Source organism: Gordionus sp. m RMFG-2023, chromosome 3, assembly GCF_954871325.1.
Source record: "Gordionus sp. m RMFG-2023 chromosome 3, tfGorSpeb1-WG-v2, whole genome shotgun sequence".
NCBI lineage: Eukaryota > Metazoa > Nematomorpha > Gordioida > Chordodea > Parachordodidae > Gordionus > Gordionus sp. m RMFG-2023.
In genome coordinates, this window is record NC_088777.1 from 42,896,411 (window position 1) to 42,968,499 (window position 72,089).

The following is a 72,089-nucleotide window of genomic DNA, read 5'->3' on the forward strand; positions in this document are numbered from 1 at the left end:
AGTGACTCGGGACTCTTGTTGGGAATTCTATTGGTACCCGTTCTTTTCAGTATTTTTAAGATTACTTTCCAATTTTCATGTTCAAAAGGTTCTAAGAAGCCAAAATAAGCTATTATTTTAGTAATGGCAGCTTTAGTGCGCTACTTTAAAAAAAAATAGCGATAAAGGTAGCTCGCTACTAATTTGGAAAGTAGGCGCTACTTTCACTTTTATATAATAAATACAAATAAAAATTGTTAAAATATATTTATAATTAATTCTAAAATTATAATCTTATTATTTAATTTTGATATATTATTACTTTATAATTTATTATTTTATAATTATGGAGATTTAAAAAACTGCAATATAAATCTAGTTTTCAAAATAATTAATAATTTAAAATGCCGACGTAGAGATTGATATTGAAGATAATTTTCGTTAGATCATATAAAGTAATTTTATTGGAAAATGATGATAATATGTAATTTCCTCTTCCTGTATCTGTAAAATATTTTAATATCGATATTAAAATTAATACAGAATATAAATTTCATTGTAAGATGTGCTGGAAGGTATTATCATCAAACAGGACTAATAACTTCAACTAGGAAACATTTAAAAATAATATATCAAACAAATTTCATATCAAAGGGTAGCATAATTTTTATTCTGTAAAATAAAATTTGAATCAAAGCTGTATCTATAATAGTTTTTGCTAGATGAGTTTATGTGATAGTTAATTTTCTGGCCCATTTTAAACGTGGTAAGATATATTTATTAATTACTTATAAATTAAGAATTACAAGAAATAAATATTGACTTTTATTTATCATTAGTTCATCTATTTAATGATAATATTTTATAAATTATCATCTGGATTTTAAACATGTATCTTAACATATATTAACTAATTTTGAGAGAAATTGGTACAATAGGTAAAAATTAAAGGGTAGTGGACTGGTCAGTTGGCAAATATGGTCATCCACTTATCATCTACATATTTTTCATTCTAAAGATTACTATAATAACTTTAGATTACCCTAGCCAGATCAAAAATGCTACCTATTAGGGGTGATTTTTTTATAATTATATCATTGAAAATTCTTTAGACGCATTTTTTCTAAAAATATTCAAATGAATATTTTTGATGATTTATCTTATATAAAAAATATAATTTAAGGTTAATATTGCATTGCGTGCTGGTGTTTAACGATTATTTAGTCATAGCTTATACTTTCTGATAGTCGCTCTAGACTTGGGGATAGCAGTCTGGAAATTAGTGATATGTATCGGGCCTAATTTTTAAAACCTTGCCCGAAATTATTTTTAAAAAATTTTCTTGCCCGAACTCTATCCCGAACAATATTTTTATTTGTCCCAAGACCGACTAAAATAAAAAAAAAATTTATTGTAAAAGAGATATTCTACAATAACAAATATTAACGCCATGTTTCTTCCAAGGAATTCAAAATGTATCAATTTATTTGACAAAATGTAATGATGTTTCAAAACTTAAGCCCGACCCGGCCCGGCACGAAATTTTTAAGAAATATTAAGCCCGACCCAGCCCGAACCGAAATTTTTTAAAAACAGACACGGCCGGGAACGACAGCGTGGGTTTCAGATCTCTAATGGAAATATTATTATGAGAGCAAAAATAAATAAATTATATATATTAGAAATTTTATTCATAGAATAACTAATAGCGGGCTACTTTTTTGAAAAGGCTAGCGGTAGCGATAGCGCGATACTTTTAAAAGTAGCTTGTGCCTATGGTCATTCAAATCATTCTTATTTTTCTAAAATGGTCTCAAAATGGAAAATTTAAGTATAAATATATAATGATTGTTTAAATGATCTATCACCTGATTTTTAAACTGGTTTAATAAAATATCAATCGTAATTTTCCTTGTTTAAAAATTCTTTCTAATAATCTTTAACTAGACATTAATTTTATTTTAACCCAATAAGATCACGTAAGGCCGCCCTTATTTGTTTAAAAAAAGATATTATAAAAAAAATTGAGACCAAATTTATTTTAAAATATAATCGATAAAAAATAATAGTGTCCCTTTTAAATTTGATAGCAAAGACAAAAATTATTAACTAAATAATATGATTTATTAAATATTGATTTTGTGATGGCATAATTTTGTTTGGTCTGGTATTATAAAAAGATTTACTTTTTTTTACAATTTTAATCTACTCTCAGGTGTATAATATTTAATTAAGCCCTAATATTAAATTACTCCTACATTTTTTAATTATGCTTTATTTTTTTTAGTGTAATTTTAATTACAAATAAGTCTGCAGAAAATTTAAACGAATTATGAAATATTTTTATTCGATTCGTAAATTTCGAAACGAATAAGTACACGTATTTGCAATAATCGAATAAATGAGTATTCGTATTTGTACGAATTGCATAATCTACTATTTGTACTCGCAATTAGAGATCTGCAAATCACGGTCTCGTCCGTATCGGGTTTTTCTGGATATATAAAAAAGTTCGCTCGGGATCGGACCGGGCACTAGCCGGGCTTGAAAAATAAGGCCCGATGCAGATTACTACTCATAATATCATATACTCAAAAAGTTTCACGAAGCGCGAGTCAGTTAATTCACAATTAAGTTTTTTTTATTTTTGAAAAATTAGATCAATAAAAGTATGACGATATTAAAAATATATTTTTAGATATAAATTAGCTTCATATTTGTAAATTATGATTTTCTAATAGATTCAAATTTCTTTCTTTCTTTTGATAGTTAATTTATTAAGAAAATAAGGAGAATATTTATAAATTTTTAAGTGTAACTGTTTTAATTAACGTTTTATATAAATATTTATATATTTATTGCTCTAACTAATATTTAATAAATAAATCTATATGTATTTGGTTTTAAATAAATAAATATATATATTTAACCTGTCTTTGGCCATGCATTTTATTGACTTTGTGGAAAAGAAATAAATACAGTGGACAAGGAAAGTAATGCTAGACAATAATTGTAAGAAGATCGCCATTCTTTATTTTTAAGAAAGAGTTATAAAAATTAGTAAATATATTGAAGAAATGGAATAAATTATACTTTACGAAGAAGATAATATTTCAAAGAATATAATATTTCAAAGAATATAATTATTTAATATATAATGACTACTACGCCACCAAAAGGTTTTTGAGAGAATTGTTTTATTTAGGAAATAATATAACTGAAAAATTGTTACAATTTCATATTTATCTTAAATAAAAATCAGTTTGGATTTTGATATTAACGCAAAAAATAATAACTTAAGAATTAAACAATATTTCCTCTATTATTAAATCAGTTCCACTACAATCGATCGTTGCTCCACTTGGTTTCGTACGTCGCCTATCGCCTTATTGATTGTCTAGCTTGCTTGTTGATTTGTTGGTTGAGTTTGTTTATTACCGTTCGTCAACTTCTAGCAATTTTAACAATTCTTATATTAATCTGATAAAAAAAATTTAGGAATTGGGGATCGGGGTTCCCCAAAACAAAGATTAGAGGGATAAAATAAAAGAATTTAAGGGACGTATATTTATTGCATTTTTTGATTTCTTGGAGTTCCGAGCGATCAGGTTACTATTGGCAGGAAATGGCATGCGTCTTAGACATTTGCCGTAGAGCCAAGATGTAAAAGACATGCCATAGCTTACCATCCTCATTTGAAAGACTTAAAGACGTCAAACTATTGGAAAAACCTGCGGAAATTAAAGATTTGCTGATCAACTTATTCAGATTATTATCCGCAAAAAGCGGCCTCTGACTTTAAGACACGAGAAACAATGTCTAGAAAATGAATCAACTTGCTTATTACAGGCAGTATTAATGTCAACGGAAGGGATAAAACGACATATAGCAATTTGGAACTCATCATTTGTGAGTAACATTTCCTCTTCAATCAATTATTTTTTACGTAATTAATATTATATAGAATATAACAAAGTTTATTAGGCCAAGATTATATCTAAAATTTAATGTAATTTAATAAGAATACTTCTTGAAATTCCATTTTCAAATAACAAAGGATATTCGTCCTCAATTTAATAAAAAATCGTTTTAAAGTAAAAAAAAGTCTATTCAAATTTTTTTTTTTTGAGGAATAAGATGATTCCTATTTTTCTAGCTCACCATTGACTTCATATATTACCAATATACGATAAGATTAATAACTTTATAAAGTTCAAAAAGAAGGAACAATAAAAAATAAAACTCAAACATTGCGTAATTTTTTCATACTCGTACGTATGATGCAATATAATCAGGTATGTAGCAAAAAACGTCAGTTGAGGGGGGAGGGAGTTTATTTTGGGGCTACTATATTTCTTTTAATAGATATTAGATACAAATTTGGAGGTCAAATTAAAGCTCCAATTTTTTTTAGAGGATTCACTCACCCCCTTAGGGGCTAGAAATGATTTTAATAAAAATAACTATTTTTTAAAAAATAAATTTATTTAAAAAGTTATCATTTCAGTTCCTATGTGTTTCCCATTTTAAGAGACGTGTAATTTTTTGGAAATAACATTTATGTCTATAAAAATAGATCTCACAAGATTTAAAAGAGTACTACTAATTCCTCTCCTTCTGATTTGCATTATCTTACCAGTTATAAATATTTATTTTAATTTGGTTTTAGGAAGTTTTTAACAAGAAGTCCACTATCACAAATATAAATATACCGTAAATTTCTGGAAAAATTAAATAATTTATTATAATGGCTTGGCTTTAGATTAAAAAAAATTATTGCAAATATTTGCATATTATTCTAAAATTAACGAATAATTAGCGATATTTACTAAAATTTGCAATTTTCAAATTTACGAATATCACGAATAATGTGAATATGTTAGCGGCAATGTGTTATTTTTTAAATTTTAAATGATCATGTTTTGAATACCTGACCTATGAATTTTAGACGATTTTGTCATGAACCTTTAAATTTAGTATATATATTCATTTTTCCATAAATTAATGTCTCAAAGATTAAGGACAAAATTATCCACAATTTATAAGAAAGATATTCTAAACATGCTGGAATACATTTCCGAAAAAAATCAGATTTAAATTTTAAAAAAGGCGCTTAAAAAATGATTTAAAGTTGAAAAAATAACACATTGCCAGAAAAAACACATGACAAATAATTTAAATTTGTTATTTGTTGAAGATTTTATTAAAAATTATTATTCATATTCTATTCGAATTTTTCAAATCGAATGATTTATCATTCGTATCTGTAAATTTCTGATCGCATATAATTATGTATAATACCAATAAAAATTATTTTACAACACTATTCATTTTCAAAAATAGGGTTATGTGTACGTCTGTCAAATTTTTTAACTCGAGTTCAGTCAGGTTCAGATTCGGATATTATTCCAAAAATGTGGGGTAAAAGTTTAGATCAGAAGGTTGCAAATAAAAAGTAAGAACTTTCCGCGGTATTAGTATCAATGTAATAAACCAAATATTTGATCTAATAAAATTTTTTAGTTCTAAAAAAACCTATCCTTCCGTGAATCAGACTACAATTAAACACTTAGCAATGTTGAAAATGAAAAGCAAATTATGGAAATCTCCCTTGAGATGATAACGAATTATATTTAAAAAAATATATAAACTCAGACACGGAAAAATATTCAAGAACAAACGTAGAAAAGGAAAAATGAAGCTTTCCGCTAAATCATAATCTAAGAGATGAGTTTTTCTCTACTATAACTTTGTTGACAAAGACAACAGTTAATAAAGTTATTAAAGATGTTTTAGGTAAAATTAGGAATTTAATAATAATTAAAAGGGAGATAGGAATATTTAATGCAAATTTAAAATGTTAAATCAGCTCTAACATTTTTTAGAAATTTTTGAAATAATAGGAAAGATCTCATTATAACTTCAAACTAAAAATTTTAATATTTTATCAGCTTGGAAACAGATCGATGATGCCAAGTTTTCTGTACCTTTATAACCTTCACATTCATTCAAAATAATGGCAACAAATTTATTGAAAAGATTTCTGCATAAAATCTACCAGTTAGAATTTGTGTTACTGGAGTGTATAAAATAAGTCATACAAGTAGGATGTGTATTGTATTGATAAATGCAAAGAATAATGCTCAAAGATTCGATTTACACTCTGCTGTTGTAATATTAGTTTATATAATTGATCAAATTACAAATAGTTTGCCCGAACAGTTCGGTTAATAAAGAGCTTAAAATGTACAAATATGAAATAAATACTTCTGAAAAAGACTTGAAGAAAGTTTTACAGTTGGAAAATGTATTCAGTGTACAATATGAATTGTTTTTATTTGCTCGTAATTTACAAAGATTTAAGTCGGATTAAATGAAAATACAGACGATATAATTAGTGATGCGAATCTAATAAATAGGAAGGAAATAATATAAAATAATAACTATAAACCAAAAGTGCAATAACAAGTGTTTTTTTAAAGAAGATATATAACTGCTAAGTTACCACAGTTATCTAAATAAAAGGTTAACATTTTACCTTTATTTCGATTATGTAATGGCTATAAAAAAGCTTTTCATTACATAACTAAATAAGAATAAAAATCGAAAAATGTGATAAAGAATTTTATTGATTTATTTCTGCATAAAAAAGGTCTAACGGCAGTATAACAAGGTATAAATGGAAACTAGTTCATTACTATTCTAATAAATATAATAACAACCAAATATTATCATTTTTAGGATTAGCTTAAAGGACTAATTTTTCAAATAAAGCATCATTTTTTCTCATGTTTGATTTATTAATTAAAATGGTAAACAAGGGCTCGAGGAGGAAAGTTAAACACTAATAAATATTTATTCGATTACTGAATTTTTACATCAGAGACCTGTGGAGGTACCTTTTATATGGCCTGGCCGGAATATTTTTTTTAAAAAAAATTTTTCAGCCCTGCCCGACCCGAGTTTTATATTTTCAGGCCCGGCCCGCATTTTTTTAAATATATTTTATTTTATTTATTTTTTAGATAATAATGGTCACTTAAAATGGTTTAAAAATATATAACCCGGTCCGGGAATATTTAAAAAAACAAAGTAGACCTCGGCCCTCGTACTCGGGCCGGGGTTACAAATCTCTGCTGATATATATTGTATATTGATTTCATGGTTAAGATATAGGATTATTATTTGTAAATTACAACTGGGAAGTAAAAAAATGATTTTTCGGTTTTATCTTGTAAACTAGTGTAATTAACAGAGTTGTTAAAAGATACTTTTTTAATGGATCTAGATACAGATACAGATACATAGTCTCAAAAGTTATCTAGATACAGATACAGCGTCTAAAAAGTTATCAAGATACAGATACATTTTTTATTATGCTCTTATAGGTTTGCATAAAGCTAAATTAATATTATATTGTGAAAATTCATGAAAGGAGCTAAAAAATTTATTGACGCGATATAACATTTATCAGAATATAACTAAAATAATGATTTTAATATAATATATGAAAATATATGATTAAATAATTATTAATAATTATTAGATTTCAGTAATAAAATATTTTCAAAATTTTGATCATTTAGGCATCCTCGTTTATCTGTAAAGACATTTTTAGCAACACTAAATAGTCTTTCCACAGGGGCGCTTGTAGGAATTGTAGTGTTATATTTAATAAATAACAATTTTATATCAGGGTATTCTTTAAAAATGCTTAAATCTCTACATTCATTTTTGAAAAATTATTTAAAATTTGTTGATTATCAAAATTTAAATCATTATTAGAAATTATATCTGCTGTAGGGTACTGAAAAAAATCTGAAATTAAATCTTTGTTTTTTTTTGGCAAGTTATTTTCTTGCAGTCAGTTGATGACTTTGATAATTCACCAGCTTATCTTTGTATCAATTGTTTTTTTTATTAAGATTTTCTTCCATTTGCAACCATGTCCAATCAAGTTTAAAAAAAGGGTGGAGCATGGTTGCTATAATATTATCATCTTCAAATAAGGTCACAATAAACCTAGAATTATTAAATATTTTTAATTTATTATATTAATTTACCTATCCTCAATCCCTTTAAGTAAGGCATCTAAGAGTGGTAAACAGATGAAATAAAATAAATTTTACAGTCAAATATTTTTATTTATAATAAAAAAAGGGGTATATAAAATGTATCTTAAAAAGTATCTAAAACAGATACCTCTAAAAAAATATCTAGATACAGATACCTTTCTAAAAAATCTATCTAGATACAGATACTACATTTTTATATCTAGATACTTTAACAACTCTGGTAATTAATATATGATTGTAACATTAAATAACATGATAATGTTTTTAAATGAAACTTTTAATAATATACTTTTAACAATCTATATTATTCAATCCATCTTCCACTGTACTAACATTGTCTTCCCTTGCTGAAGTAACATTAAGTTTGTGTACCTTAATGTAACGTTTGTTTTTCGTTTCTTTTAAAACATTTATTTAATAAATTTTTTAAACAAAATTTATTATTTTTTGATAAAAAGATAATAAACGTTTAAATAGAATGCCTGATTGTTAATGAAACAAGGAGATTAAATAAAGACAGGAAATAGGATTGCTTTATTTTCAAATCTTTTCGTTATGGGATTTAATGATAAAATTTTTTTATTTTCTTAAATAATGGCAACTTAACAATCATATAAAATACTATTACTGAAACTATATTTGCAATATGCCTAATTTTATATACTCTCGATGTAATATAGTATATTATATTATTTAGATTTTATAGTACAATATTTAATAATTTTATATGTACATTTAATATGATATTATATATGGAATACTAAAAAAATTCCCCATAAGACCATAGCTTGGCCAATCCGCCCCTGATCTGATAAGTATATATATTAACAATTTAGTCTACTTTTATTACATATATATAATACAACAATAATAAAAACAATTACATTTACGATATAAGTTATAAATTGATTGAGTATATATAATATATATAAATTACAGATACATAGTTTATATTGTAAATACTATATATTTATATTAGCGTTTAGTCTAAATATTAGAATTTTGGTTGACAACAAAAAATTAGATAATTTTCTTTAAATTATCATATAAATCTATTTTTTAAAAAAATGTGTCTAATATAAAAGTGTGATTGAAAATTTTTATAATTTAAATTAGGTTTATTTAAAAAATATCCTTTTATCAATAAGTATTACAAACATTACTATATATACTGTGAGATCGTAATACCTTGTCATTAGATTTGAAAGTCAAGGAAGGATCAACCAAATAATTCAATATAATCAGAGTATAATTTCAATTTATTTATAATACAATACACATTATAATATATTTTTTTTGGAATGCAATCTCAATTACCGACAAATTTGGGAAAATAAAAATTGGAATTGTGATTTAAAATTTTTTTTATAACGGATTATTCAATCTTGGAGCAAACGTCAAAAGGTCATCGTTTATCATTTGCACGTGAATGTTGTATATGCCATCTATCCCAATAACGTAGTAAATACCATCCTGTCGACGTCTAAATTGGTAACCGATAATTTTGCGCAAATACTTTTGCATAAATGCTAAAGCCTGTATATTTAGGTTAAATAAACACAATTGAACAAGCCATAATTAAATTCGGTTCATATAATCGTAAAGTTTACATAAATCATTTTTTTTTGATATAACAAAAGAATTGGTCAATTTGTAAAAAAAATCGAGCACATATCCCCTAATTAATTATAAAATATATATTTTAAAAAATAATGTTCGCCATTTTTTTAAAAAAAAATTGATTATATTCATTCGTTAATTTATCGTTTGCTCCTTTGCTGATGGTTATTTAAAATAAAAAGGGGGTAATAATTATGAATACAGTAATTTTCTCAACATTGCCATAAAATAAGGTGTTTCAACAAAACTATTTTTGAAATGTCCAATAACATTTTTATTGCTTCCGAATGTAAATATACAAAAACGTATTTAAAAAAATATAATATTTAGCACTTTTCAAGTAGTTAACAAACATACCCAAGAGCTAGATTTTTAAAAACGGCTAACTCAATATTTTAGCCAGAAAAATATTGTCTAAGCCTCGAGGCTTCGCTAATAGATGAATAAACGTGCTATCTATGACCAAAACCTTCAGTCTTGCGTAATATTGTTCTGGCTAAAATATTAAGTTAGCCTTATAAAAATCGGCTCAAATCGAACCCTTTAACAACACTAATTATAGTATAAAATATTTATTATCACCAGAGACGTGACTGGTTATTTTATTTATTTTAGTGGTTCTTAAAACTTAGTATTTTAATTTAAAAAAATGATTTTAAAAACCTTAGATTTTTCGTTTATTATAATAATGCTAAATGATTTTTAGTGATTTTAAATTCACTTAAATTTTTTAACTAGTCTTAGGAATGTCGAAATATTTTTTTTTTTGGGGGGGGGGGGTATTGTGTAATATTGTGAAATCATTATCGTAGTGATATTTATGACCGAACCTATACTTTTACGAATAATCACAATTTAAATTCCTACTTATAGATTTCAAAATTACAGATATTTATAAACTACAAAAGATTTTATTGGTGTTATTGGCATATTTAGATAAAAATATATTATCATTTTTCAATAAATCAAATTTTATAAAGTTATGGTTATGACAAATGTTTTAATGGTTTTTTAAGAGATATTGGTGTATCTAAATAAAAATGTATTATCATTTCCTCAATAAATCATAAATTTTATAAAAATTAGGACAAATGAATTTCATGTTTTAAGATGATAGGGTATATTTAAATAAAAATATATTATTATCAATTTCACAGGAAATATATTATTAATTTCTCAGGATAAGGGATTTTCTCATTGGTGTTTTAAGATGTTGAAATATATACTTAAACACTAAATCTTAACTAATTTAATTTCTCGATTTACATTTACAACTAATCATAGATAAAAAAAAATGATTATAAGGCAACAAAAGATTACCTAGTAACAAGGCAATATACTTCACTATTTAAAAACAACCTAGGGAAAAGCTAATCATTATATGGTTAAAGAGGATACTCTATAGAAATACAATGAATAAAGAAAGTAAAGGTGATCACTAAATAAGAATTTGATATTAGATTGTAGTTTAAGGTTCTAATATTTTTTAACATACGCGTAAAAAAAGTCACAGTTGGGTCCTTGGTGTGGACATCGAGAACGGTTCAGACTGAGATTATAAAAAAAGACTAGTTATGATTATGCAAAGTTTATTTTTATATATAAAAAAAAGAAAGTGAGTGACATGACATTAACCTCCTTATATTTTTCAGGTTTTACGATAACTTTGTCCAATTTGAAGATGAGACATTTGGGGTTAGATTTGAATTGAGAGGGTAAAGGTACAACTTTATCGAAATGATAACATTTTTCGTAGCCGTAGTCAATAAGAAACATTGTGCACTAAAAAAAGAAATTATTATTGAAAATAAGTTGCTAAAAAAACAATAAATATTATAACAAGCCTGTGACTGAGTGATACGAAAGCAAGATGTAATTAATAGTGAAACTATATGAACTTTAGGCAATTATGATCTAATATATTATTTTAAAATTATAATATAATTTCTGTGTAATAAAACCTTCGCAGGTGATTTAAAACTAACTCAGCTTTTTAACTATACTATAATGAAAAAGAGAACATGTACATATGTAATCCTTTATTTAGTTTATGATGGATGTTGTAAATCCTAAAAATAACAAAACTTTAACTAATAGATTATTGATAAAGATTGATCATTTGTGACACTTAGATATTTAAAAAAGAAGTTGTTAATCACTCCCCAGTCATTTTTTGCTTGTCATAATGTATATCACTTGCAGAATTCCATATGGCCCTGCACTGCACACCCTATTTATTATTATTGCGATATGTAAATTATTTTTGATTTTCCTAGCATTATAAAACTGATTGGAAAAAATGACAATTAAATATATCTTTTAAACAAATAAAATTTATATTGGGTAGATTATATAAAAGTTTTTTTTAATCTTATGGTATATTTGGGAAATTTTAAAAGAAAAGAGAAGTTCTTTCTTTCTTTCTATGTGCTAGAATTGTGGTAGTTGAGGTGAATGTGTGATAAATTTCAATTTTTTCAAAAAAATGTGATAGTCTACTAGTCAATATGGTAGACATGGCAACCCTGATCCTAAACATAACCATGGGAGTTTTAAAAGGAAAAAAAGTGTACCGAGCTGAAATCGAACAAGTGCGGTAGCGTTTCTGGCTCAAATTATCTAACCTTTAAGCCTCAACCGCCACTCCAAAACAATAATTTTTTAAAGCATTTTTGTCTAAAATTAATTATCATTACCCAAAATAATAATAATTTGAGAGGTCATATTTCGAATAATTAAATTACCATGTCAGGGTGATTATTTTGTATACATAATCCACGTTGATAGTCATTGTGGTCCGCGCAAATGTACAACTAATAAATAAATAAAAAAAATATCGATTATTCGATATAATAAAAATAATAACAAACCTCATTATTTTGGATATCCGATTGACTTTTGGCGGGAACTGATTTTTTCAATTCTTTATATATGTCGGCCAATTGGGTTTCCATATAGTTCAATTTGATAATTTGGCATTTGAGTTGGCACGCAAAGGTTAATGGGTCATAAACATGAGTAATTTTAGCGAAGGACTTTAAAATAAAATAATGAAATTAATTAAATATGCGAATCTCGATTGCATATTATTTTAAAAAAAGTTAAAATATAAATGAAGGTAAATTTGAATCTAAATGATGTAACTGTCAAAGCTAGTGGTATATTTATGAAATGAAGAAATGCAAACTCTGAATATCATGTTTAAAAAATATATATGACGTATGTTGAAGATTGAACTATTATATCTCCTCGTCCAATTCTAATAGCCGTTAAATGATGGCCGCCCAATTCTCAAAAACAGTAAGAGATAGATATCTGGGTTTTTAAAACAAAAATCTCGTTGATAATAAAAATCAACGGATTTTGGGGTGGAGAAATACATTTTGTAAATTTAAATGCAGCAAAAAAATTGTAGCTAGGTATTCTATATTAGAGGTCTGCATCGGGGTAGACTAAAAGATTGGATGGGCCGATTCGGTGGGCGGGTCAAAAATATTTTTAAAGCAATAGGCGGGCTGGGTTAATTTGATATTTTTTTCGTGGAAAATGAACAGAAAGAACTTATATTTTTTCAAAAAAAATATTTTAATTTCATAATGTTGCATATTTTATAAGTTTAAGAAAACAAATAATGAGTCAAAACCAACCGATCAAATACTTTTAAAACATTGTGTGGGCGAGCGGGCTAAAAAACAACTTAGATAAATGTGCGGGTATGGGTGAGTTTCTTTTAAAGTATCTACGGGCGGGTGGGGGTTTAAAAATATTTAAAAAATGGGCGACAAGCGGGCTTTTGGGCCATAAACGTGCCCATTGTAGTGTTGTTAAACGGCTCGTTTTGAGCCGATTTTCCAAAGATTTTGATAATATATGTCTAAACATTTATTCCTTCTATGAAATCTTCAGGTTTACCTAATATTTTTCTGGATAAAATATTGAGTTAGAGTTTCAAATTGAAATCGTTATTTTGTATCCTTAATCCAATTAAAATAGACATTTTTTAAAAAAAATTTCAAAAAATTAATCTCATCAGTTAATTTCTCAAATTTTATAAATAGATTTTAATCCTAATTGATATCAAAATATATAGTACTACTATGTATTATTTTCAAAAAAATAATTATATATGCTATATAAATTATATCAATTTCCCTGAAAAAAATAATTAAATATTATTATATAAATTATATCAATTTCTTGAAAATAATTTTTATGCATCAATTAGCTGCAATTCGTCTATCTCTAAAATAAGAATAATATTCTAAACTTAGCAAATTAATAAGATAAAATATGATCAAATGATTGCATTTTTGTAATCTTATTCGTTCTCTAGTTCTATAGAAATGAAATTTAAATAAACACTCATTATAGTCCCGCAAATCACTGGAAATCAAACTATTTTTAATATATACTTTTATTTGCTGAATCAAACTTTCGGGCAGTATTTTTTTGAATATAAGACCTAGCCTGAAATATTTGTAGTTGAATATCAAAAATAAACAACAATTTATAATATTTGGAAGTTGGTTAGATTAAAAACATTATATTTTATGGATTATCACTGGTATCAAATATCACAATTCAAGATCACTAAGAAAATACATATTAAAATAATGTCCTATTTTTGGCAATAATAATTTGACCTTGTTTTGAAACCAAATTTAAAAAAAAACAAAACCTAATAATAATTTGTCATCAGTAAAATCATAAGCCGATAAAATAAATAAATTATTTTAACAAAATTAGTCTTTTAGAATAATTTTTTTATATTCTCTAATCTCTATTAAGCAGGCTCAGCATCTAATATTTGCAAAAAATGTTATTTTATCAGATATATAGGAGGTTTTTAAAAAAAATTAGGGAAATGCTTTACTTATCCAGTTTTTAATAAAAATTTTAAAAGCTTAGATAATTTATGGATAGCGCATGTTATTTAATTATAAAAGACCAGATTTTGTAGGAATTGCATTCCAACATGTATAGAGTGCCTTCATAGGGTAGATACGGTATGAGAGACCTGCAAGATCCGGCCCGTTACGATTTTTAGTCCAAGTTGCCCAGCCCGATATATAAAATGTTTGTTTGACTATTCTGTGGTCCGTTGGGCTATCAATTTTTTTAATATCTATATCTACCCCCCCCCCCCCCCAATATCAATTAAGACTACTAATAACTCTACTCTATTGCTATCTATTTCTATAATAATCGTTTTATAAATCAATTGTGTGTTTGATATCTGTATTGTTCATTTGTAAATTTATTACCCTTTTACATTTTTTTATATATTAAATTTTAAAATAAAAAATAAGGGTAATATATTTTAAAAAAAATTCGGCTCGCATTAATGCCAGGTGTTATTTTTTTTATTAAATTATGTTTGAAAAAAAAAATCATAACGTTTATATACCTTTGTTCTTTAAGTTTTTTTTATATTGTTATATAAAAAAAAATCTCGACTTTTTGATATAAGGAACTTCGAAATTAAAAAATGCAAGGTCCATCTTAAATTCTTTTATTTTTACCCCTCTAATCTTTAGTGTTTAGGGAAACTCCGGTCCCCCTATAGTTTTTAAATCAATTGGGTAAGAAAATTTCAATAAGGACGGGGATTAAAAATGAGTCCCTTACCCTCAAATAAAAAACTCAATAGAATACTAAAAGGGCAGGACCAGGAGTGAACTAGAATGAACCGATAAACCGTTATAAACCTTTATAAATATCTGAACCGTAACCGAACCAAAATAATTATTTTTTGAAGAAGTAAAAGGAACTTTTATAAAAAGTTAAACCGGGTTGAACAGGGTTAAACCGGTTTCGGCCAAAATAAAATAATTAATTTTACATTTTTTAACATTCTTTTCCTTGTGGTGTATTACATATTTTACCACATCATAAATATATTTTAGGGTAAATTTATATTTTGATTTTTTTGGCTCTGGCTGAATCGGGAATGGGGAATTAATTTTATGTAAATGTAGTATGATTTTAATAGTTTTATAATAGTGTTAAATAATTCATTAACAATTATTAAATAATACAGTTTGGCCGTAAAATGGTTAATATAAATATATCGAGGATGGCCCAAGCCTAAGAACAGTATAAACCGAACAGGCTTAAAAATAAAAAAACAAATTTAAGCGATGCTTAAAAATAAAAAATCACAAGCCTGGGGTATAGCGTTTTGGTCAATATAGATATACAACATTTTAAATAGGAAACAATATTATCTAAATTTAAAGCTTAGAGAATTCTTTATTTAAACCATTAAAATATTTTCGTTTATGATTTTTTAAGTTAAAAAAGATAAAATTGTATGTTTTTAATCATTTATATTAGAGATTGGCAACGCCTGACCTGTTAAGAATTTTAGCACAAATTTCCCTGTCCGGTGCGTTAAATTTTGAGAAAAGTCAACCCCGATCGGTTAAATTTTTTTTATATGAATTTTCGGCTATCAAATTTTTAATGTCTATATCTATTTTTATTTTCCCTCAATGTCAATTAAGGTTCTTTGTATAACTTTTCTCGGGCTATCTATTACTACAACAACCGCATTATAAATCAATTAAATTTGATAACTGTATTGATAATTTTAATTTGTAATTGGATCATGTCATAAGTTTAATTTTTTTGTGAAATTTAAGATAATATTTATAGATTTAATATTTTAGTTAGGACAGCTCTTAGAAAACAAAAAAATGTTATTTTGTAATTTATTTTCAAATATTATTAATAAAAACATTGGCGTAAAATTATCAAATTTGTATGCCTGGGGCCTGGCCTATTAAAATTTTACAAATATTAAAAGATTAGGTATGTAAAATTATCCGGCCTGTCCCAGCACCAATTTTTTTCATCTACGAGGCCAGTTAAATTTTTTGCTAGGCCCTGTCCATTTAATTTTAGAACTAAATTGCCCAGACTAATCAGTGGTACAGATTTTCGGATGGACTGGGCTTTGTAGATCTCTTATTTATAAAGATGATTACGATCAAAGAACAATAAAAATGGACTTCTTTATTTAAATTCTTTTAGATTGCCATGCCTCATGAACATATGTGTGGAAGTAATACCAATAATTTTTGTGAAATATATTTGAAAACTTTTAAATTGTAATTATTTATATAAATATTATCAATAATATTAAAAAAAATTCTAGAAATCTAATATATTATATTTTATAAAATATTTATCATTCAATTTTATAGTAGTCCAGACCAAGAAGATTGGACTGGAATTGGAATGGAGACCAATTTATAAAGACCTTTCACTAAAGTAAAGTCAGACTAAATTTTGAATTCAGGAGGCTGAACTAAACCAGGAATCCAAAATAATCTTTTAGGCTATGTCCTAGTTTGGGTATACATTTCTGTTTAGACTAGGCTAAATAGCTTTTGAACTAAGACACCTTATTTTGGCTTGTTTTAATTATTTGGCATTGTTATTTTATATTTTTTTGTCTCTCTCTTACTGTTTAGGCAGTTTAGTGATCAGTCAAAACCAGGACACAGTTTTATAAATTTCTAAATCAATCAAATCATTATAATATTTTGAAAGCAGAAAATAAAATTATTATAAATACTTTTGAACCCATTTAAACTAGTTAATAACAATTTTAGTTATGGGTCATTCCATGTCAAATCAATCACTTTTCGGCCGACCCCTTTCGATTTCGATAAAAATTCGTAGGCTGGTTATATATGTTCCCATTAGATTATAAAAAAAATTTTAGCGCATTAGAAACTATATTAGCGGAGATATTCGGGGTTAAAGGTCCAAAAAACGTCTTTTTTTGCTTTTTACTGATGTTAAATAATTAGTTTTTAATTTAAAACTAAATATGATCAAATATTGAATCTAATATCAATAGCCAAGTTAATAATTGATGATTATGGCGAAAATCAAAATTAATTTTTGATAAAATATGGGTCATCTTATGGTCAGTTGAAAACTTGAAATTAATATTTCGAAATGTATATGATCTCCGATTTTTAATTTTTTTAAGAATTATTATCCGTTTACTATTTTTTTAATAATTTATTCGACAATCAGTATGGCTGGGTATTTATTTAAAAAAATATTGGTATTATTATACTTTAGAAAAAATAGATGGCGCTATATATAATAGTTTTAATATGTTAAAATTTATTTTTTTATTGATTAAAAATATTTTAATGTATATATATCATACTAAATCGATTACAATGTGCATTATATATATTATTTGTAATTCAGATCATAAATTTTTAAAATCTTCACAAATTTTGCCTAATTAAGATAGTTTATAAATTAATTAAATCTTACTTCATCTAAAGGAATACAAAGCCTGGCTAGCTTGTGAGATTCTTCAGGAGATAATATATATGTTCGACTGGTGGGAGTAGAAGGATTGACCAGCGAGAGAATATGAGATTTAGGCAACACTAAAATATTATCTTTCAGAGGAAATTTAAATGAGGCTGAAGGTCCACAAGGGTGTAAAAATCGGATTTTTACTTCTTCATTTGTATAACTTTTATGGATTATATATCCTAACCACCATTTATCATCATATACACATGTTATATATTCATTAATATTTTAAAATATAATTTTCTCATTTAAAAACGGAACTTGTTTTATATTATATTTTTTGGAATTAGAATATATTTTGGTTTTTAGTTTATTTTGATCAATGGGAATAATCCCGTGAATTTTTTGGGTCCCATGTATGGGCAGTGCAGAATTAAATCTTTTACGAAGGGCTAATTCCTCTTCGATATATTCTTGATTGGATACATATTCAAATTGAATATTAATATTTTCTTTAGCATAATTATATAATTCTAATGGGGTTAGGATTTGATTTTTATTTGGCCTTTGAAGACTAGCTCTGGCAACTAATCTTTTGACAGTTCCTCTGATACCGTCACATGCATTTTTGCCGTGAGCAGTGACAAAGAAATGCCATTCGGCAGGAATATTAAAATCGTATTTATGAAGGCATATGTTCAAAAAATTTTTGCGATTCTTGTATTGAGACGCGGCTTCATCCGAAAAATATATTATTTTTTATGGTTTAGAATGAAATTTGGCTGTTAAGAATTTAATGAATTTTTTTTGATAAAGGTGGACTGCACTAGTATTATGGCTTAATGATTCGGACAAAATAACAAAATTTGTATTTTTTAATTCTTCTCCAGATTTATAATATGCTACAAATGGATGTATAGTGGCCTGCACATTGTTCCAATGAAATCCCTGAACTTCATCTTGTAAAATGAAGGAATAATTTTCAGAATAATCTAGAATTGTTGAAAATTCCTCATCTTTTAAATTTTCTTTGGAATTCTTCAAAAATAAACTTTGTGTTTAGCTATAAACGAGTGACGCAGTAAAATTTGAACTTTTTATAATAGATATTCGATGAAACCATCAATGGACTTTATAATAGTTTCAAGATTTGCTCTATCCACCGTGATCCATTGTTTAAACGTGACATATTCTATACGATTTCTCTGAAACAATTCGTATAATTGGCCCATAAGAGATTCTATACCAGGACATTGATCACAATTTGTTAAATAACATTTTGGCTGAGATGGATTATAAATAATTTGCGCCAAAAGATTGTTATAAGAATTTAGACAGTAATCTTCTCCTGCTGTACTTTCAGCTATTACATTTGTCATTAATTTCACATTCTGATGAATGGCGCAGACACAAACAGTGTGTGTGCCATCCAACTAAAATTCAGTTTTTTGGTCTAAGTTCGGCAAATTTAGGGAATCCAATTGATATACTTGGGTATTCTTCCTTAAACATCTTGAATATTTCTTTAAGATTATTTAATATAAATCTTTGCTAATTCTTTCTCGCCTTTAACAGACACACAATCTTTTATTCCAGGCATGAGTCGGCTTATTTCATCAGAACTATAATTTTGTTATTTTTATTGCTTAAAAAATTTTTCAAAATCTTTGAAATTTTCTTTATCTCTGGTTATTTTAATAATGTAAGATAATGACAATTTCATAACATTCTTGGTCTTAATGGGTATGACTTAGTCTGGGGAGGGGGTGGATAGGGGGTAGGTCTGGTAATTAATGCGATTTTCGATTTTTCCCTTAATAATTTTTCTGCACCCCTTTAATCCTGCTTTTTTGTTCGTGTGCTAGTCCGATTTTTTAATTATTTTAATTTACAATGAAATATTAAAAAAATTATTAAAATTTTTTATCCTGCGAATATCTCAGGGGAATAAGGTTTACAAAGTTATATAATCGAATTTTATGATATATTTACATTAAAATATTTTTAATCAATAAAAAAAATGAATTTTAACATATTAAAACTATTATATATAGCGCCATCTATTTTTTTTAAAGTATAAAAATCGCAATATTTTTTTAAATAAATATCCAGCCATGCTAATTGTTAAAGAAATTATTAAAAAAATAGTAAACGGATAATATTTCTTAAAAAAATTAAAAATCGGAGATCATATACATTTCGAAATATTAATTTCAAGTTTTCAACTGACCATAAGATGACCCATATTTTAAAAAAAATTATTTTTGATGTTTTCGCCATAATTATCAATTATTAAGCTATTGATATTAGATTCAATATTTGATCATAATTAGTTTTAAATTAAAAACTAATTATTTAACATCAGTAAAAAGGAAAAAAATGCGTTTTTTGGACCTTTAACTCCGATTATCTCCGTTAATATAGTTGCTAATGCGCTAAAATTTTGTTTATAATCTAATGGAAACATATATAACCAGTCTACAACTTTTTATCAAAATTGAAAGGGGTCGGCCGAAAATCTTGATTTTTTTGCTCATTTGACATGGAATGACCCTTATATATATTTTAAAAGATTGGCATTCTAAAATATTTTGAAAAAATATAGTATATAAATTTATACGTTGTTTTATAATGAAATACATAAAATCAACTTTTACTTATTGTCTTAAATTTTTTTGTTTTTATTTCTAAGTGTTTAAAAGCTTGTTGTTTAGTTTTTTACTTCTAAGTTTTTAAAATTTATCAGATTTTTTGGTTCATTAATAAAATAATATTATGACTAATTATAAAAATTATAAAAAAACCATGAATTTCTATGAAATAAACTTATATAAATTTGGTCAAAACTGAAATGAAACTAAGCCATTATACATATCATATCACTCGATTATATCTCTTAGCCAATATAAAAATAATATAATTTGATGTTCATAAAAAGATCTTTAAAAATTTAAATCAGGCTATAAAAAAATGAAATTTTAAAAATTCAGACCTTTAGCTACAAATATTCTTTTGAAAAAATCTGGACCAAACTCAAATGATAAATTTTGAAATCCAAGCAAGGGTTATAAATAATATATCCAAAAAAAGTTATGAAACTTTAAACAAAATTTAATAAAAAATAAACTTCTATTTTTTAAAAAATGCTACAAGTTTATTTTGGTATGTTTTTATTTTTTAATAAAAAAATGTTAATTTCTTTATTTTCAAGTTTTGAACCTAGTTTAAACTAGAGCTTAGTCTTTAGGTAACAAATTATATAAACAATTTATTTAAAATTCAACTTCGTGTGAAACTTCTTGCAATATAATACCATCATCAGTTGATAAACTTTTAAGAAGTAATGAGGAATTTATTATTTCATTGTTTTCCACTCTAAATGTAAGTTATAATGACATAATCGGTTTCATTAATATACTTGGCTTTGTTATTCTCTTCTTCATTCACACTAAATTTTAATTAAAATTATAAATAAAAAATATATTATAATTACTTAGGATTCAAAGACCTTAATGTCAATATTGTCTTGCCAATATATCTACCTTTAATTTTATTGACAAATGCATTTCTATTTTCTTCACGGATAAAATAACAGGTTCTAATCATTAAATTTTTATAAAGAAATATGTATTTGATTATACATTAATTGATCTTGAACAAAAAAGGATGGTTCATTAAATTTTATTTCATTTAGATATGAAGAGAAATTCTGTAAACATAAATATTAATAAAGGTTAGAATTATATTTAAACAGTATGTGGAGGAAAATTGGTGATTTGGGCTATAAATCTCCCTGGTTTTTTCATTTCCATAACAGCAGGCAGCAGCAATTTTTTTTATAAACCCGCACTTAAAAATGTAATAATATTGTGCTAAACATTAACCAAATGAATATTATTTTAATACCAGTTGATATATTTTTTCTGACCATATTTAACCTAAGAACTAGTTAACGGCAGTTTGATGATATGATATTGTAATAAATGTAAAAAAATTGGTCATTTTGCAGTTTGCTGTAAATCAAAGAATTTAAATTATAGAAGAGTGTCATCAAGTGATTCTATTCATAATATTTGGAAGATTCAACAAAATCGAGAGAATAGAGCAAAACTAACTGCAGAGATAAATGGTTTAGATGTTGAATTTGATTTTGACACTGCTGTACAAGCGTCATTGCTAGATATTGACATATGGACAAATATTGGGTGACCAAAAATTAGGCCAACCAGTCCATTGACTGTATACGGTGATCATCCGTTAGACGTTAAGGGCGAGACCCAAGTATATTTTAGGATTGGATCACAGACAAGGATCCTATCAGTGGCAATAATGAATACAACTGGGGTGCCTCTTTTCGGATTACCATGGATTTTAGCATTCAATTTAGAAATGCCTCGTCCGGTTATGATTAAACAAGTATGCAATTTGGCCAACAATATTGAAAAAGAAAAATGTTGCATAACACTAGATTCTAGAATTCAAGATTTGATTAATAAACACCAAGAAATTTCGGAAGAGAATCAAGATTTTAAACATGCTTTGGATATTCGAAGTATTAATTTGGATGATATGCAATTGTCAGAAAATATTCTGCAAAAAGAGTCCAAGATTTAATATTAAAAAAAGTAGCAATACATATTCAGCAAAGTTGGCGAAACTTTGATCGTCATAAAGATAAAGTAATAGTTAATTTTTATAATCGATGGGAAGAGCTTTCTGTCAATCGTGATATTATAGAATGGAATGGGAGATTGGTTATTCCTAATAAATTAAGAAATGCAGTGTTAGGAATGATTCACAGAGGACATCCTGGGGAAAATGTAATAAAATCTATTTTTAGATTGTATTGCTGGTGGCCCAGATGTGATGTATAAAAAAATTTATCAAAATATGTTCTGGATGCCAGAAAAATAGACCTAGTATTCAAGAAATACCTCTAAATTCTTGAACTGTTAGTAAGGAATCTTGGGAGCGAATTCATATTGATTTTGCTGGACCAGTAGATTCGCTATATTGGCTAATTGGTGTCGATTCCTACTCCAAATGGTTAGAAGTTCATCTAATGCAGAATACCTCTGTTGATGCTATGATAAAACGAATAAAAAAATGGTTTGCTAGACTTGGAATACCCAAGTACATTGTGTCAGACCATGGACCACAATTCTTATCTGGGGAATTCCGTAGGTATTATGATTTAAATAATATACGTCATATACGTTCGGCAGCATCTACATGACACTGGATGAAGACCCCCTTCAAAAACCTGTGCATACCCCCCTAAAAAATCCCCGCCGCCTTCGGCGGCGATGTCTCTTTATCATTATTTTCACCTATTTATTTATTGATACTCTTTTCAAATAATTTATAAAGGATAACTTAAATTAGACTATCTTTACTACCAACTATCGATATTTTTGAAAATAAAGAATTTATTTTTTAGATAATAAATTTAATTAAAACCTCCATTATTTACAATGTCATCATGATTTACATTCAAAGAAAAGAGAATTTGAAATCTCACAATTTGTATGGTTAAATAATGAAAATACCAATGGTTGGAGAGAGGGAGTTATTAAAGAAAGAATAGGACTTTATTCTAATATTGTTGAATCTTCCGGAAAACATTACAGAAGCATGCAGATCAGTTAAGAAATCGTTTAGTTATCCCAAATCATGAAAGTTCTTTGGAAGTTACAGAAATGGTTGTGCCAGTGAATGAAGCAAATACAAACACAAATACCACATTACGTTGTTCATCAAGAAACCGTAAACCTACAAAGAGGTTTATTGAAGAAATCTAACTTTAAAATGTTTGAAGGAAATGTAATAAATTAATAAAATATTATTTATAGATATTATATATATATATATAGAATAGAATATTCGAAAATTAATTAATAAAAATTTGATGTTTGAAATAAATTGAAATATAAATTAGTAGTCGTATTGTTTATAAATTAGTAGATGGTATAACTACAAATTTTGTAGCTGGACATCTCACTTCTCGGTTATGAATAAAACCACATTTATAACATTTAAGTTTATTATAATCTTTATCATTATTATATTTGTATTTATTATTCTCTTTATCAAATGTATTATTATACTTGACTTTATTATAGCTTTTATCAAATGTAGTCGTCGTTTTAATTGGATGTTTATAATTATTATCATTATCATTTCTTTTGTTATTATCATTTATCTTATTAACAACAAGCATATTTTTATTTGCCATTTCTTTATCTGCTCGCTCAGAAGTTAATGCCAGATCAAGAATAAATTGAAAAGTCAGTACATTATTATCTCTAACAAGATCGTCGGTATATAGAGCTCTAAGATCTCTTTCCAATCCCGGTATTTCTATGCCAACCATAAACTGATCACGTAAACGCTCGTCAATATCATTAAGATAATGACAACGCTTGCCAATTGTTCTAATTTTATCTGCAAATTCAGTTATGGTTTCAGTTGTTCTCCGTAATCTAACGAAATCAAATCTAGAAGCAAAAGCTGTTGACGTCGGTTTAAATAGTTTAAAACATATTGACTTATTTTCCTTAAAAGATAAAGTTTCGATCGAATCAGGATAACAAAAACGGTCCACCAACTCAATATTCTTATTGCCAAAAAATTTTAAAAATATATCTTTATATTGACATTCAGATGGGCTTACGTTTTAACCGAAAACTGGCTTCCCATTGAGAAAAGTATCTATAGATTGAAGTTTCCAACTCGAATTTATCAAATTTAATCGTAGATAAATCCGCTATTTTTTTTTGAATCTCCATTTAAGGAATTATTTTCTCCATTTAAGGAATTATTATCTCCATTTAAGGAATTATTTTCTCCATTTATCGTCGCCATTTGTAGTAATACCAACTACTAATTAACAATACGACTACTAATTTATATTTCAATTTATTTCAAACATCAAATTTTTATTAATTAATTTTCGAATATTCTATTCTATTTTTATATTAAATATCTATAAATAATATTTTATTAATTTATTACAGATATCAAATAAGGCTCTTCTACATATGTAAATTCGATGAATTTTAAAAAACATTAACAGACTGTTTCAGTCAATCATTATTGAAAAACATGCAAAATCAAATTCAAGCTTAAAAGTATTTAGATTTTTTTCTACAATGAATTTACAAATAAATCCTGAATAGGAGTATTAGGGTTAGTTAAAAATTTAAAATAAGGGAATCTAAAACAGTCAATTAGCTTAGCTGTTTTATTAAAATATTTAATTGTTTTAGAAAGTTCTTCCTTGCTTATTCGATTGGATTCGGTTGTATAGGAGTTGGGTTCCTCAGTGAAAGCTTAGCCCATTTCTTCTAATAGGGTGAAAGTATGCTTCAAATAGGGCCAAATATTTATTCGATGAAGCAATTTGAGTGCACTAAAAATATCGGGTGTTTCCATGTATGATTAATAACTTTTTAAATAAAAAATAGCATATTAACACTCTAGAAATTGAAGCAGGCTTAAAATTTAAGAAAACCAGAAAAAATAAATAAAAATGGCAATTTTTAGATAATTAAACTAAAAATAAATTATTTTTTTTGATTAGGTTTAATAAATATAAAAGAAATTTATATGAAAATGAATCAAAAATTTGAACATATTTTTATAAGTTTTGAATGTATTAGAAACCCCATATTTAACATTTAACCAACACCATTTATTAAACATGGTTAAAATTAATAGGCACAATTAAAAAGTATTTATTCATAGAAATTTATTTATTGGATTGATAAATCCATTTAGTATGTCATTTCGAATTTCTTTCTATAGAGGATTGTGTTACCCATATGGAACTCTTTTTATTTTATAATTATAGGTTATTAAATACAAGTCTTCTTGAGTGTAATTGAGACATTTAAATATGACATATTATAATCTTTAAATGCGTTTCATTACTTTATATCATAGCAAATTTATTATTTTTAATCTTCCTAAGTTTAGATCCGGCTATTATTTTTTTAAAAAGGTAAATATTATTCATTAAAAGCAAGATCTAGTAATTAAATTAAAAACTCCATTGATTTTACGCTATATTAACTCTAATTGGTTAAATGAAGCCTCACCAAATATATTTATTATTAAGAATTAATTCCAATTACCGTGGCATCTTCAGAACGCAGCTTCACAAAGCTGCTCAAATTAATTAAACTTATCTACGATTCTGTATGTTAAAGGACCGATGTTATCTCTCTTTAATTTCAATAGAAAATTATATCGCCCTGTTGTTTGATTAAATTGACACAATATATTCCTTGCAAATATAAAGGAGAGTAGGAAAAATAAAATAGCAATATTTAAGTTTATGATTACATTTATTTATATAATGTGCATTACTCGTTTATGATTAAAATTTAATAAATTAAATGTGCTTTTAATTCTCATTGCGAAAAGTTATCAAATAAGCTTAGTCATATCATGTTTTTTAAGGGGCCGCCAAATTATTATAGCTCTGGATCGCCAAAAGTCTCGGCACGGCTCTAAGTAGAGGGTCTAAATCTGGCGGGACAGGTTAGGGGTTAGGAATATTTTTTCAACACAAGATATTGATATGAGAATCAAATAAAAGGAAGCTAAAATATATTTTGACTAAAATGTTAAATTTTAATTTAGGTGGGCGTGTCTAGGTTTTATGGGGTCAGGAATATTTTTATCAACACAAAATATTGATAAAATATTGATATAGGTATCAAATAGAAGCTAATTAAAATGATATAGGTATCAAATAGAAGCTAATTAAAATGATATAGGTATCAAATAGAAGCTAATTAAAACAAGGAGAATATTCCTATTCCCTTTCCCAGCATTTTTGACGGGATATCCTCTAGTTATAACATAGTAATAAAAGTTAATGATCGATCCGGAAAATCAACCATTGGTATATAAGGGGTTAATTAACCTTGTAATAGCTTTATTGGATAACTATTTTATTAAAAATGCATATCTTTTAATATTATTTTGAAATTAAATTTAGTTTAATATAATATAAAAACTTATATAAACTCATCCAAAATTAATTTGTATTTGATTAGCATCTTTATAAAAAATACCCTGAAAATTTTTTTAAAAAATATTTTAGTTGGTTATAAATCTTTTACCATGTAGCGACTCTAGTGCTTTAAAATGTAAAATGCCTTGATCTAGGAACGAAAACTTGAACTAGGTAAAAAGTTTTGAGTAGTAGAAAACTTAGTGAGTAGTTAAAAATTAAAAATGCTCTCATTATATTTATTTAAAAAAAATGTAATTTTTTTACAATCTTATTCTTTTTATCTATTTTTTAACCAGGTCAAATTGTTTTTCCTTGTGAAGTAAAGAAAATTGGGACTATCGATTTCAAACTGTGATAAAGAAATGAATATTATATTTTAATCTGGTTTGGATAAGAAAAATAGTCAATTTAAATTAGTTTTATTAAGATAAGTTTCCTTTCCTCATACACTTCCCCTAGTTGGTAGGGTCCCACTTAAATAAACCTTAATTATAATATACTGTGATTATTTAACTAAATAAACTTTGCATAAATTCCTGATATTAAATATTCTCCAAATAATACTCATTTAATAACCACATAACAAATAACAAAATGAATATACCAAAATATTCTAAAAATTTGCCTAAATGACATTTTCATTCGTAAGAAAGAAATTTCAATTGAATGGAAAAAAAAGATAATTAATATTAGAAGATTTTCAAATCTTGTAATAAGAACTCATAAGTTTTCTAATTTTCCAATATTCAATTATGATACTAAAATTCAATATCATTATATAGAAAAGTAATTCTAATTTAAAATTTTAAATTTGAGTGCTAGTCTTAATTGTTAATTATTATTTAATGTAGTTAATGTAGTAAAAATTTTTTTTATTTCTATAGTGTTTTTTTTATATTAAAACTTATTACTTAAAATCGGTTATCAATTATTTTTTGGCACTTTTCAAAAGTTTATCTTCGCTTGGATGTTATAAATATAAAATATTCTTATAATATAAGGTAGTATTACAAGATCAGAAAGAAAGAAAAACTAAGATAGAAGTGTGAAATAAACATGGAAATTGAAAATTAAATTTCAAGGTTATTTAATTCTAAATATAAGGATCGTTTTTTGAGATAAATAACAAAAATTTTACAAATTTATTTACTAATTTATAGCAAATTTTTATAAAAGGAATTGAAAATTTTCATTCTCGCTCCATCCAAATCATGGAACAACTAGAAAAAAAAATGATATTAATTTCTGTCGAAGGAACAAAAGAAGCGGAATTGATTTATTTATTATTAATAGAATATTAAAAACAACGGATCACGGAAACTAGCCAAACTAAATCCTTTTCAAAAAAAAAATCATTATCATCATCTTCATTATTATTTGGAATCACTTCAAATAAATCACAAAGGAGCAAAAACTAAGGCAAGACAACAAATAAAAGAAATAAGAAATTTTTTTTAAAAATATTTCCAGTTTTAAATTTTCGTCATTAAAAAAATAAATAATTTTTGGAAGAAAAAAAAACGAAAATTTTATTTAATAAAAAAAAACATTATAAAACCAATTTATAAAATTTCAGTTAAAAAAAAATTTTCATTTCTCTTAAAATTATTAATTAATTAATATAACTATTCCTGTGCTCTATTAGGAAAACAAGGAGAAGTAAAAAAAAAGGTAATAAATATATATTTCTTACAAGAATATTTTATATTTTATTTTTGTTACCCCTTTTATTTAAAAAATAGTAAAAATAATTATGCCAAAGGGGAGGGTTTGGTGGAGAATTACAAATACGAGACCTTAAAACACTAGTATAGCATTTTGTGGTATAAATATTTTTTTTTAATGGTTATATTATACCTAATTTCATTTTAAAAATTTTTTATTTATGCCAAGGGGGCGAGATGAGGATAGCAAGTTGAATACCATTGCCAGGAATACAATTTAATAACATTAATTAACCCTTATTTTAAAAAAATTGAAAACCTTAACGTATAACAAGAAAATAAAATTTCACTGCCAAATTAAACTATTTTGTTCCCCAAAGTTATTCTTACATAATTAATTTGATATATTTATAAAAAAAATACAAATTAGATTTGGAAATTCTTTTTTTAGTAAATTTTTTAAATAATATAATATAACAATAACATTATATTTTCATAATTTTTATCCATATTATATTTTAAAAAATTTAAAATTATAATGGGATTTTATTAGGGGAAAATATGAGAAAATTCTAAGACTGAAACAAGAGTGAGCAGTAGAGAAATTTGAATGGAGAATACAAATTCAGGGTTTAACAAAGAGTTTTCTAATTTACTTAAAAATAGATGATAGCGTAAATAAAAAAAAACTTCGTTTTTTAATACACATCAAATTATGTAATAATTTCAAGATTTAATTTTTATTAAATACATGTAAGAATTTATAGAACCTCTGAATGCCAACCTCTATAGCAGAGCTGATATCGGAGAAAGGCAGAGCATTTATAAAAAAAATATACCCCGGTGATTTCTCGAAAGATTCCTCAGAAATCTATCCCGAGACCGGAATAAATCTAAGGGCCTTAAAAGCATTGAACTCCTCTAATGTAGAATCGGGAAATAAATCTTCGATACCGGTGGTTCCTTATAGAGAGAAATGGAGTGGAAAGTTAGATTTCATGATGTCTTGCATAGGATATGCCGCGGGTCTGGGGAGCGTGTGGAGATTTCCAGCTATGGCCGGAAGAAATGGAGGAGGTTTATTTTATTTTTTTATAAACATAGATAATAAATGATATATAATATATTTTGTATAAATTTAAAATAATAATGACTACCGAGATTTTGAGAAAATAAATTTCAATCATTTTGCTAAATTAGTTGATTTGAATAGATCAATTTTAAAACCGTTTGAGAATAAAATAGTGCGTATTTGCAACCAGTTGTAACAATTTATTTTTGATGAAACCGGAACTTAAGAAGATCACGTTTTGAAATAAATAAAAAATGCATTCGATTTTTTCACAAAATAAAACTACAATTAAATATTGGGAAATTAGGCCGGAACCATAAAACCGGATTAAATCTAAGAACGGGAAATAAAATATTTTTTTTAAAAAAAAATCCTTAAACTTGTTTAGTAATTCCAGGGATTCGAACCGAACCCGAACCCGGAGAAGTGAACCCGGGTTTTTAGAAATAAACTCTGAACCCGAACCGAACCTGAACCCCATTTATAAAATTTTCAAAACCCCGAACCGAACCCAAGAATTTTATTTGAACCCGGGTTCAATCGGGTTCAGTGTATTATTTAAATCATATATTAATATATGTAAATACAAATATTATATTTTCAAATTTCCAATTAAATGAAGTCTTAATAAATTTTAAACAACTTAATTCATTTATGCCATTTTTAAATTTATTCTCGATTCCTATTGGAGTGTTAAAAAATTTTAAACAATTGAATTAATTTGCGCCATTTATTTTTAAATTTTTATCTTATTATTCTTAAAGATTATTAATTAGAAGAAAATGGTTAACAGATCAAAGTAAAAATTATTATATTGTTAATTTAAAAAATTCTAAACATCTAACTTAAAAATTGTTAAATGTAGGGCAGTTTTTGTGAACTTATTAAAATGATTTTAAAATTTATATATGCTAATCATTTATTTTTGGTTCAGTTTAATTTTTACAAGATATTAATGAAGTGCATATTATAAATGAAATTAAATTTATAAATATCTCTTTTTAAATTCTGAAATCATTGCTATTTAAAAAAATTGTTCTCTTTTTATAGATTTAAGATTAAAGATAAAGTCATATTTGATAAGCATTTTACCCTTAATAAAATCAATATGTTCATATTGCAAAGTAAAAATGTCTGGTAATCACTTGTCAAATTTAGAAAGACACCTGGAAAGAAATCACAACAATGAATATTTAAATTATTTAAATGAAAAAACCAAATATCAGGAATTGTTATTGGCAAAAAAACCTAAAATTAATATAGAAACCTTTTTTCCAAAAAAGCATATAAGTATAAATATATCATCTAATGATTTGATGAGTTCTATACTAGAACTTGTTACTGTAAATGGCCGGCCTTTATCAATTATTGAAGATTCGGAATTTCAAAGAATTATAAATCCACTCCTATCTGGGCTCAATTTAGTTATAAACAAAGAAAATTTATCCAGAACTATTAATAAAACAGCCCAATCAATTAGAGACAAAATATCGAGAGAGCTAGAAGGAAAATTAATAAGTTTAAAAGTTGATGCAGTTCAACGACTAGATAGGTCAATTCTTGGTGTAAATATTCAATTTATATCAAAGTCCATTATAAATTTGAGGACTCTTGGAATTGTAGAGCTGAAAGAGAAATGTATTGGGAAAATATATAAAAGAGAATATATTAAAAACTTTACTAAAATTTAAAATTAATATTCAACAAATATACACAATTACTTCTGATAATGGTTGTAATTTTTTAAGAGCTATAAAGCTCCTGCAACCTGAAACTGATTATGATATAAGGAGTGAATCAGCAGATGAGGAAAATATGGATGTAAATGTATATAAATATGATATTGATGATATACAAAATACTTTTTTATCAACTATTATATCCTATCCGATTTATAGTGTACGGTGTGCAGCTCACACACTTCAGCTGGCACTTCAAGATGCTATAAAATTATCACCTATTGTGGAAACCATTGCAAAAGCTAGGAGCCTAAATTTAAAATTAAGACATCCCACTTACCAAAAGTTATTAAAAAATATGAAACTCCCTAAGCCTGTGTTAGATTGCCACAGATGGCATTCAACCCATGATATGTTAAAAAGGCTGATTTTACTAAAACCCAATATCGAAGATTTTTTTACAGAGCAATCTGATTATTTATTGACTGAAGATTGGAAAGAGATAATAACGATTGTTGAAATTTTAAAACCGCTAAAAATCGCAACCAAACAATTCCAATCTGAACAGTTAACACTGACAGATTTTTATGCAGCATGGTTAAGATGCTGCATCGAACTGGAAAAAAATCTAAACCATTTTGCTCAATTACTATATTCTTGTCTTAAGAACAGAGAAGAAAGGTTTATAAAACGAAATTCTCTTAGCTGCCATATACCTGGACCCAAGATACAAGGTTAATTAAAAGCTTAGTAAATTAATTATTTTAGATTTATATTAAAATTGTTATTTTATGAAATATTTAAATATAAACAATATAAATCCTTAAATATTACAGGTATTACTTAGTGATGATGATAAGATTTGTGCGAAAAAACATCTTGTCAATTTATGGAGACGAATTAAAAGCTTAACAACGCCGATTTTATCTGATGATATTAGTTCCGATGAAGTTATTGAACAAGAAGATGATTTAGAGAAATTGATACAACTTAAAGAAAGGCAGGAGAAAATACTTAAAAGAGGGCCAACGATTTATTGGAACAATAATTACTGGATTTAACGATTATAAAAGTTTAGATAAGAAGGAAAATATTTTGCATTTTTGGGAGTCTGCTAAGCTGGAACACCCTGAATTATATATTTTATCTAAAATCTTATTTGCTGTTCCTGCAACCCAAGTTAATTTTTCATATTTTCACATATAAATACATTTAACATAGGTTAGCGTTGAAAGATCTTTTTCACATTTGAAATTCATTCTTTCACCACATAGATCGAGGATGAGTGAACAACTCTTGGAAGATATTATGCTAATACGTCTAAATAAAATTTTTAAAATTGATACATGACTATATGCTTTGTATTTTTAACTATATTTGCCTATAAATAAAATAAAAAATTTATTTTTTATATCAAATTTATGTCTAGTTTTTTATTATGATTTAAATATAGAATTTTTTTTATCAACTCAAAAATTCTTGAACCCGAACCGAACCCGAACCAAACCCGGGTTCAAAAATATTTCCCTGAACCGAACCCGAACCGAACCCACCTTTTTTTTTATACCCCGAACCGAACCCGGGCAAAAATTTTGTCGGGTTCGCATCCCTGAGTAATTCATTTTGAGGAAATTTTTTTTTCCAATTTAAGGTTCCAAACTTAAAGAAAGGTTATATTATTAAAGTAAGAAAGAAAGAAAGAAAGTTTAATAAATTAAATTTTAAATTTTAAAATAAATACCTTTTTCTAAAAATGAGGAAACGAATTCACGATTAATATAATTTTTGTGTAATTTCACGGCCATATTGCTAATTATTAGTAATATTATATTCTATTATATTAATATAAATTATGTATTAATATGATTTGTTGTAACACATTTTCATAATGTGAAAAAACATTCTTATATAGTTAAATAACTTTCCATAATTAATGTAAAAACATTTTGATAAAATTTTTGATATAATTTTTTTTAAATTTTTTTAATAATAAGAGTTTTTAAACTTTAATGAAGATTAACATCAAAAATATATATCAAATATAATTTTTTTATGTTTTGGACCCAAGTTTAAGTGGGAAAATAAGAAAATTTTTCTAAGATTTTTAGAATAATTTTTTTTTTAAATGCACATTATAAATTTTTTTAAATTAATATTATTACAATATATTAATGTTACTTTAAGTTATCTAAAGAATGGAAATCAGGATAAGAAATTTGATAATTTCTTAATAAACATAAGTGAAAGAAAATTCGAATTTAGGGTTTTCAGATAATTCTTATTTTTTTTTGGTTTTAAAATTAAATAAAATTTAAAATTTCCTAAAATGACACATACCAAAAATCATCGAGATGTGCCACCAACCATTCCATAACGGAAGCCCCGACACTTCAATTTAACTTTCCGTAATTATTGTAAAAACTTGTTGAAAAAAATACATCCTTTTTTAAAAAAACTTTTAAAAACTTGAAAGAAAATTTTGAGAAACACATTATATTTTTAAAAACTTCCGGTAATTAACTTAAATTAAAACCTATAAAAATTCTTTCTTAAATTTGCGACAATTTTAATTTTAAACTTCTATATTTTATAATTTATAATTTTTTTTTAAAACTATATTTCCATTTTTTAAATGTCAAATTTTACTATCTCTAGTATGAATCTATCTCCAGTTTCAGGTTTGTTAATATAATATTCTATTATTACCTTATATATATCTTTTAAAATTCTTATTTTTCCACTTAAACTTATGTCCAAAACATAAAAAAACTATATTCGATTCATAACTTTGACGTTAGTCTTCATTAAAGTTTAAGAACTTTATTATTAAAATTTTTTTTTTGAATTCTCATTTTCCCACTTAAACTTGTGTCCAAAAAAACTATTTGATTCATAACTTTGATGTTAGTCTTCATTAAAGTTTAAAAACTTTTAAAAATTTTATCAAAATTTTTTTAAAAAATTTAATTTATATTAAAATGTTTTTTACAATAATTATGGAAAGTTATTTAACTATATAAGAATGTTTTTTCACATTATGAAAATGTGTTACAACTTACAACAAATCATATTAATACTGTAATATAATATATATTTCATTATAATTTTAATTTTAAATTTTTTTTTTGAATTCTCATTTTTCCACTTAAACTTGTGTCCAAAAAAACTATTTGATTCATAACTTTGATGTTAGTCTTCATTAAAGTTTAAAAACTTTTAAAAAATTTTATCAAAATTTTTTTAAAAAATTTAATTTATATTAAAATGTTTTTTACAATAATTATGGAAAGTTATTTAACTATATAAGAATGTTTTTTCACATTATGAAAATGTGTTACAACTTACAACAAATCATATTAATACTGTAATATAATATATATTTCATTATAATTTTAATTTTAATTATCATATGTTAAAATATATGACATAAAATCAAAATATGTATAATATAAATTATTTATAATTTAAAAAAAGGTTTGAAATCAATTATTCATTTAATTAAAGTTATTATGAAATATAATAAGATATTATTAAATTATCTCAGAGAAGTGTTACCTTTCTGTTTAAGTTCTCTATAGGAAAATTTGAAAATTTGGAGTTTAATAAGGGTTTTCACTAATAAAACAAATTTGATGTCATAAAATTTAGTGATCTGCATCGGGCCTAATTTTTTAAGCCCAGCCCGGCCCGAAATTTTTTTTATAAAGTTTTGCCCGTCCCGAATTTATTTAAATATAGAAATTAATTTTTATAATTACTCAAAATAAACGATATATGTTATTTGGCGTCTACTTTCTATTAAATAAAATCATATATTATTATACATAAAAAATTCAACATAAAATTGATAAATTTAGATATATTTTAAAAATTTCTAAGGCCCGACCCGACCCGGCCTACAGGCCGGGACTACTTTTGTAGATCTCTAATATGGCGTCTACTTTCTATAAATAATATCACATATTTTTATTTTACATAAAAAAGTCAACATAAAATTGATAAATTTAGATATATTTTGAAAAATTTCTAAGGCCCGACCCGAATCGACCCAAATTTTCTTAAAAAATATTAGGCCTGGAACTTTTTTTATTGTTTTTTTTGAATTGGATATTGGTTTTTGAAGTCTCATTCAAATTCAAAAAATTTTAAAAAAATAATCTCGCATTTATATATTTTGCATCCAAACTCGATTTCGTAAATTTCAATAATAAATTAAATTTTTTTTAAAATAAAATGTTGACCTCAATTTGATGTAATCTTAACTATGCTCTCTTATACTAACTTTTCGGTTTGCCGAGGCTCAATCAACGTTTTTTTAAAAATATTTATTGCTTCAAAATATGTATAAATTCGAAATTTTGTGAAGATTTTGAACGGGGCTCGAGTTTCTAACAGCCCCTTTCCAACGAGACTACTATAACCCACAAGTAAGTTAAAGGTGTGAAATCTGTAAATACTAAACTAATATGTATTAAGATTTTCCTTTTGTAAAATGCAGCATTTTGCCTTATAAAATGTATTTCAAAACTTGTAAATGTCTCGTGAAGTTCAGAATGAAATGACCTTTTTGAGTTGGAAATGATTCCTTCTGAGATACAATATAATTTAATACAAATAAAAAATCTTTTCTAATTATAAAATATTATATATATATAAATATAGGTGCATTTTTGATTCCCTACTTTCTTATGCTTTTATGCGTTGGAATACCTCTTTTCTTTATCGAAGTGACATTAGGGCAGTTCTCAAGTTTGGGACCCATCAAATTATGGAGGGTAGTCCCTTTAGCTCAGGGTATATACCAAGTTGTATTATATTTTTTATTATACATAATTTACTTGTCCCATAAAAGTAGTGTTGTTACCCTATTCGGTTCGAATTTTAATTGCCCGGTTAAGATTTTCGCCAAAATAATATTATCCTACTAAGCATGGAGATTTTGCTCAGACAATTTGTTTTCTCCCTCTCTAATTAATGATGTTATTTACGATTTTTAATACTTAATAATGTCACCAGAGATTATTTAATTACCACATTTTGCAATTTAATATTTTTTATAATTAAAATTTTTTTTGTTTAAATTAATTTATTTGTCTGAAATGAATTTATAATAATCTTTGAAGGTATCGGATACGGCATGGTTTTTATAACTTCGTTAGTAAATCTGTACTACAATGTGATCATAACTTGGATCGTTTATTACTTTTTCGCATCAATGAGAGCAAAAGTACCTTGGGCTGATTGTGACAGACCTTGGAATACACCTAGTTTATATAACACATACATAATTTGATATTATTTATACTTATATAATTTATTGTCATATAATGACAAAAATCACAAAGAATTATAAATTATTTATTTTTATATGAAGGAGTCGTGTTAGTAATTACCTATACTAGGGGGAAATATGTAGCCAAGATATAGACAAGCAATTAAGGAAGATAACTTTATCCATTAAATTATTAGATAATTTGATGCAAAGATTAAATATTCGATTTTTTATTGGCTAATCGTCATTGCTTATTAAAATTAAAATTTAGTTAGATATAAAGTCTCTATTAAAAAGCATATGTTTGATATAGTTTCAAAATAAATTATAGTAATAAAAACCCTCGAAAAAAAACGAGAGAAAAAAAAAATAGCGGAAAATTATTTAAATAACTTTTTTTAAATTCGAAGAGCATCATTAAATAAATTTCTATATGAGCAAACATTCAATGTATCCGAAAAATTACTGTAGTTGTTAGATATTTTTGTTTTTATGGAGAGAATAGAATGAAATACTAAGACATCACCAAAATATAGAGTTATATAATGAAATAATTTTAAGGTCATAATTTAATAAGTGAATGTCCCTAGATAAAATCTAATGATACAATTATAATTAAAAAATAAATACCTAACAAGTCTTAATATGCAATTATTATTGTTAAGATTCATAAAATTGAACTACATTATTGAACAATTTACTGGAATAATAAAATCAAGGCTCTCCACAATTTAAAAAATAATGATAAAAGATTTATATTGGCCATATCTGATAGATAAATTTAAAAAATGCCAAGGCCAATTCCAGACAGAACTGGAAATGGCCTAAATCTTTTATTATTTTGTTTAGCATTTTTATGAATTATTTTATATTACTTACAAAAAAAATCACCATTAGATTGTTTCTCTAATAGAGATTTCGCAAATAGCGTAGAATGCAAGATACAAAATGGTACGTACTACTTACATCAATGTTTTAAGGATAACAGAACACAATATGACGTATTAGTGAATAAAACGAGGCGTGTATCACCTTCCGAAGAATTTTTTTAGTTAAAATTTTTGTATTTTGGCTCTAGAAATTGAAAATGTGAAAATAAATATAAATTCGTTTAAAAAATTTTTTATCCGAATTTTTATCACAATACTTTATTGAATCTAAATATAAAAAAAATAAAATAAATAAAAAGCAATAAAATGCTTCAGCCCACTAGTTCAATAGAGGAATTTGGAGGAGTAAATTGGGACTTGCTCTTGACTCTTCTTCTATCATGGATAATCGTTTATTTAATCATAATTCGAGGAATTAAATCTTCTGGAAAAGTTTAAAAAAACATTATTAGATATATATATTTTTAGATTTGTTTGAATCAATATTATCGGGATTGAGATTCTAATGTCATTATTCTGGCCAATATTTTATAGGACAGCTTGAAAATATTATTTTTGTTAAAAATTTTAGAACCTTGTCCTATACTAATGAGTAAAGTATTTTTTAAAAAAAATTGTACTTATTATTTATAGGTTGTTTATTTCACCGCGACCTTCCCCTATGTCGTATTGCTTATCTTGGTTATAAAAGGAGCTACTTTAAAAGGTGCTAGAGATGGAATTAGATTTTATTTAGTGCCTAAATGGGAACGTTTAATGGATCTCCAGGTTATAAGATATAAATTTTTACACATAAACATTATATATTTTTTTTGTGGGAATAAAGTTTATTTCATATAAATTGTTCAATCAATTAGCTTATTTATAATTATTTCGAATTTCACAAAATATTAAAGATTTTGATTTCATGTTTAACGATTAAATATGAATTATTCAAAAATATTATTTATTTAGGTATGGACAGATGCGGCGGGGCAAATATTTTTCTCCCTCTCAAGCGGTTTGGGTGGACTACACGCTCTTTCGAGTTATAACAAATTTGACAACAACGTGCTAAAGTTCGCAAAAAATAAATAGAAAAAAATAATAAATAGATATTATATTTTGAAATTCATATATACATTAAACATTTTATTTCGAGCATTTTTAATTAATTGAGCTCGTCATTTTATATTTAAAAATTTGATTTTGCCGGAAATGCATTCCAATAGGTGTATAATATCCATAAATTTCGGATGAACTTTTAAAGAAACTTTAATTTAAAATGCAAAACCTACTGCGCATGTCGGGAAAACCTAATAAACTATCACCTTATCAAAAATTTTAAACATTTTGAACGTAGAAAACGAACCCATTCTTCAATAAAAATGAATATGTTTACGTTCACAATTTGTTTATAATTAAAAGGAAAGCCGTTCACCATTTTGTTTTCTTCATTAAAGGAACGATTTTTATTCGTTTATAAACAACAAAAAAAAATTTATTATTCTCTTATTATTTAATAAACGCAATTACATTATTATAAAATAATAAGTATTCTTCTCCTTCAAATTTTATTACGATGTCTAGCAGAGTTTTATGTCCCATTTATGAATATAAGTCCTCTATTTACCTTAAAGTTCCCAATAACAAAATATTTGGAGGTATGTTTAACTCTGAGGCATGATAAGTTTAAACATTCTGATGAATCCTAATTGGCTATTGTATTTGATCCCGATCAAATTTTTATATGCTTAAAAGAATGTCATTGGGAAGTTTTTATTCCATCTTTTAAATTCTAAATTCCTGCGCCAAGTAAAAATTGATTTTTGTTTTTAGAATGTACTAAAAGAAGAGTTTTTTTCTGGCCTGTTTTCTTATGTAAAAATAAAGAATTTAAGGATAATTTTGTCGTTTATACCCTAGAAAATGAAAAGATTGAATAATAAATACCTTGTTAGTATAGGTTCAGCTAAAATTTTATTCTAAGCAACTTTTAGGTACGGTTACATCTTACAGGTCTTATGCAAATTTTTCTCACAGTTTTATATTCTTTAGTTGTCATTTCTTTTAAATTTTCCATATATTTTTGTCATATCCCTTCTAGCCGTGAAAAGAACAAGATTTTTTTAATAAAACATCATTGTCACTCAATTCGTGAGAAGACCAATAATTTTAGATGGATATTTTTATATGATTTAGAGATTTCGTTTTGGTGTATAGAAATTTATTTAATAATTGATGCTTGATAAATATACCTATGTGAAAAATTTATCACTTCAATTATCAAATTTGTTCTAAATTTTTCATATATATTTTCTGTACCATGGATTTTCTTACACTGGAATATTATTAAATTCATAACTCATTTGGTCAAGATATATTATATAGATATTTAAGCCTGATTTTTTGTGTGTTTTCTTATTTTATACCATTAAGCTAATGTGAACAAAATATTGTTGATTTTACTCATTATTATCTTGGTTATTGCTATTTTAGGGTTTGGAGGTAAAAATACATCTTTGATGAAATATTTTTAAATGTATTTTATAATAGAATTAAATATTTTATGGGTATAATTTAAAAAAAAATTGTATTGATAAATTATTTTAAAAAAAATTATTTTTGAAGAATGTCAAAATTTATATTTTTGTAAAATATAAATATATAATTTATTTAATATATATACTTTAAAAAAAATAAATCGGTAAATCCATAAGAAATAAAAATATTTTCCAATTTTACGCCTTAACATCGTGTATATTACATATGTTCTTTTAAATTCAGTTTGAAAATTTTATTTAATAAATTAGAGACACCTGGATTGTCACATTGATAAATTCATTCACTAGCTTATTTGCTGGATTCGCTATTTTCTCAATAATTGGGAACATGTCTGTTATCAAAAATGTTCCAATAGAAACTATAGCCGCCTCTGGTATAGCATTTTTTTTAAAAACATATTAATTATATTTATCTTGCTTTTGAAATTATAGATAATCATGATTAAGATTAGGTCATCGATTAATTGCTATAAATTAAGGAAATTTAACATAAATATCATGTTAAAATTTTTTAATAATAGTTTGACGGGGAAGAATTTAGTTACATATGAATTTTTAAAACAGCAGATTAATTTATTCAGGGCTTTCTCTGTTTTTTAATGTAAAATAAAAAAAATTCCCCCTATTTTGCAGGAACTGGCTTAGCATTTATAGCATATCCTGAAGCTTTATTGTATTTACCAGTACCAACAATTTGGTCTCTCATATTTTTCTTCATGTTATTTCTCTTAGGAATCGATAGTCAGGTATAATAAAATTTTATTTATGTCTTTTTTTTTATAAAATAAATCACTTGGTTTTAAATTTATAAACTTGTGTTGTAAAAGGGCATTTGAGCCGATTTCTAAAAACTGCTAACTCAAAGCTTTAGCCATAAATATATTTCTAATTGAGATTTCGCTAATAGATGTCCAAACCTTTGTACCATTTATGAGCAAAATCTTTAGGCTTACGCAATATTTTTATGGCAAGAATACCAAGTTAGCCGTTTAAAAATCGACTCAAATCGTGGTGTTTAACAAAACTAAGCTAAATAACTTCAAACCAATTTTATATTTAATCCTTCCTGCATAGGACCAAATTTTTCAGAAAAATTTTTTAAAAAATTTTGTCCCGATCGATTTGATCCTAGAATTTTGTTTTAACGATTTGAGTCCCATTTAATTCTTAATTTTATTTTAGAAATGATTTCGAATCCAATCCACTCCGATCTATTTTTTTTTATTGGGCTATTTAAAAAAAACACGATATTTAAAACGAAATAGGAAAAAAAGTATATAAAGAATAATAAGCATTCTGACTGCGTTCTAGCTCGACTATCTTCCTTTAATAATTCAAATATATCTGTTACCAAAAGTGATTTTATTTTAGATTTAACAAATAGGAATAAGTATATACAACCTTTACTATTCATTTACAGTCGAGCTAGAATGGTGGTTATTCTTAAAAAATTATTAGAAAAACAAAATAATCGATCGAATACAGTCCAAATTTTGTAAAATTAAGTTTCTAATCTGGCAGAGTGCTAGAAAATGTCTACCTCCGACCGACTGAGTTTAGCTGGATTGGATTTAAATCAGTCCTCGCAGAGTCCTAATGATTATTTAATAATAATTCAGGAAAATATTTTTTTAGTTAACTTTGTTATTATAGTTAACCTTTCGTGAATTTAACCAAATTTGACAGCCTAGCCAGAAACCTATCGAACGCATGCATTTAACCTTAAATTATTTTATGAGAGTTAACTTTATTTGTTAAACTTCTCTTTATTGTTTTACTAAATTATAACTATATCATAATATTTTCGATAAAGTAAACTTCTATTTTTTAATTTATTTTATTCACATAATTTATTATAGTAATTAAAAGATTTGTTTGCAAGAATCTTTGAAAATTTTTTTTGCAGAGCAGAGATTTTTCCTCAAAAATTTTCCTAAAAATGAGTAAATCTTTTGTAATTTTCATATATAAAAAAATCTTTCATGATGAAATCAAAATTTTTTAAAAAATCTTTTATTCAAGATTTTTTTGAAGATTTTTAAATTAATCAAAAGAATACATAGTTATTAAATTGAATTATTTCAATAATAGATAAAAAATTAACTAGTTTCTAAACATCGGCTCAAACCGAGCCCGTTCGCTATAGTTAGCTATCAGGTTTCTCCGGTAGGTTAACTATTACGAAGTTTTATGATATAAATTTAGAAATATACATATATATATATATATATTCATTTTATAATATGAACTTTAAAAATAGTTCGCTGGGGTTGAAACAGTCATGACTTCAATATTTGACGCTTTCAAACTCCACAATATTGGAAAATGGAAAAAATCTGGATTAACTTTGATTGTATGTATCGGATACTTCATAATATCAATACCTTTGGTGTCCAGAGTATACTATCATAATTATAATATTAATTCAGTGGCTTATTTCGAATTTCATTATAAAATTAGCAAAAAAAATTAGCATAAAATTCGGTTAATGGACCCTAATATTTTTTTGATGCCTTAACTTTTTATGGCAGAATATATAATATCAAATAACCAGAATAAATTTATCATTTCATTATATTTAAAAACTTTTCTATATCCCACATATTTTTTTACGATCTAAATGTTTTCTATAAAAGTCAGGAATATATTGGGTCGAATTATTAAACAGTTTTGCCACAAATTGGGGTTTAATACTGATAGCTTTGGTGGAGGGCATAGCAATATCTTACATATACGGTAAAAAGAATATTTTATAATTATGATATGTTAGCGTCAATTGTTGTATTTTTTCAGTTAATATGTTATTTTTACAACTCAAAATCATTTTTCAAGCGCCTTTTTTTTAATTTAAAAATCTGCTTTATGTTTAGAAGACTTACTGTGTGATTTTTAGAAAATTCAATGAACTTTGGAACCTAATATAATTTATATTAGTTTTTCCATGTATTTTTATATAAATTATAAATTAGGTATTCTGGACATGCCGAAATACACTTCTGATTAAATCAGATTTTTAAGTTTAAAAAAAACTAGCTCAAAATATGATTTAAAGTTTGAAATAATAATATTGACGGGAGAAGCACATCGCTAAACAAAACCATCTTAACATTCTATCTTTCTAGACATTCATGCATGCATGAATTTATTTATTTAAACATTTTTTTTGGTGATAAAATCATTGTTAATTAAGTTTTGGGCAGTGATGTTATATTTATAAAAAATATATTCTTTTTGTGGGGGGGGGGGGGGGGAATTTTTATTTATTTTGAAGAGCATTACACACTTTCTCTCTTTCTTTCTTTCTTTCTTTCTTTCTTTCTTTCTTTCTTTCTTTCTTTCTTTCTTTCTTTCTTTCTTTCTTTCTTTCTTTCTTTCTTTCTTTCTTTCTTCCTTCAAAAAATTAATGTAGTTAGAATTTTTAAAAATAATAAAAAAATAAATTTTTTTAAAAAGAAAAACCGTTTTATTTTTGAATCTGTTCTGGGCCAATCTATTCAAATTTTAAATTAAAACCCTATTTTTAAATCTAAATGGTCTCTTTCTATTTGTTCTGTTTGGGGAAGCTAAGACGGAAGTTTCTGTTTAGAAATATGGCGAGTCAGGACACGCCCTAAGAGCTATAAAAAATGTAAGATGAATTCGTTGATAAAATTAATCTTTTATAGATAAAATATTGTCTTTTTGTAGAATTTCTATTACTGAGTGGGTAAAATTAGTAATTAAGCTGAACAAAGAAAATAGGAAAAAATTATTAGATTTATCATGATTATTATTAAAAGTTATACATAACTAAAAAAAAATGATAAATTTTTTCATAAATAATAAATATAGAGGATCCTTTTTTTAAAAAAACAGATCCCAGATTAAATCTTCTCATAGAGGTGGGGGGAGGGGCTTCTCATATAATACAGCACTTCAGACGTTCCATACCTATCTAGTTTCGGTCTAACTTTGTAGCCCATATCCAGCTTTAGTTTCTACCTAGTTTTAATAAAATATATTTTCCCCTAAAAATTTCACTCTAGCCTACATCAGGCCTTGTTGGCCTATGCCTCTCATTTAAGGGAAAACTGAACAAAAAAATTTATATTAAACATCTCTTGGTTTTGGGACAGAAATTCCAAGGGAAAAAAATCTAGACCAAAAATAAATATCTCAATTTTGAAAAAGCTTTGAAAATAGGGAAATTAAAAAACTTTTAAATAATTAGGCGATAAAAATGACATGTATTGGATAAGAAAATAATGGACTATAAAGGCCTGATTATATATTTAATGGTTGGGGCTAGAATATCCAATAATGTATAAAGTTTTTATAAATCTTAGTTTCATCTAAAATTTTCCGCAAGTTATCAAAATTTATTAAAATGTAATAATACCCTCTTATTATTTAACATATATTAACGGAATCACTTGGTCGAGTCCGATCTCCTATATATCATTCCCCCAAGGACGGAGCCACCAAGTTGGATTAAGAATAAACATGATCCTTGCTAGGATTCGAACACAGGGCCATCAGATTGGCAAGCAACTCTCTTGTCGACTAGGCTACAGACGCTTAAATTTACAATTTTTAAATATATATAAATTTAGCAGTGCCTATCCAAAAAATAAACAGAATACAAATTTAATTGGTACTACCTTAGGCATACATATCATTAACCAAAATAATACTAGAATGAAAGATGAGAAAATTTTTATAGGGGGAAAATAAGATTTTTTTAAGGATTTTATTATAATAAATATTTAATGAAAATAACAGAGCCAGCCCTCCCCTTTCCCAATTTCCTAGAATTTTTAATATAATTTAATTTTATATCATTTGAATTTACAAGGTATTAACAATTTAATATATGACATTGAAATGATGATTGGGACGAGACCAAAATCTAGATGGATTTATTGGAAGATTGTCTGGACTATATTTCCGCTCATTATGGCCGTAAAAAAATATTATTTTTTATTTGTGCTCCGTTGGATATTTTATTTATATACATATACTAATCATTTGTGGGCTATTCTCTCCTTTCCATTCGATTCTTATTTGAAATATTCTGCATTCTGGTTTCCTTTAGCTTGCTTTAATAATCCGTGCTTTTATATTTCACATAGCTATACTGAGTTTATTTTCAGTTAAATTTAGCATTATATTATGCAGTACTGTTATATTTCGCATTCAGTTAAAAATTCGTTCGGGATCGGGCCGGGCAAATATTAGAGCCCGATGCTGATCACTACTCGTAATATCATTATACCACTCTATTATTTTGCGTCAATGTTAAAAATGTTTACTTAACCATTTGTTCTTTTTATGACTTCTTCACAAATCTGTCCTTCATGTCTGAAATTAGTACATATAGATATGATGCTTGTTTTTAAGTTCATGGGTCACCTTGAGTCAGATTTCTGCATTTTAGCCTTGCTCCATTATCCCTTGTCAGTCATATAATTTTTTCCCCGAAAATCTTTGTTCCTCCTCTTTACATTTCAATTCTGATTCTCAGATTTTTTTTCAATTATTCCAAGTTAAATATTATCTCAAGGATCTCCAAAGGTGCAAGATTGCTATTTGCTAAATCTTTCGCTGATTGTGTATCTTCCCTATTACGAAACTTTAACAAAGAAAATGAATGGCTTAATCACTTTTCTATGCATATAACACCTTTAAGGTACCCGACACCGACAAAACTTCACAAAAATTCATAAGTTAGCAAATTAAGGATGCCGCATCCATCCATTATTCCCCCTTATCTTCTAGAAAACAAGAAGCCTACGCTCTTTAAACAAAAAAACCTTTACCTATTGAGTTGAAAGCAAATTTTATTTCCAAGAAAATTAACAATCTTAATATAAAAGGTGGTCTTAGATTGGAATCCTCATGACTCTCTTTGCTTCGTTTCTTCAATCTTTTGATCCTAGGTTAATTGCACTTCAAATACGATAATATTCGGCCCTGCATTATGATCTATCTTTCTAGGACTAGTTGTTTAAATTATATTTTTAAGAATAAAGCATGAAGCATCATGTCTTCTCACTCACCCCTTTCCATCTTGGGATCTCTGGTCGTTCTTGTAAAGATCAAATTGTTAGACATAAATTTATGTAATTCGATTACCCTTGAGATCAGCTCAAATTCCATCTATTCTTGAACCAGGTCTTATCAGATGTGAGGGGAAACGTCCAAATGGGATCTCTTGAATTGCTTAGAATCTTGGCAATTCCTAGTCTGGGATTACTCGTGTTGATTCAATGACTCCTTCCAATTAAACTCTTAACATACTTGAGAAAAGGAGAAAACAAAATATTCATAAATACAAGAACACATATTCATTCCGATAAAAAACCTATGGGGAATTGAGCCCAATCTTTTTTTTAAGGAATTTGGTTTTCACATTAGTAAACTTACTGATTTACCTTGTTCAGGCTTCTTTTTGAGGTAAAGTCTAGCTATTGCTATTAACAAAGCTAATTACATTGGCTTCATGCGCAGCCTCAATCCAAAAGATGATCATTTTTTATCAGAGTTGTGCATTTGATCGGTAAAATAGATTTGGTCAATTGACCTATATTTGACCGTTTTTTAAGATAAATATTAACTTTATTTTTAATACAATAGTAAAAAATGAATCTAATTATATTTTTTAAAATTCTATAATTAATGTTCCGCTTTCCATGGTAAAGTCGTGTTCTGATTTATATTCAATATTATCCTTCCTTAATATTTTTAATCAATCTTAAATTATGATATACACTTATCAATTTTTTGGTTGTCGAGATCTTCAATCGATTTCTTTTGTTCATATGAATATCACCTCAAACCGACCAATATATTTCCTAAAAAGAAGTGGACACTTCTCTTAATGTTCAAGGTGGGCAAAGCCCATTCCAATAACTCGAGGTCAGAATCTGATTTTTTTTTATGAAAGGTACTGTTTTCCACATATTTTGACTATTAAATATACCGATCTTTTTTTCTTAAATTTATAATATCACTTAAAATATTTTGGTCATCATCACCTTCTAAAATTATCACATGCTTTATCAAATTTACTATTAGTAAGATGCTCCCCTTATACTGGGGATCCAATAAACAATCAGCAGTGTTAGCACATCTATTTGGATTGCTTTTTCTTTTTCAAACGTATCTTTAATTATTTTTCTTCAGGTGGATTAATTATAAAATCATGGCATGATTGAATTATTTGTTTTCCAAATTAAGCGTACATTAATCCCTTTGCACCTACAACAATAAGAAGCTAAGTGTTAAAGAATAGTTTTAAATATTTCGTCCAAAATACTTCTTCATTTGATGTATTATTGGTAATTTCTTTTGGACAAATACCAACTTCTTTAACAGCTACTTTTAGAGCTTTCTTGTATGTTTGTATTTGCTCCTTGCATTTTATTGACGATGACCATCTTATTTGGAAATTTTACATAATGAAATATAAATTGACTATTATATTTATATATTGAAATTCAATCAAATTAATAATGAGAAAAATTCTTTTATTTTTATATTTTAAAATGAACTAATATTTTAATATAAAAATCCGATATTTTAATATATAATTATAATTAAATCGACGCCTTGATGTTATAAATATAATCTAAAATAAATTGTAACCTAATTGGATTAATAAACATGCTTTAAATACATATTAATTAATCAAATCAATATATTTATTCACCAATAATATTTTAGAGTATTTGACTGTATTTTATCAGGTCAAATACTCCTTGGGCAATTGACGGAATTTGACAGGTCAATTGACCCACTTGTCAACCCTGTTTTTAATATAATATATAAATTTTCTTTAATTAAATATATAATTTCTTTTTCTTCTTTCAATATGAATTATAAGCAATTTTAAATATTCAATATTTTCTTTTTTCAATTTATGTGAAGATTATGTTTGGTTTTTAGAATATTTTTGTTATAATCAAAAGAAAAAAGATTCTCTTATTCATATATTTTGGAATTTAATTTTATGATAACGTTTTAAATTAATTATTTTTTTTATTATTAAAATAGACATTATTCGCTTTGTCTTGGTTCAAACTCGCTCCTTTAACTCTTGGGGCTTATGTTTACCCTATATGGGCTAACGTCTTTGGTTGGTTCTTAGCTGGAATACCAGTTTTGTTCATACCAATACTTTTCATCAAAAACTATTACAAGTTGAAAGGTCGAACATCGAGATCATTTTTGCAAGTTTGTTATTTTGTTATTTTTCGTACAATTTCACATTATTTTAAACAATTATATAAGAAAATATTTACTTTTTTTCTTAATTTAAAATTTTATTTTAATATACCTGTATAGCCTTACTAAAACATTGGCAATAATATCTTAATATTATTTTAAAATTATATTAGAATTCACGAATATTAAGTCAGCCAAGAGATAATTGGGGACCAGAGCTTGATGTTAATCGAACAGGAAAATACAAAACATTCGAAAAATTTTAATTATATTAAAATTATGTAAATACTAAATACACCAAATCAATCATTTACGAACGTTTTATGGATGCGTAGTTTTAAATTATTAGTTTGACAGTTTTATATTAATTGTATGCGCTGTTTTTAATTAAAATATCTCCTGTTAGATTTAATATTTACTCATATTTAATAATCAAATGAAAAGTTTTCGCACAAAGTATGATCTGTTAAATTATTAGATATTTTCTTAATTTTAGTTATAAATTAAAAAATTTAAGATACTTATGATATTTTATGATACTTTGATACGAATAAATTTATAGAAAATATATGATTATAATTCAAAGAGATTTGATATACAATACTATCCACTCGAATTACTCAATTCCCTATTAAATAACATATTCAAAAAAAAATCTTATTAAATTGCTTGATGACTGAAAACTTAACGGAAACCAATTTTCAGATATTATAAGTCAATTTTAAATACTATTTTCTTAATTATTTTTTGTAATTAAATTATTTAATTGTGATTATGACTAGTATAATTATATTGTTTTCCTATTGAATAACATTTTATCTCATGATGAATTTAGGATAATAAAATATTTATCAATTTTTTACTTGTTTTATCTTGTCTCAAAAGTAAAACTTGGTATGACAAAATATTTAATTTTTAAGTAAAATTTTTATTTGTTTTAGCTTGCCTCAAAAGTAAAACTGATATGGCAAAATATTTTCAATTTTTAATTGTCTTTATAGCCAGTACGATCACTAGATTCTCTAAACTTGAGAAGGGGTGGGCTCATTTTCTAAAGAAATTTCAAAATAAATTACACAAAAAGTAATTCTATTTAAAATTTACAAAAAAATAATCATATCTATAAGTCAATATTTTTAGGAGGACTCTATAATATTTCCAGGGTGAAGGGAGGGGTTGAGCTTCTATGCGCTTCCTCCTCTCGACGCATTGGTATATAGTCAAATTGGCTGCTAATTCTTTATTTCTATTTAGTCAAATAGAAATAAGAATATATTGAATGATAATGTTGAACGGTAGAATTTGAGAGATGATGTTGTTGAGTAGATCTACAAAATATAGTTTAATAAAATTTTTATATAATTAATAATTTAATAAAAATTTTATATAATTAATAGTTTGATAAAATAAATATAATTATTGCAATATATGAGCCTTTTTGCTTTCAAGTTAAGCTGTTATTCCTTTGTTTTTTTTAAAAATAATAAAAAAAACCCATGGATGTCCCAATCTTAATATTTTTTTCCATAGAAATATATTGTAATTGAATATAAATATAGAGATATTCGAATAGCAACACTCACGGAGTTCTCAAAAAATACATAAAGTAAATAAAAACCGCACTATTAAAAAAATTACGATTTATTAAAAGTAAAAAGGTCTTTAGTAGAAAGTTACAAAATAAACACCAAATTTTTATTTTTAGCATATTCATTTTACCTCAATTTTTTAAAATCATATTTTTCGAAAAAGGATCATCTTTAACATTTTTGACCACTGATACCAGAGTATTTTTTTAATAGAAATTTTGAAACGTAATGGAACTTTTTTTAAGCAAATTATTAAAAGGAACACATCATAACTTTTAAACTTCCTAAATTAATTTTAAGCCCGTATCTTTTAAAATCTTTGATCTAATATCATTTTTTTTGTAAATTTGTACCCTTAATTTTGTTACTAAGATATATTTTATTACATTTTAGGCTGCGTCCAAAATCATAAAAATATAAATAAATTTTGAAGAAAAGAATAACATAAGCTATTTTTAATGTAAAAATAAAATGGTATCCAATTTCATTTTTCGGTATTTATAAAAATTTATTTTTTTATTTATTTTTAAATTTTTGTAGAAAAATAGTAAGTACAATTTTAATGCTGTTAATTTTTATAAATTTACTAACCCAAACGATTATAGTCTTTTATATTAATATATTTTTTAGTGTCAGAATATAATTTTATGGAAAGCATAAGAGTGCACAGGAACCTCTGGTGCAAAAATGACTTAAAATTCAGAGATTCAAAGATTTACTATATGTTGAAGAATATCTATTGCTAAAAGAGAATGTTGAAAATATTACCAAATATTCTGAGTCAAGTTTTAAATTGACTCAGACAAATGTAATAAATTTAAAGACATAAATATAAAATAGTTTTTATTTATAAAATTATATATTTTAATAGGCTGCACAATACCTTATTGAAATTGAAAGCCCAATATAATATTATTTATATTTCAAAATTTGTTGGAAACTTTCAAAACCATAAAAAACTGTAAATAAACGGTAACTTTACATTTTGCCTCTAACTGTAATTTTTTTCCCCTAAATCAAGACCCTATAAATCATATTAGACTGCCATAAATTTTATTTCTACAACTATTAAATTTCAACATACAATTTCATCTAGAGGATGATTCGATAAAGATAAAGTCTTAATTTATAAATCTTACAGAGGCTTAAATGCAACATATATTAAGAATAAAATCAATAAATCATATCAATAATTATTACACAAATTTTTCAAATAAGTTAAAGGTTTATATCTTCTGTTAGTTTAAAATATTTTTTAAAGTTACATTTCAATTGAACATTTTAAAAAAAACTCTTATAAATACGGATCCCCAAAAAAAATTTTGTAAATAATGATGACCAATCGTGTATTCATGATACCATATACTGATCCAAAAATACTCAAATGGTTCTCAGATCAATATTAAAAAAGCATTCATGAATAGGCTCCACTAAGAATGTGTAAATTCACATATTTTCTCATTTATTTTATGAAAATATGAAAACTGTTTATTAAGTTAAAATAATATTAAATTCAAACAAATTCAAAAAGCTCGCTGTTCCCTTAATATATTTCAAAAATTTATGGAAATGGCACGCTAAATTTTTTCTGCATTTTCAGGGGTACGGCGTGGCCTTGCCTGCTCTTGCCACTAGACCACTGGAAATTGGAAGAGGTGAGTGTAATAGAAGACAATCTGATAAGAGGACATAATATTGTAATACCAACTAAATTTATAAAGATAATCTTGCTAGTCCTGTATGCTGGACATCAAAAAGAACAAAAAAGACGTGCTAAAAAAATTATAAATTCTTGACAATTCCACGAGATTTTATGATAATCATAGTGAGTAGTTTTATTAAAGCAACTATTACTATTTACCGTCTAACTAGTTAAATTTTTATTTTTACTGTATCTTATTTCATTTTTGTATTGTAACGGTAAAGTAACTAGTTACTTTTCAAATATTTATAAATTACATTCAGTTACTTTATAGGATGGTTTCCCAATCTTAAAATTGCTATCTATTAAATAATCTCTCGTTTATATAGACTCACTTAGAATGTTTGCGTTGTCTAGGGAAGTTTTAGAGGAAGAAAAACTAGCACATTAAAATAGTTTGCTGCCAAAATTTTAATTTCATTTCTCAACTTAATTACCAAAAAATTGCAATCTACCCTGTTTCATAATGCACTATTACATACAAATTATTTGTTGATTGTTTTATAATGGAAAATTAAATTTTGAATCATAGTAATTCCAACCAGTGATATACAACTATTAGAAACTATTAATTATAATCTTAAACCTTCAAAAAGATGCCCGCAATGTCTTAAACATACCTTTTGTAGTTTTAATAGACACAAATTAAATAATGATATAGTTTTAAATGTTTACAATGACCATAATGATAACATCAATATATCGTATTCCCATCTACCTGATAACATTTCCTTCTCTTCCTTATTCTTTGATACCTCCAAGCCTAATTATTACTCGAATCTCCAAAGGTGCTCATATACTGGCAGCTAATAAAACTACTCCCTTAGTGATCAAAGCCAACCTTATCTCTAAAAAATTGATTATCTAAAGCGCTTAGGTTAGCATCTACGTAATGATTCACTTGCCGATTTTTGTTGTTATTTTTAATCGATTTATGTTTATTTACTATCGTGATTCCGCCCATGGATTGGATGGAATTTCTCCTGTATTTCTTTAGGGCATTACCTGTCCTTCAATATGTTCCCTTCTTTAATCCTTACCTTGCTTACCAACTACTGCAATAAAATTTTGACCAGTGTTGTTCAAGATTTTGCGCCTCTCATACTTTTTGGTGCATGACTCATTGCCTTGCAAGAACCATAACGATATCAGGTTAATAGATATAGGCGTTTCCTTTAGATGCCTTGTTGCCAAAATGATTTCCTCAAGAATTAAGAATGATGAATCTCTCATCTTGAGTCTTTTTCAACTGGGCGTCGGAGTTGCCGGTGGTTTTCGTTTAGTAAACAATCGCTCATGTGAAATCTTAATTAAGATCGACTTTGCCAATGCCTTTAATACCCTCTATAGGAATTCTTTCTTAAAATCCTTGAGCACCCTTTTTCCTGGATATAGCAAATTTTTCCATTCCTGCCATCAATATCCTTCCACTTTACAATTCAATTCATATAAAATCAACGATATGATCGAGGCAATTAATGCCTCCTACTCTCTTTTGCTCCATGTTTGGTACATGTATGATGGTATAATCTGTGACTCATCCAATGAGGTCAATAAAGTGATCGATATAATGTTAGAGATCGGCTCTTCTTTATTAATTCTCAATCAAAGCAAATCAGAATTCATTCAACTAAACAGTACCAAAATTAACTCCCACAATTTCAAGGTCATTACTCAAAATCAACTAATTCACTTATCATCCCAGGTTGCGGGCAACTCAACTGTTTGCATCTTTGGATTCAATTCTTGAAACTCTTATCAAATTGGGTGATATCCTTCTCATCCTTTCCTTTAGTTGTTTTTTGTTAAAACTTTTTAATATACCGCGCATTCTTTATGCTCTAAGGACTACTCCTGTTTTTAAATATCCTGGTCCTTTGAATGTATATGAAACGGGAATCTAGGTACAAACCGAAGAGATCCTAAATCTTAGGTTCGGAAAAATTGCTTGGGTTCAAACTTCTCTCCCAACAAAATTTGGTTTTGGCATCTTTAATAACTTTTATCTCAAGTTGCTTATTAATAAAACTTATTGTTATCGCTCACTCTCCTGCATCATGCATTGAGGCATTAGATCATGGAGATCTCGAATTCTTGCTGACACTCATTTACCAGTCACTTGCAAATATGGAACATCCTGGTTGTTGCCTGCTGCTTCGAAACTCGGCTATAAAGTATTCAACCCCTAGATCGTCCTCTCTTTTTTGTCTCTGCTAAATGGACCTGGGCACGAGTTCCCCAAGGCTATCTCTTCTGTTAATCTTCAATTACAACTCACCAAAAATGAATTCACTCTTGCCATTAGAATCCGTCTCAATTGCTTAATTAACCAACCTTACCATTGCTCTGGATGTAATGTTCCTGTTGAATCGAAGGGGCGACATATGCAAAGGACGTATTCCTAAACACAATCGTAATGCCATTATTTAACGTGCCCTTAAGTCTGGGCAGATTACATCTAATCTTTAACCTAGTGGTCTTTTTCGATCTGATAGAAAACGTTCAGATGGCATTACCCAAATTCCTTGGAAGAGAGGTCAATTATTACAAGCATCTTTGACATCAAAGAGCTATACAAAATTAATAAATATTCTAAAATATCTAATGAATTTTTATACCTATAATCTCTTCTAATTAGCATCATTTGGTAGCCGTGCTTTAAACTTTTTCACGAAACTCGGTTTTCTTATTCGTAAAATTACTGAGGAACCCAGATAAGGTATTTACCATTTACCTAAGGCAAAGACTTTCATTTTCATTCATAAATCGAATTACATCAGTTTCATTGGAAGTCTCCTTCCGAGCTAACCTAACTTTTTTAAAAAATCCTTTTTGCTTATTTAATAATCCTTTTTACATATTTTAATTTTATGTTCTTATATTTTATTATATGATGGATTAAAATTATGATGAAATATATATATATTATATAAATAAGCAATACATAAAGATAATATAAAAATATAATATTTTTTAAAAAGTGACGATTTCATTTTGAGGGACAAAACTTTCTATCAAAATTATTCCAATATAATTAATTGATTTATTTTTGATTTGTTGCAACAATCAAATTTTTTTTCCCATATATTCAATTCATTAAGATCTTATATAAACCTTTCATTGTAATGTTTTATCTTATTAATTTTGAAAAGCAAATTGACGTGAAAATTCTTATTTTGGTAAAATTTTATTTCTATATTTTTTTTTAAAATATAAAGGGATTTAATTTAGGGAGAGGACTTAAGGAGAACAGATGTTTAAAAACCCCCTAACCCAAAGCCGGATAGATTATCGGGTTGAACTGAGTAAGGTAACTTAGAGAATATCTTTTTTTTAGACTATTGGACGAGTGAAAAAAATATTTTTATGGACCGTGTTGGAATTTTTCAAATTTATTAAAACTTAAAATTAGGCAAATTCTTAATGATTATTGGTCGGGCCCGCCGCACAGTTTATACAAAATTATACTACTTTTACAGACCATGCGTAGTGATCTGCATCGGGCCTAATTTTTCATGCTCTACCAGGCCCAAAATTTTCTTAATAAAAGTTTAACGGCCCGGCCCGAACCAGAAATTTTAAAAAAGTTTTGCCGGCCCGGCCCGAACCCGTATATTTTTAAAAAAAATTTACCGATCCGGCCCGAATTTATTTAAATATAGAAATTAATTTTTATAATTACTCAAAATAAAAGACATATGTTATATGTCGTTTAGTTTCAATAAATAAAATCAAATATTTTTATTTTACATAAAAATTCAATATAAAATTGATAAATTTAGATATATTTAAAAAAAATTCCAAAGTCCGACCCGACCCGGCCCGAATTTTTTTTAAAAATATTAGGCCCGACTTGAACCCGATTATTTTAAATAGAATCCGGCCCAAAGCCCGTTCGGGCCGGGTCGGGCTCGGGGCGGGTACGGGTCGGGTCTAACTTTGCAGATCTCTACCATGCTGTGCAAATAATACTGGCAGGAAAAATCTTTTAAATTATCTTCCTAGACTGGTTCGCGAGCAGTGCAGATCTTTACTTGAAAAGATTAAAAATAAAGACAGAAATATATTTAAAAAAAAGAGAATTCCGGCTTTTATAATGAGTTCCTTATTTTACTTAAAATAGATACTATCAAAAATAAGAAGAAAACAATTTTTTTAACATACAACCTTTCGATTATGTAATAATTTCAAATAAAAAAACAATTAAAAACACAGAATTTCATAGCCAATATTAGAAACAGTTGAATGCCAATCTCTCATAAGCATATCTGATGTCGGAGATAAGCGTTACAAAAAAAATATATCCCGGAGATTTTATAAAAAATCCCTTAGAAAACTCTTTTTCCAATATCGGTGTTAATGTGAAGGCAATAGAAACATTGGCCCCTTCTAATGTGGAATTATCGAGAAATAAGTCTTCTATCGCTATTCATGAAAGAGATAAATGGGATGGAAAGTTAGATTTCTTGATGTCTTGCATAGGATATGCGGCGGGTCTGGGAAACGTGTGGAGATTTCCAGCTATGGCGGGAAAAAATGGAGGAGGTTTATTTATTTAAACGTATGTACATCATATAAAAAATTTTCAATTTTCATCCAATAGTAAATCTTGTGATCAATTTACATCCAATTGTATTCATTTTTTTTCTCCGCTACCAAAATTTTTTACCATAAAAACTGTAATAATTTTACTAATATAATAAAATTACTATTTTTGGAAAGTAAGTAAAGTAACGACGTTTCTTTTTTTTGAGTTTTAAAATACATAAGAACTTAGATATAAGTGTAAAATTATCATAAGTCCTACTGAAATAAATTGCCATTTCCTCAGCTGAATTATTATTTCTATTAATGTGACACCTATGACATGATATGTAAGATTTGATAGATCATCAAAAAATGACTAAATTTTATTAAAATATCCAATATCAAATTATTTAATTATATATTTTTATCAATTTAATTTATTTTAGCCGAGTTTTCAAATCTAATCAAAAGAATATAATATGGATCTTAGAAATTATTTTTTTCAAATTTGAATTTAAATAATAGATAATCTGTATACCAAATTTAAAAAGATATATTATTGCATTTTATGGATAAATTAGTTAAATTCTTCTATAGTAAAATTAATTTTCAATTTTTTTTTATCGAATTGCTACAAATAAAGTGCTATTTTATTTAATATAAATCTCCTTTCATCAGCACATTTTCCAAATTCTTAAAGCTTGGCTCAGTGGTACCCCCCCCCCTCCACCCAATCTACATCAAGTCAAGTACTTAGAGGGATTTAGTAGGGGGTAGGATAATTTTTTATTAAATTTTTTGGTTAAAAATTTATCAGAACTAATAAATATAAAATTTATTTTAAACCCATCATATAAAATGGCAATTTCGAACACAAATATTAAAAGGGCCAATATAATATTGTTAAAAAATATTAAGCTCTAACCGATATGTAAATCACATTAAAATATAGAATTACATTATAAAATGATTTAAAAAGTTAATCTCTTCAAAATAATATCCAAATCAATAAAAAAATCATACCTTTCTCCATTTTATAAACTCAAGCAAGAAAATCGCCGTATCTATAATTAGATCTATTTATCAAATATTTAAAACATCATGGCCCGACCTCGCCACTTGATATTTTTTTTAAAAATGTTTTTTCTTTTTATAAAAATATACATTTGTATCAATCTTTTTTTTTTAACTTAATATATGACATATTTTATTATATTCTCTATAATAAATGTTAATTTTTAAATAGTAATAAAATTAAAGTTTAAATAAAATTAAAAAGTTAATTAAAATACAGTTTATAAGTGAAAATTATATCTTTCCGATTGCGCTAATTTTTCAAAAATTTGTTCTGAGTTATCTTAATGTATATGTAAAGCTTCCATTCAATTGATTTTAAGATGTCGTACTCTTGAGTTGGGTTTTATTCTCCGTAACAAAGAATAGATTCTCATCTGTTTTATACTAATTGGTATAGTTGACAAAATATATTATTAATTTTAATATTTATGGTACTCTAAAATATATTTTAAAGTAGGTAATTCCATTGCGTTTCTTGGTGGAATTAATCTTCCAATAATTGTGGTGCAATTAAATAATTTTTTTTTCTTTTAAGTTTATCTTTTCAGGTGGTAAGCTCCTTCCTATCATCTCCACTTTATTACTCATGCTATCTATTTTTATCTAATTTCTATTTCTGATCGATTCCATTTGTATCTCCCACCGGAGTATCTCTATCGAGGGCAAAGGATCTTGATCTCCCACCGGTGTATCAAATCTATCAACAGATATACCACCTGAGTATTCCTCACACCAAAGTATCAAATCGACATTTATCCCAATCTTGATCTCCCACTGGAGTATCAATCCCGATGGTCGTTATCAGTCCAATGTAACTTAGTAGATATTGAGCTTAAACGGCCCCCGAGATTTCATCCTAGCGCTGGCAAGAAATCGTTATCATCTGACCCACGAGTTCAACTGGCCGTCTTATTTGGTTCAAGTATCCTAGCATCCGGCTAAGCCTGTCGGTGACCGGAATGGCATTTCTCAGCTCAGAAATTTTTCATATTATATGTCTATACCCATCCGTCATCGAAAAAAACCCGAAAATATTTAGTTCCTTATCAGGATTGAACCTGGGACCTTAGGTTTCCAAGCATACATCATACACCACTGGGCAACCTCAGCGATCAATTAAATATTTTATTAATACATTCAAATTCAAAAATAATAGGCTGTCGTATTATATCTAATTGTATCTGCTTAGGTCATTCTAATGTTTTCCCAATGGTTAAAATAGGTTTTTCAATATATAAAAATGCTGTAATCTTTATATTGAAGGATCCATCTTGTCGGGTATCCTTTTACAGTTTCTTTTTTATAGCACAAGAAGTCTCAGAAATGATTCTATAAATACTGTCTCTCTGGATATCTCATTATTTCATACACTTTAGAAATGTTGCCCAATCATAACTATTTTTGGTTGAGAAAATTATTTGAAATAGAATATCTTGCAATTCACAAAAATACCTTATATATTAAATTATTTGCTACAAGGTGGTTAGGGATTCCCCATCCCTCCAATTTCTCTGGCTTCTCGTATTTTTACGTTTTTCCAGTGATTATGAAAAAAATTATATAAAATGATTATTTCTAACATAAACTTTTATAATTTTAAAGTAAAATAAATATTATTATAATTTGAATGGCTAAAAAAATAAAAATTTTGGATGTATATATTATAGATTTCATCTCATTTTATTTGGCCCAAGCTGGGTTCGAGCCGGAGTCCTTTCCAATGGGGTTTTTCCTCAAATTTTAAATTGTTTAAAGATTTTTTTATAAAATGAGGAAACGAATTCACAAATAATTTTTTTGAAAGGTTAAATTTTATAGTGATGCTTCTAGTCTAGTTATAAAAAAATTATTCACATAAAATTAAGTTTGAAATAAGGTTTTCATTTAATTATATTGTTTACTGATTAGAAATTGGGAAATACCACTTTCCTGTTTACTTTCTTTTTAAAGCAAATAAGAGGAAAATTTGGAATTTAATTAGGGCTTTCCCCTAGATAAAAACTATTTTATTATATTATTTCTTGATCAAAGTTATTAAAATATTTTATGACTTTCATTTTCTTCGATGGGAGTTTGAATAGACTATTTAAATGTTTATATTTGTAGGACTCATTTTTAGTGACAACCAGAAATAACGCTTAATATCAATAAAATTTTAATTTTATGCTGCAACCTTTTATAAAAAAAAATGCATATATTATAAATTTAAATTCTCACTATTATATAATTAAAAAAAATTATTTTAATCAAAAAAAAATATATAAATATAAAAAGGTGCATTTTTGGTGCCCTACTTTATTATGCTTTTAATCGTTGGAATACCACTATTCTATATTGAAATATCTCAAGGACAGTTCGCGAGTTTGGGACCCATAAAAATATGGAGAGTAGTCCCTTTAGCTGAAGGTATAAACTAGTTATTTAGGTTATAAATTTTAAACAAATAAAAATGACTTTTTTTAAAAATAATTTAGAGACATTTGACCCGACTTTGTGTTCAAGTTAATTATTATGTATTAAATGCTATAAATTATTTAAAAGGTATCGGATACGGCATGGTTTTTATAACTTCTCTAGTAAATATGTACTATAACGTTATCGTTACCTGGATTATTTATTACTTTTTCGCATCCATGCAGGCTAAACTACCTTGGACTGATTGTGAGAAGCCTTGGAATACACCTAGTTTTATTTATATACTTATCATAATCGATTAATAATAACAAAATATTGTAAATTAGGTAATTTCGTGATGACAAAAATTATGTTTTTTACTTTCTGACACTGAAATGTGGGTGGGACAAAAGCGCTATTGCTTCTAAACTTAATTATAAAGCATGCCTAAATATTAAGAGTAGCGAAGAGATTGTTTTCTATAATATACTTATTATACACATTGAGTTTTGCTAGAAAAAATGGCAAAGAAAACTGTAATATTATGAAGGAATAAAATATCTTTAATGGTTATTTTATTTGATAAAGGAATAAAATAAGGTTTTCCCTAGCTCAGTCAGTCATTAGCTTATACCAAATGTCAGTTCAAATGGTAGAACGTAATTTCGTTCTTTTATTTGTGATTTTTGTATTATATATATAATATATTACATATCTATTACCTTCAGTAATTAATAAAGAAATATAAGAAAAATTTCTTAATTCTGAAAGTGAAATGATAAGACATTTAATGATAGACAATGCTGCTATTACAAATTTTTAATTCAAAAATATGAACATTCAAATATTTGTAACATAATTGTAAAATAATATATAAAATCTTTGCTTTCACCACAACATAGTGGTCTATTTTTTCCTAGGTAAGAAATGATGCAAGGAAGGTACTTTTTACCGCCTCTATCGTTCTAATATGGGATTTCAACCGTGTAAAACTTAAGGCATCGATATATACATTTTAACTCCAGTTTTAATTGCAAATCAATAAATTTGTTGTGATGGATAACCTAACTTGAAAAGCAAGCATAAATTCCTTCGAAAACATTAAAAAACATAGTTGATTGAGGTATTGATTATCAGGCAGAGAGACAGAGTCACACCATTAATTTTTTTAGATAATATAAAAGATTTTTGATATTTTTGTTTTATCAACATATCTAACACAAATACTAAATCGTGCATATGAGCTAAAATCGCCGGTGTCATTAGTCAAGTGAAATAACTAAGTTTAAGATTATTTTTCCTGCTGCTGAGGACATTTGATTTTGAGATTTAGATGAGCAATGTGGTTGCTTCCATTTAAATCTTCCCAGATTCCAATATCAGATTCAACCTCTCTTTTTTCAACACCTAAACGGAAAAAAGTAGAATCTAAAAAAAAATATTTAAATGTGCTTTATTGATCAGCATTTGGTGGTTTATTATTATTATTGGGTTGAATATAATTTGTTTTGGGAGAAGCATTTTAAAGTTATGAAAATTTATTAGAGTTGATTAGTGTTTTAAAATATTGAAATATCCGCCTCACATACAAATCACAATATATTTATTATTTAATTAGGATTTGATGACAATATTTTTATTTAAAAACAAATATCCTATTCAGTGAGCCATTCAAATGTTTTAGGGGGGGGGGCTCCCATGCCCCATAAAGTTACAAAAAATATTGATGATGCCCCCCCCCCTTACCCAGGAATGTGCTATTAAAATATTAAGAAGGTTTTTAAAATTTTGATAATTCTATATTTTTTATTCAAAATGAGCACTTAATATCTGGACAATTTTCTGCAAAGGGTTGTCAAGTCACTCATGCAATACTAGCTTATATTTAAAAAAAAAATGATATTTATTATATTTTTTTTGGAAAAAGATATAAAGTGAATAAAAGTAAAAAGGTTAAGATTGATAAGAAAGTGAGATAAATAGAAGTTAATTCCCCGAAATTAAGATTAAAATTATTATTACAGGCTTAAAAAAAATCTTTAAACCTACTCATTATATATATATATATATTTTATTTCACAATTACTCATACAACATAAAATTAAATAGAATTATACACATTATTTGTTTGATTATTTAACACCATGAGACACAATATTATATCTAAATTTTTTTTAAATCAAACCTTAGATTGTTTTTCTTATAAGGATTATGGAAACAGCGTTAAATGCAAAACACAAAATGGTACATACTACTTACATCAATGCTTTAAGGATAATAGCACATATTATAATACATTAGTGAATAAGACAAAACGAATATCACCTTCCGAAGAATATTTTTAGTAAAATTTGTTTTTCAATATTGGGCCCTAGAATAATATTAAAATAATTATAAATGTTTGAAAATAGTGTTGTTAGACGGCTCGATTTGAGCTGATTTTTAAACAAAGGGCGAACTCAATATTTTATCCAGAATAATATTTCGCAAGCCCGAAATATTTGGTCATAGATGGCACAAAGTTGGACATCTATTAGCAAAATCATGAGGTTTGGTAATATTTTTCTGGCTAATATATTTAGTTAGCCGTTTTTAAAAATCTCAAATCAAGCCGTTTACAACACTTATTTTTAAAAAAATTTTAAAAAAATTTATTAAAATTTTTATTCATTTATTTAAATATTTATCAAATTTTTATTCATTCAATATAAATATTTTATAAAAAGCAAAAAAATGCTTCAGTCCCCTAATTCAATCGAGAAGTTCGAAGGAATAAATTGGGACATATTATTGACTCTTCTTCTATCATGGTTAATCGTTTTTTTAATCATGATTCATGGAATTAAATCTTCCGGAAAGGTAGAAAAATAAATTGGTTAAATACTTTTAAAATTGTTTAAATGAGTTTATTGGGCATGCAATTCTATATATAATCAATTTTAAGAGAATACTTTAAAAAAACCTTGCATTTAAGATTTTTTGTCCTTATTTGATCATATAAAATTTCGAAAAGGTTATATTTATCCAAAAAAACATATACTATAGGTTGTTTATTTCACAGCCCTTTTCCCCTATTTCGTATTGATTATCTTAGTTATAAAGGGAGCTACTTTAGAAGGTGCCATAGATGGTATTAAATTTTATATAGTGCCTAAATGGAGGCGTTTATTGGATCTTCAGGTTAAAAAAAATTTATATTTTATATTTTTTTAGGAATAAAATTTATTATAATTATTTTGCTTTACAAAATATTAAGATGTTAAATCCATATTAATTGCATGCTATATCAAAAAAATATGAAACTTATATTTCCTACTCGTTATACTTAATTGTGAACAAAATTTTTTAAAATCTTTTTTAAATTATCGTGATGAAAAAAAATTGCTTATAACTAATAAATAAAGATTAATTATTTTAAAAGATACTTTAAATTCTCAGTACCTTACTAATATTAGTAGTTGTAATTATTTTGAATATGTCATCAAATAAAAAATAGGTTCTAGCTATTTTCAAAATGTCGATTTAAAAAAGTCCCCAAAGTACATTAGATAATCTATCTGATTTGAATATATAGTGTGTTCTCTATAATATCCTCCTCGAAATATCACCTAAAATTTATTAACAAATTTATAACAATGATTAAATACGTTATATATATTTTTTTAAACTAATTTAGGTATGGACAGAGGCTGCAGGACAAATGTTTTTCTCCCTCTCATGCGCCATGGGTGGACTACACGCTCTTTCAAGTTATAACAAATTTGACAACAACGTGCTAAGGTTAACAAAATATAATAGACACAAGAACATTATTTTATAATTCATAAGCTAAACTCCAAAATTTATCATTAATATATAACAATTAATCATTAATATAAAAATTATAATATATCTCATTGATTTAATTCAATTAAGTCACTCGTCAAATTATATTGGTGAGGTTTAAATTCAAAAAATAAAATTAAATCAGTGGCGAAGTGTCCATAGAAGCAATGGAAGCATTGCTTTCTTAAATAAACTTAATATAATCTGTATACTATGTTGAAAAAACTAATCTGACTTCGTTTTAATATAATTTTTATAATATTATTTTTACTACGTTAATAAGAATTACTATTATTTTTACTACGTTAAAAAAATTACTAATATTTTTACTACGTTAAAAAATTTATTATTATTTTTACTACATTAAAAAATTTACTATATTTTTGCTACGTTAAAAAATTTACTATTATTTTTACTACCTTAAAAAAATATACATGAGGGAACCAAATTTCGTAAGATTATGGTTTGTGAGAAATAATTACCATTGGTTATCTTTTAATTTGCATGTTCTCTTAAGTTAACAAAAAATGTTCCAATGATACCTCCCCCCCCTTTCCCATTTCCTGTATTTAAAAAATATATATTATATATCAGTTTAAACATTAATTTGAAAGAGAAAGAAGTAAAAGCTAATAATTTATTAAAATAAAGACCATAATTCAAAATTTTTAGAAAAAAAAATTTTTTGTAAAAATTAAAATTACATAACATAGCCAAAGGTCTATAATAAGTGCAGTGATGTTAAAAAGCCCGAGTTGGGCCAATTTAAAAAAAAAGGTCATCGGACTTTTTAAAACACCAAAAAAGTGGACGTAAAGACCTACAATAAACTTTATGATAGAAAACCCAACCTAATAGCTCCCTCCCCCTTCTCATAGGAAAATCCTGGATACGACCATGAAATAAGTGGACATTTACATATATTAGATATGTAATATTGAAGCTATAAAGAAGTTTTCGAATCCCAGCCAAATCTTCAAATTTATACTATTTTAAAGCGAGGAAAACGAAGAACGAAAAGGTTCCACCAAAAAACATTCAAGACAAATTAATATGGATTTATATAATTAATAAAAAAACATATTTTAAAGTTGGCTCATATATTTCTATCTTTTTAAAATTTTAATATAATAAAAAGAATAAAATTTGGATATCAATATTTTTCATTTTAAAATTTGATGGGGTCAAATTTAGGTATATCGGAGATGTATGCTTTTTAATTTAAAATTATAAACATATTAAAACTTTAGTAATTTATATAATTAAGAGACACCTGGATAGTTACATTATCAAATTCCTTCACTAGCATATTTGCTGGGTTCGCTATTTTCTCAGTAATTGGGAACATGTCTATGATCAAAAATATACCAGTAGAAGATATAGCCGCTTCTGGTATAGCTATTATCTAAAAAAAATTATCTATTTTATTTATCTTGCTTTAAAAATACTTAAATAATTAAAGTTATATTTTGTAATCATTTTTGTGTCTAATAATATTATAATCTAAGTTACAACAAGACCTTAACTAGTGCTTGATTAATATTAGAAGAAAAAAAAATCACTAATTTCTTGTAAGGATTCAGTAAGGTTTGTTGTGATTTTAAAATTTTAGATTAATTTTTAAGCTCATGCTCTATGTTTTTAGCAAAAAGTGTTTTAAAAAAAATTTCATTTTATTTTTTTGCAGGAACTGGCTTAGCGTTCATAGCTTATCCTGAAGCTCTATTGTATTTACCATTGCCGCCAATTTGGTCTCTCATATTTTTCTTCATGTTATTTCTCCTAGGAATAGATAGTCAAGTATAATAACCTTTTTAATGTTAATATTTTTATCAGAGATTAGCCGATACTCGCGGTATCGGTCATTAGCTGTAACCGCAAATTCATTTTAACCGATCTACATTACGCTATTAATTTATTTTTAAAAAAACACGATGGGTTTATAAAAACACTATAAATTTATAAAAAAAAATCTTATAAAAATTTATCAATTATTTAATTTATAAAAATAGATGAATTATATAACTATGTTATTTTTTCAATGAAATCAGAGACCTGTAATTCCGGCCCAGAACCTGGCCTGCAAAAATGTTTTGACTTTATAATATCTTAAACAAGATAGAAAAAAATTGAAGATTTAAAATACGGGATTTTTAAATTTTTAATCATTGATTTATCAGTGAAAAAATGTTAAAAAATCTAATAAGAGCGCATTCTCATATTTTTCGATTTTAACCTTAAAACCATTCGCAGAATACATGCCAAAATTATTAGAAAAAGCGAGATATCAAAAATTCAGTGCCGATCTGTAAAATGATCAATAGTAAAAATCAGAACTGCGGCAAGAAATATTTACTACATTATTATTTTTTGTTATCGATATTGGTTATGATATCAGTTGTTACCGGCTAATACTGTGTTTGGCATCGGCCATATCAGTCAGAGTAATAGCTAAAAAGATGGAATCAGTGTATCTCTGATTTTTATTGAATAAATTTGCTTATTTTTAAAATTTAAAAGATACAAAATTTAATTTATAATATCAAATTTATTCCAAAATTATCTTATTCTGATTGATTTAGGTTTATAATTAATTTATTTAGAGTGCCCTCCACCTCCCCTTTCAGACCAATGACGAGAGAACTTCCATAGGGAAATAGATGGGGGTACCCTATGAGAGCACCTCCCTCTCCCAACTATAAGCTAAATTTTAAATATTTTAAATGAGCATATATTATATTAACATAAAAACATAACTACTATTAATATAATTCCATCATTGATAATTTATTTTTCTTTATTCCATAAATATACTTGAGAAAATTATATAACTATGAATTAATTTTAGAATAGATTTGATCATAAATAAATTTTATTTTATTTCAAATATTATAGTTTCTAATAATGAAATAATTAAAAAGAAAATTATCTAATGATGTTGATGATGATTAAATTCAAAAAAAGTAATAATATTGAATTTCACAACGATTTATTAATATTGCAAAAATAATTTTCATGTTGTATAAAATTATAAGAACGATAAACTAATGATTCAAAAATATAGCACAATAATAATCTAATATTTGTCAAAATGGCTTGTATATAGTAAAGATAATCGAATTAATGACTGATTAAAAATATAGCACAAAAATAATCGAATATTGCAAAAATGAGAAGGTTGTATAAGTATTTGCCCATAATTCTGCTTTGGTGGTTTTTTATACCTATAGCTTCATAGTTTTGTGTTAGGCTTGAATGTCTCGTTTGGGGAATTCCTTTATTTAACATGAATATTTATTTTGGATATTATTCTTTGGCATCGCATTATCATTACATCATTATGTAGAAATTGAAGATGGATAGGAGTAATAAAAATTTGATTAAACAATAAGGGGAGGGAGGAGAGGGGTATACCATAGAAGGTGGCATCCATAAATAGTAATGATGCTATAGAATCATAACCGACCTACATAAGGTTTTAATGAAGTTATTGACTTAGATAGAGGGCACTGAGTATACATAATATTAAGAAATATGAACACAATATTTATTTAATAAATATGAACTTTTAAAACAGTCCGCTGGGGTTGAAACAGTTACTACTGCACTATTTGACTCCCTCAACATTCACAATATTGGGAAATGGAAAAAATCGGGAATAACCTTAATTATATGCGTCGGATTCTTCATATTGTCAATACCTTTAGTGTCTAGGGTATATTTTTTATCACACATACTAATATATATTCGATTTTTTTAATACTAATCTCATACTATATCATTAATCTACATTTCTTTTACAATATTTACTTTCATCATTTTACAAATAATTTTTTTTTAATATAAAAGACGGGGATATATTGGGTCGAGTTATTAAACAGTTCTGCCACAGATTGGGGTTTAATACTGATAGCGTTAATGGAGGGTGTAGCAATATCCTACATATACGGTAAAATATAATTCATTCTACTTACCGGAATTCATTTATACCTGTGGGAATTTTTTTTTAAATTAGATAATCTTTCAAGATTTTATTATTTTTATAATAATATTAAATAAATTCGAGTATGTATGGATTAAAAATAACATTAGATCGGCATATTTTAATTTCGATTTTTTTGCTCAGATACTAGTGTTTTAAAAAAAACAATTCTGCAGGGTATTTTTAAGAATTACATGAAGGACTCCCTAAAGTTTCCCGGAGTAATGCTAACAAGCAATGGTTTGAAAAAGGGAAAGTATTTTTTTAATATTTTATTAGTTTCTAAGATTTAAGGAACGGTTATTATTTGATACTATATGTCTATACATGTATAATCCAAGAGAGAAGCCGGCCCAATTGCCAAGGGGTTAGGAATATGCTATCAGAGTTTTTATTGCTCCCTAAGTTCATCTTCATTGCTTAGAAGTTGTAAGTAGGTATACCTTTGTTAAGGCTTGGGCGAATGATGTTTCTACAATGTTATCCTTTGAAATATTTACAAAGGAGAGGGTAATATCTGTTTTATGCAACATGGATATTAAAAAGCAATCATTGAAAAGGAATAATAACTATGGGACAAAATGCGGCGTCCAATAGCTAATCGTAATTCTTTCGAAAATATACACAGGCCCAACCTTTAACTTTTATGGCCTCCAGCCATTCATAGCATTTTTTTATGCATTCCAGGCTGGTCATCTTAACAAATCTTTCCTTCAATAATATATATATTTAACGTAACAAGTTATTCCCAGTCTTTTTGCGAAGAAGCAGAATGGCGAGGAAGGAGTTATGGTTTAAAATGACATATTGTTTTTATTTTTCAAAAAATGGGTGGAGGGGGGGGGGGGGTATGAGGAGGTTTTATTGTCATAACAATATTTGCAAATTTTTTGCCAAAGGGAAAACACCCCCCCCCCCTATAATTTTTACCACGTGGCTTTTTCTTCGAAGTTATTTTTTTTCCAGATCTTTCAATCTGGAACATTGTGATATCATCCATTATCCCATTATGCCATTAGTTTTGGTTAAATATAACTAACAATAACCATCTCCTAGCTCACATTTGTCTTAGTGTTAATAGTTCATTATCTTCTTCCCCAATAAATACTTTTTAAAAATTGCTTAAAGCTTAAATTATTTAATTTTAACAAAATTTCCTCCTTTTCAAAGTATTTTAAATTTTCTTATTCAGTAAATATGATTTTTAATCCTCATGCCATTTATATCAAATTTTTAGCCCACCCGCTCAACGTTAAAAAATAATTTGGTTGGTTTGATTTATTTTCTTTCATAAATTTTTAATAAATATAAACCCATCCTGCTCATTCTGCCCTTAAAACATTTCAAATTCATCCGCCCGCCCGACCGTTAAAAACACCTTTAACCCACTCATTTGCGGACCTTTAATGCCAACCCACGACTTCCCCACCAACTTTATTTGAATATTTAATTTAATTTGCAAGTTAAATTGGCTAAAATTTGATGGAGGTGCTTCTGCTATAAATATATTTATTTGAATTAATTTAAACAACGTGGTCTACCAAATGAAAAAGAAAAAATGCTTAAATTGAATTTTTTTAAAGAAAGATAGAAAAATATTTACAGTGGGTGAGACAAGCTGCAACTCTAGAAGTTTTAAATATAATAATGATCAGCTACACCCCCCCCCCCCCCAATTCTTCTTTGTTTCTAAAATTTTATCAATTTATCAATAATTTTTACATTGAATTTGGATCTGCTTAGGTATCAACAATCTAATATACGATATCGAAATGATGATTGGAACTAAACCAAAATATACATGGTTATATTGGAAGATTGTCTGGGCTATATTTCCACTCATCATGGCGGTAATTTAATTAAATATTTTGTTAATTTAAAAGGATACATTTTAAACCCGTAAATGATATATGCAAAAATTTGTCTAATTTTGGTTCTTGATAATTCGGGCAACTTCATAATTTGACCAAAATATTTAGACTCAATCAAATTCCATTAACTACTATTACACTTGATAAATTGGGTAACTATTTAAGTTGGGCAAAAAACATGGTTCTAACGGTGCCCAATAGACAGGTTTTAATGTATATATTCTAAATGGTTTATCTCAACTTATTTTCGGAATCTTTTAAAACCATTAGGATTTGGAATGATTATAAACGCAGCGTTTTTTTTATATAAGCCTTATTTTATTTTTATCTATTATTAAACCTCATTATCAAAATTTTAATTCCAAAAAATATTGAAGGTAAATATCAAAATTTGATTAATTTTCAACATAAAAGAAAAATAGGCGCCATTTAATTTTATTATTTCGTTAATAAGAATTGTATGGAAAAAAATTAGAAAAAATGGAAATTTCATAATTTTTTATTCTTTGATAATTTACCGAATTTTATTTTTCATACATATTTTTGTTCAAAGTTTTCATTTGAATGACAAAGGTAAAAATCTATTTTTTATATTTTAAAAAAAAATTATCATATTTGTATATTTTTTTTTCTATGTAAACGGTTTAAAATTTTATTATGCTTTGAGGTCTAAGGCCGTGTCCTAGGTAAGCATAATACTAAATAAATAGCTGGCTAAAAAAAGTCTTAAACATTTTATTGTAGATAACAGATTTGCTAAAATATTTAGACATATAAATGCGGTCTCTATATATATCTTTAAAAGGTAATGTCTGTTTTAAGATACATTTGACAAGTATCTTTTACCAATTTTGTCAGATAGCTACTGGATCAATTCCTTCTATTTCTAATGACACTAAAAAAATTGATTGATAAGGAATGATAAAATTATTTATATAAAAACAGGCTTTATAGTGGGACCTAATTGAGCGTTTGCGTTTCTTTGTGCAAAATGCAAAGAATGTATTTCAAATGGTACCGTGCAAATTGATCACAATTTATAATCATTAATAAAATCGCAAACTGATTTTTTTAGAAAAAGGCTTAATTAGGTCTCACTATTAATCGTTCTTATCTATATCGTTATCTAGACTCATTTGACAAGTGCCTTTTAATAACTTTAGCAGATAGATACTAGTGAGGGGCAATTCCTGTTATTTTTAATAATAGGATATCTAAAATTGATTGATTAAAAATGATAAGGTTAATTAATAATTCATATAAAAATAGACATTATTCGTTCTATCTTGGTTCAATATGGTTCCTTTGGCCATCAACAATTATGTTTACCCTAAATGGGCTGACACCTTTGGCGTGATCTTAGCTGGAATACCAGTTTTGTTCGTGCCCATACTTTTTACCAAAAACTATTACGCGTTGAAAGATCGAACTACGAGAACGTTTCTAGAAGTTAGTTATTTTTCCATAATTTTAATATTTCATTAGTATTTTGTTTTCATATAGTTTATTGACGGGTTTCCAGATTTTTAATTCTGAATATTAATTTTTAAAAAATATTGTTTATCGTTTATAATACCTGTAGTATTCAGCAGCTTCTACCATAGTGAGGTAAAATGCAGGATCATCATTAAAATTCTCAGGTCAGGGTAAAAAAAATTTAAATGATTGTCCTTGTGGGAATGGGGGAAGGGGGAGATTTTGATATTTACTATTTATTCTTAAAATATGGAATAAAATTTATTATTATTATTTTTCAAAATATATTTTGTCTTTTTATTTGCAATTCGTTTTTTTAAATTTTTGTTAAAATTATAATTGAGAATATTAGTAATAAATAAAATTGATCCTTCATATGCAATTAATTCTTCTAGTTCTAGGTACTCATTCTCGTCTTATTTTTAATATGCGTTATCACATTTTTTTTATTTTGTAATATATTTGAATTTTCATAGAGTCATAATTATAATAATATATAATTTAAAATATAGAAGAGGCCGGGGTTTTATAGCAGCTGTTTTACTCTTTTGCGACACAATTTTATTTTTTAAAATTATTTTGCCAGCGACGGCCAAGATGACAAGCCCATCGGGGCAAGATGACAAACATTAAATTTAATTCATTTATTATTGTTATGATTAAAAATAAAAACCAATTATCAATATTTTTCTCTTCAGAATAAAGATAAGCGAAAAAGGTTAAATTCTTGGCACAAATAGGATATGCCCATACAGGCAATTACTGCATTATATCAAATCCTCGTGCTTTTTACTGAATTATATTATGTCACTTCCTAAAAGTTTTACACCTCCCCCCTTCCCCTACCCTACCAAAAATTTATTTTTTACCTACCCCATAAATATTTTTACCAAATTAGAGGAGGAATTTACAGGTTTAACCCGAATACCACCACCCTATTAAGATTTTTTTAGCCTTCCCGACTGTGTAATAGTTTTTTTAAAATTCACTTACATAAAAAAATAACTTTTTAAAAAATAAGTTAGTTTTGCTTAATTTTTCCAAAAAATACTACAGATTAATCCGCAAGCCCAATGTTTAATTTTTTTAACTCGCTCGACTACGCCTGCCCTAGTATTGGCTGGCGAGTTAAAACTCCGCTTATTGCATAACTCTAATATAAACCATCAAGATTAGCTTAGAAAAATGATAATTACTTTCTCCACTCCTATTTTTCTACTACCACCCTTCCCTATTATATTTCAATGACTATCTTGCATTATACATCTCGCCGAATCTTTGATAGAGGTGCTTGCTATCTCCGATACTTACATAAGTGTTTGGGTATAGC

General features: G+C 26.3%; 3 protein-coding genes and 1 long non-coding RNA gene across 4 annotated transcripts in view; 3 read left to right on the top strand and 1 right to left on the bottom strand.

Annotated features, from left to right (window-relative positions):
• Positions 1 to 9,038: 9,038 nt before the first annotated feature.
• On the bottom strand, positions 9,039 to 21,960 carry LOC135926485 (uncharacterized). The gene is made up of 10 exons (XM_065462375.1): positions 21,873 to 21,960; positions 21,719 to 21,815; positions 21,608 to 21,675; positions 21,460 to 21,564; positions 21,385 to 21,414; positions 21,251 to 21,341; positions 12,545 to 12,709; positions 12,419 to 12,487; positions 11,310 to 11,456; positions 9,039 to 9,590 (listed from the first exon to the last, which is right to left on the bottom strand). Exons 2-10 carry the CDS (start codon positions 21,776 to 21,778, stop codon positions 9,420 to 9,422), a joined length of 906 nt encoding a protein of 301 aa, XP_065318447.1. The 5' UTR covers positions 21,779 to 21,815; positions 21,873 to 21,960; the 3' UTR covers positions 9,039 to 9,419.
• A 6,229-nt stretch (positions 21,961 to 28,189) lies between these two features.
• On the top strand, positions 28,190 to 48,924 carry LOC135927614 (sodium- and chloride-dependent glycine transporter 2-like). Its single transcript, XM_065463721.1, has 15 exons — positions 28,190 to 28,662; positions 29,414 to 29,732; positions 36,069 to 36,200; positions 36,530 to 36,673; positions 37,576 to 37,729; positions 37,868 to 38,000; positions 38,202 to 38,336; positions 38,523 to 38,626; positions 40,361 to 40,485; positions 40,745 to 40,857; positions 42,372 to 42,509; positions 42,748 to 42,847; positions 44,946 to 45,052; positions 48,146 to 48,325; positions 48,490 to 48,924. Exons 2-15 carry the CDS (start codon positions 29,432 to 29,434, stop codon positions 48,580 to 48,582), a joined length of 1,959 nt encoding a protein of 652 aa, XP_065319793.1. The 5' UTR covers positions 28,190 to 28,662; positions 29,414 to 29,431; the 3' UTR covers positions 48,583 to 48,924.
• LOC135927615 (uncharacterized) lies at positions 31,448 to 33,073 on the top strand. Its single transcript, XR_010572124.1, has 3 exons — positions 31,448 to 32,140; positions 32,243 to 32,585; positions 32,628 to 33,073. It is a non-coding gene; the product is annotated as an uncharacterized LOC135927615 (long non-coding RNA).
• A 6,954-nt stretch (positions 48,925 to 55,878) lies between the features above and the next one.
• LOC135926997 (sodium- and chloride-dependent glycine transporter 2-like) overlaps positions 55,879 to 72,089 on the top strand; it is a 17,846-nt gene continuing 1,635 nt past the window's right edge. The window contains exons 1-13 of the mRNA XM_065462931.1: positions 55,879 to 56,152; positions 59,486 to 59,617; positions 59,753 to 59,896; positions 61,796 to 61,949; positions 62,332 to 62,464; positions 62,651 to 62,785; positions 63,282 to 63,385; positions 64,698 to 64,822; positions 65,118 to 65,230; positions 67,008 to 67,145; positions 67,280 to 67,379; positions 69,156 to 69,262; positions 70,553 to 70,732. Coding sequence (XP_065319003.1) covers positions 55,879 to 56,152; positions 59,486 to 59,617; positions 59,753 to 59,896; positions 61,796 to 61,949; positions 62,332 to 62,464; positions 62,651 to 62,785; positions 63,282 to 63,385; positions 64,698 to 64,822; positions 65,118 to 65,230; positions 67,008 to 67,145; positions 67,280 to 67,379; positions 69,156 to 69,262; positions 70,553 to 70,732 — 1,839 coding nt within the window. The remainder of the gene's footprint in view (positions 56,153 to 59,485; positions 59,618 to 59,752; positions 59,897 to 61,795; positions 61,950 to 62,331; positions 62,465 to 62,650; positions 62,786 to 63,281; positions 63,386 to 64,697; positions 64,823 to 65,117; positions 65,231 to 67,007; positions 67,146 to 67,279; positions 67,380 to 69,155; positions 69,263 to 70,552; positions 70,733 to 72,089) is intronic.

Coding starts and splice junctions, on each gene's coding strand:
- LOC135926485 (XM_065462375.1), bottom strand. CDS start 21,778: ATGGAAATGAAAAAACCAGGGAGATTTATAGCCCAAATCACCAATTTT. Junction 21,676..21,718: donor CCAATTTTCCTCCACATACT/GTTTAAATATAA, acceptor TTATGTTTACAG/AATTTCTCTTCATATCTAAA. Junction 21,415..21,459: donor TTAAGGTCTTTGAATCCTAA/GTAATTATAATA, acceptor ATTAAAATTTAG/TGTGAATGAAGAAGAGAATA.
- LOC135927614 (XM_065463721.1), top strand. CDS start 29,432: ATGCCAACCTCTATAGCAGAGCTGATATCGGAGAAAGGCAGAGCATTT. Junction 29,733..36,068: donor GGCCGGAAGAAATGGAGGAG/GTTTATTTTATT, acceptor ATATAAATATAG/GTGCATTTTTGATTCCCTAC. Junction 38,337..38,522: donor AACGTTTAATGGATCTCCAG/GTTATAAGATAT, acceptor TTATTTATTTAG/GTATGGACAGATGCGGCGGG.